Genomic DNA, 71,564 nt, shown 5'->3' with positions numbered 1-71,564 from the left:
TATAATATATATATTATGATGTACTACCATCCGAACGGTAGTACCTTACGTTCGAACAGAATAGAAACATTTAAATGTTTTTTTCTAGTGGTGAGTCACGTTCGAACTGTAGCTAGGGTTTTTGGCGGCTGCTAAAATGGTTGCGGGAAATTCTCCCGCCAATCCTTGAGCATCGGATTAACGTTTGAACGATTATTTGCTACTGTTTGAACAGTGTCATGAAAATTTTTTCAGTGAGAAAAATTACACGCTGAAACAATTTTCACGTTCAAACATAAATGTGAAGTGTTGAACAGTATTGATTTTAAAAGGTTGCTTTGATGACGTCTTCTTTCGCCATAATAAGCATTGTTTAAATTAGAATGGATGCGTTTCAATTCAAGAAACTTGTTACAACGACATTTTATTGTCGTAATAAGTTCAAAAATACTAGGTCTAGGTTAAATACCGCAAATCACTCCTAGCACTGCACACTCTTCATTTCGGTTTTCTTCTTTGAATTCATGAGAGTACTGAGGTATTGGAGTGGTTTGTTCCTTCAAAAACTCAGAGAGAGAGGTACTTACACTTGGGTTTAAAGAGAGATAAAGAATGAGAGAGATAGAGTGAGTAAGATTGAGGGAGAGTTTTGAGAAATGGTTGCACACGATTTTTTTCAAGAGTCTAGTTTTGGTAAATATCTATGCACATTAACTCCTGTTTTTCATTGTAAATTTGAGATATTTACTAATTTTATTGTATCTCCCAAATGTGGTGCAGGTCTTTTGTGTTTATTGGATTGTTTGGAATTGTTTTGAAGGTAAAATCTCTGATTTCTAGTCATTATAATTTATATTTATGTTTGTCCATAATACATGATTTGTGTTTGTGAATAATCACTGGGTTGTTTGCGTTTGTTCATCTATGTGCTATTTGTCGATGTTGTTTTGCGTGCGAATTTGGAAACTGGGTTGAAACCGTTCGAATAGTATCTGTTATCATTTGAACAATATATGTTACATTCAAACGGTATATATATTACATTCGAATGGTCATTATGTGTTCGAACATACACTATATACATTCGAATGTGAATTTTCATTATAGATTGTACAGAACTCTAATAAAATTACTAATTAAATTCTAAAAATATATTTTAAAGTATCACACAACAGAACATCATAATAATAAACATAATGAGAGTATAATTAATACTTAAAAACATGCACCCAAGTGAATAAATAGTACAATTAATAATATATCACAATTAATTAGATTTAAAAAAATCATATAGCACAATTGATTAGATTTATAAAAATCATATAGGACAATTAAATCATATAGCAAAAAAACAATAGCTTAATTATATAATTATCTGTTTGATATATTCTTGTATCCTGAATTGTTGTGTATTACATGAGAGTAATTGCATGTTGCATCAAAATAAACCTTAGATCTGTTCAAAAGTTATCAATCCCATTGAATAGTTGATTGATAACTCTTGAATTGTCTAGAGTGGACAGTTTGAAATTGTAAAATCATTCTCGCAAACTATCAAACTGTATTGGTTCGCGTCCAACATTATGATTTTGGTAGAGCCATTCATTATTGTTCTCTGGAGAGTAGACTCATCCTGATGCCCATGAAAATTATGTAAATATTATAATCTGTTTTAATTAAACATATTTGAATATTTGTGATGATATTAATTCTTTCTTTTGTGTGTAAGATAAAATGGTTGGCCTACGTGCTGAATTTGCGTCGGATCAAAATTTCTCAACAAGTAATGTTGAAAATTTTAAACAAGTTTTCGGTCAATGATCAGGATATTTGAGAGGTTTGGGTCATTGTGTAAAGCCTTCTAGCTCTTCCTCATTGTCCGGATTTGCCTCTAACACCTCTATAGTGTTAGAGAAAGCAAATTACAGGATCGAAAAATTAACTACAAGACAGCATGAGTTACATGCTCAATTGGCGAAATAAGCAAACATGGAGATGTACATGAAACAACAAGAACAACAACAAGAGTTCAGGAGAGAGGTACAACTCCAAATGTAGATGCTTATGCAATAGGTCAGGCCTCTAAGCTGCAACTAATTTACATTATACGTAAAGATTTTGGGATCTATTTTTGTATGAAGAACACTAATACTACTGTTTTATTTATTTAGTTCATACTTATCAGACTACTTTTATGGGTATTGAACAAATTGTAATATATTTTTTTAAAATATTATGTATATCTATTTGGTTTTTCATTATTAGATAAAATAAAATAGTTACCGTTTGAACGACCAAAAACCGTTCGAACAAAATAAGTAAAACTATGTCTTACTCAATACGTTCAAACATATTTTACCGTTCGACCTTCAAATCGTTTATTCGAACGTTTTTTCATGCTTATTTGGTCGAATAGATGGTATCAATCAACCACTCACGAATGACACATTCGAACATATTTGGAGTTCGAACATCAAGTTTGTACTGTTCGAACGTGATTCTGGGACGAAAATCAATCGTCCCAAAAAAGATATTCCATTGGAACGTGATCGAACAGTTTTGCTCAAGTTCGTCTTAAAAGATATTTTTTAAGACGGAATTAATATTTTAGTCTTAAAATAATTTTCGGGACACTGTGACTAGAATGACCTTGAAATGATTTTTTTTCATTCAAAGAAATGTTTTAGGACGAAATCACAATTTTTTGGTACCATCGTGATTACGTGAAGGACTTGCATTCAATTTTTCCACATTCGAAGTTCTTGAGAAGTGAAAAAAATAAAATAAAATAAATAGATAACGTGGTTGTGGTCAATCTCTAATATATATATATATATATATATATATATATATATATATATGTAGATTCATGTATCGAACTCATGTATTTAATTATTAATTGCAATGTCTCCGTATTGGCAACATATAACTGGTTAACGTCAATGCTTAGAAAAAAAATAAAGGTGGTTAACGTCATGATGTTTATGTTCTTTTATATAATATAGTACTACGTACGCGCGCATTATGGTCGTTTTGGTACTAGTAATCTTACATGCTATTTCTCTTAATTTTTTAAAACTTTTTAGTAAGTGACGTGTCACCATATTATAATGCCACGTAAAGAATAAATTGAGTGGTATAAATTAAGAATATATAATTAGCATTACTTTTTTGGTATTGATTTGTAATTGCAACTCTCATATATATATATATATATATATATATATATACACACACATATACACACACAATATGGGTCATGACCACCTAGCTATTGCAAATTTTATTTATTTATTTATTTATTTTTACTATCTATCTAGTTGACATTAATATTACATGAGCTAATATCTACGTACGGCTTGACATTAACAAAATATCTTATTTAATCCCACTATTAATCCTGCCTTCACGAAGATCAATTAGCTATAAATATATATATATATATATATATATATATATATATATATAGCTGGCGACTAAGCTATTGATCATCAAGCTCTAATTTTCTAATATGGCTGACTAAATTAAGGAACTTTGTTTTTCAAAAAGAAAGAAAATTGGCTGAAAAATACACAATATATCAGCTACGGTATCAGAAAGAAGAGGTTTCATGTGTTTGTTCTTGTTATTAATTAATTCATGCTTTTCTTCTTTATTGGCCGCGCGCGGCCGTGCATATATATATATATATATATATATATATGTATATATATATATATATATATATATATATATATATATATATATATATATACATATATATGCATGCATATATGATCACTCGAACTTTGAATAATATGAAGGGTACTCATGTGGTTTTTTCCATGGGTTGATCGAGCTGCATGGGAGATTTACTTAATATCTCTAGTTCGGCCTCATGATCATGATTATAATCTGATCACATGGATTGCGCATGCTAGCTAGCACTTGAATCCAGTATTTTCCAAGACCCCAAACACACCCAACCAAAAAAAAAAAAAAAATACTCAATATTGATCTACAATATCGTTTAAGACTGTACGTACACCAGTCGATCCAATCAGAATTGGCCCTCAACTTCACATGGACCACTCGTACAGATCGATTTCTACTCTCTTCACGTGAATATATATATATATATATATATAGCTAGAATTAGCATAATTAATAATGGGCATTGGAGTGAAGAAATTCCAAGTATATATACATGAACCTTACACATAAAAATCTAATAAATTTATAATGTTCGATCTCAATCCATGAGGCCATATATATATAATTAATATTAATATGCATGGAATTTAAAGTAATTAATTATTATGAAACTGGATCTTTTAGATGTAATAAGTGAATCATGCATGATGGGGCTGAAAAACTTTAAAAATATATATAAGTTGATCTCCTTATTAGGTCTCCTTTGGATACAGAAACACTCTCAACTTATCTCATCTCATCATTACAGCTTTTCCAAATTCTCATACAAAATATAATAAAAAATTCGACATTTTCAAATCTCAAAATAATAATAATATTTTAATAATATTTTATTTAACTCACATAAAATCAACTCATCTCACTATCTAAACAAGCCCAATTTAACTATTATATATTGATACTAAGATAAGTGGTACTTATGCATGCAGCAAACCCACATGATTTATGGTACGTAATTAATTAACAGCATACTCAAATTAAAGATATTATAATCTCTATGATCTCACATAATGACAGAAACTAAACTAATTAATTAATTCCTAAAAGATGAAGAATAAATTATTAAGTAATTAAATTAGCTGTGAACAAGGCCACAAGATAATTCCATTAGCAAGATTGCTGCTTCTGTCTCGTCCTTTGGGAACACTCGTTCAAAAGCTGGATTGTTTCTCAAACTCAGAGCGAAATCCTTGAAAGAAAGCTGCTTCGACGTCGGCCTCTCGATGATGATATTGTGATCATCATGATCATGAAAAATATTAGAGTCGTCGGTAGTCCTGAGTTTGCAGTACTTATTCTTGTATTGTGCAAAATGGCAGCTTGTACGCAATTTCTTTTCCTTGTTTTGCACCTTTGTAGTACTGTTTGTACTACTACTACTACTCTTCACTGAAGATGAGATATTATTGTCGGTGGCAACTACTAAGCCATGATTTGCAGCAGCCGCTGAAGCTTCTGCAATGGCTCTTCTTGCCTTCCTCTGCCGAATTCCACATGCATTGCAAAGTGACTGCACCAACAGCAGTTTGGATTTTAAGAAACTTCCAAGAGTACTAATGCTAAGATATATCCATTTCTGTACTTACTTTTGCAATGAATTATACATACATGATCACAAGAGCTGAGACAGTTCATTTGTGGGAAGATTAATAGATTTATGGGAATTAGGAAAATAACCTTAGGACCTCGAGGGCCACTCCTCCAAAGAGGGGTGGTGGTCGTGCTGCAGTCGGCGCAAACCCTAGCAGCAGCGTTGACGTTGTTGCTGTTGTGAAGTACTGATGAACTCATTTCGAAAATGCCATGCTGCTGCTGCTGATTATTTTGCAACTTCTTCGTGCTTCTCACAGGCCTATTTGTAGCTGGAAAATTTGGGTCCACCATTTTTTGCATAAACCTCATCTTTGAGGACATCCACTGTACAGGTCCATTAATGACGGCATTTTTACTTCCATGATCTCGGCCAGCTTCCTGATCTCTTTGACATGATAAGGATAATTTATCTGGATTTTTACTATCTTCTTGATCCACAGTCGACTGAAAGGAAGGAAACGGAAATGCCTGAGGATGATCACGTGATGATGAGCCTATGAACTGATGAGCCTGTGATCGAGAAATTATTAAGAGATCAAAGAATTAGATCAAGAGAGAATGCAAGAAAACAAGTACCGGATCATCAACAAAAACGTAATCACCAAGTACTTAATTATTATCTAGAAATATTAACAAGAAATCAAGTCAGAGAGTACTAAACTAGCTAATTCATCTGCTGTACTAAGATTAAGGGTATAGTGATTAGAGATCCAAGAAAACTATGAAAAACATATCCATGGAAGCCACTATTATCTTCTTCCTTTCCATCAGTAGGTACTAGTTCTACACGAATAATTAATGTTCGGAGCCCTAGAAATATACATATGTGTATATATAAACGTAGATATATATTCCTTTTCCGTTTGTATTTGAGAAGAAGTACTAGGATATTCTCTTGACTTCTTAATAAAATATGAGCAAATAAATGATGATCAAGGAATAAGATCGAAAGAAAATAGCTAGTGACTAAATTCAAATTAAAGTGGTGAAATTTTATAATCAAACGAAGCTAACACGCTTGCCTTTTCATGATGATCATGTTGTTGTGACCCTTCAAATACACTGATCCCCCTTTCATCTCTGTTCCCGTCAAAAAAGGTATGACATGAAAGAGAAGATGAAGCTTGATAATTAGAAGGTATAAAGAGTTTCAGGTGTTGATCCTCTTCTCTTTGCTCTGCAAGAGGGCAAAGAGAGGATGGTAGGTTCAGATAGGCTGGAGTCATGGAGACCGAGATCGAGATCAGAGAGAGAGAGAGAGAGAGAGATTTATTATGGCCGCTGTTGTTGTTGTCCAGTAAAGATGGACAACATAGGATAGGCTAAAGAATAACAGAACTAAAAGGGACGGATCAAATGGCATATATGGTGACGATCGATCTTATAACTTGATAATATTTAAGGAGAAAAAGATCAGGAAGAAGAGATCATCAGAGGTCTGAAAGTTATTCACGTGATAACTTCATGTCACCCAAACAAAACAATTTTCCAGAAAAGACAACAAAAGGAGGTGTAGAATGCTACAACTCATAATTAATACTTACGACAATACCACCTTATATCTGCAGTACCATTGCAGTAATATTATTTCACTGGCCTCTCAAAACAGTTTCAATACATATCATATATAAGCAGCGATAATTAAATTCAAAATTAATATAGAGACGTGTTATACAGAAATTCTATATTCTACACGCTACTTAAAAATATATGAAATATGAAATATAAGGGTAAAAAATTAAAATCACATATTTTTAAGTGATCGTGTGTATGGTTGTGGAGCTTATCATGTCTAGAATTTTTCATTAATATATATTTTCTTGGAGATCGATGATCAAATGCATAGCTTGATGCCCTATAACATATATATGCCTTTATAATCTCCTCACAATGATATCATTTATCAGAAGCTAGCCCATTAAATCTACGCGTGCTCACTTTTTGACTGATATATAAATATATATATATATATATATATATATATATATAAGTGAAAAACATCAGATTTTAAAGATATAACGAAGAGAAATACTTTAATCATAAACATAATACTTGATATAGTCCGTTAGATTTCTCAAAAATTTCTATCTATGATCAAAGAAATTATACGTACGTACATCAGCCGCCGTATGCATACATGAGCTATGATCATCAGCTTGACTTCAAGATGAGTTTCTTGAAGTTACTGGATGTATCAGTACTGTCTGCTGCATGCAGCATCAAGAAGCTGGGACCACTAGAGAGAGATCTGCATAGAGAGACGATTTGGGTCGAGATTTTTTGGTGTCATGTACGTAAGAATAATTGTATTCACATGTTTGATCTAGCTCCATGGTGTGCAAGTTGAATGGCAATCAAGCTGGCCCCATGCATGATCTAATATTTGTGGATGAATAAATGTAAATTCATTTCGGGTAATAATTAATTTATAATATTATATTAATCCATATATAAGAAGTAAGTACTCATATATATGATTAATATATATGTGACCAACATCATTAATTTTTAGCCTTATCATGACTAGCTAGTACATATATATACTAGCTAGTCATGTTAGTAATCACCCAAATGGTGGCCAGCATGCAGTTAAGGGAGCAGCCTCCTCCTCTGTGGTGGCCAGCCCATGCATGAGTCTCACCTTCTTCTCGATCGATCTTCTTCTCTCTCTCCTTTTTTTTTCTTTTTAAGTCTTTAATATTTATAATGATGATGAGATACGATGAGATGATTTATATGCTAGGATGATGATGAATGGGCAGTAATTTGAAGGGTTGCCTAGATAGGAAGGTATATGCAAGGATGATCGACTTCCGATCCAGCTCCTTGTAAGGCTTGCCAAAAACCATCAATGCTTACAGGCTAGCTAGCTAGAGACAGAGATGATCGACAGCGCATGCAGTACTACCTCTTGTCCCCACGTACAACTCTTGCCTTCGATCCTAATTCTATCCAGCTTTCATGATTTTCGTCTCTTTTCGTTTTGTAACAGATCGGTACCTCATGAGCTAGCTAAAGACGAAATGCATGGCCCAAACTTTTTTTCTCTCCCTCCCTGCTAATTTTCTGTCATATTGATTTCCTCCCATGCAGTTCCGATCTCGGGAAGAAAAAGCACAGATATCAAGAATCATGAAATATTATTGTCTCTCTGTATGTTTTACGCTATAATTAATTAACATGTTCCATAATCATGTGCTTAATTTGATCAGATATAAAGAACAACTTATAACTAATATTGATTAATTCCTCGTTTAATTACGCAGTTCAAATAAAATAAGATGAAATATTTTGAATAGTAATTAAATTTTTGAATTAAGATGAAATAAGATAATTTGTAAAAAATAATATGTTTAAACAGAGAGATAAGATAAGATATAATGAATATATTTTTAAAATATATTAAAAATCAGTAAAACAGTGGCATGGGAAAGGGAGGCGTAGGATAAAATTGGGGATTTGACAAAATTGACCGTAGGATTATTTTGACTTTCTAAAAAATTTGTAATTGGAGAAGGGAGACGTGAAAATAATTACTATCATTATTTTTATCTTTGGACATTTAGCTGCATTCAAAGTATATAGCTCACATGAGCAAGCTAGCAATGATTACTTGATCTGCGAGGAACGAATATGCATGCAGGAATTAAGATAGATGTTCGTTATACTCTTTCAGTCTCACAGTCGCAGGGACGCATTGTGATCTTGACCTAGCTACAGCTTCTCTGTCTTATTGTATAAAATAAAATATAATAAAAAATGAGATAAAGAAGAGAGAATGAGAGAGATGGATTTTGATGGCTATATTTTTTTTCTTATTTTTAATTGTTATTTAATATATAATATTTGTTCATATTTATAGGTGAATGGGGAAAGAGAAAGAAATGGAAATACAATAAATCAACTATACTAATTAATTTATACAATAAATTAAATATGATAGATAATAAGTCATATATTACTATACATATGCTAAAATATTATGAATATATTGATCTATCATAAGTATGATAATATTTTAACATCCTCCCTCAAATTGAGGATGATGATGAACACCTCATCTTGAATTTGAAAATAAGATCACATTGCAAGCCGAGTAGATGAGACTTGTGGGATCCGATTGACGACCTAACATGAATAGTCTCTGTGGCACGTGGCGCAAGTGGACAACGGGCAAAAAAACTTCAAGCGGGACGTTGAGGTCATGTGAAGGCAAACCAATATATGTGATTGATAATGGAAAGGAGGCAGCGATCCGTTAAGTGCAAATATAGGAAGTCTCTGGAGGACATGTGATGAAAATAATAGAACACCAAATAACACGTTTAATATGAAACTTATCACCAAAAAACACCACACATGCTAAATATTGTCAATATATTATATCTTTAAGTATGATAATTATATTCTAACACACACACACACACACATATATATATATTACATCACAATTTTAAGGAACTAAAAACTAAGCATTTTCCCTCCTAAACCCTTGATCTTATGTATTAAGTATATATATTTCGATAAACTTAATAAGTTATTTTTTTTTTCTCATTATAATGATTTGAAATTTCTGGTGCACTATGAAAAATATTATAAATGTAAAGGCTAAAATATAATAATTAAATCTATATCTTTTTATGACGTCAATTTTTTTTAACAAATAGTAGTTTAATAAGGAAAATAGACCATGATCTTATAAAAGACTGTAGATTATTTTTATTTGCATCTATATATAAACTAGTGGATTAATGTAGTAATTTTTATATAAAAAAGTAGATCAATATAGCATAGAAAAATGTCACTCTGCCGCTTCAACGTAATGGTAATTTTTTTTTTTTTTTTTTTTTTTTTTTTACCGAATGATGATAGAAGTAATTTTAAGTGTATTAATATATTTTTTATTTTTTAAAAATATTTAAATACATTAAAAAATACAAATTAAAAAATAGTTTTGTAGCTAGCGGTAAGTTCGAGCGGTCGGCGGAATAGCAACTCTCATATAGCACACGTTCCAAACAAGATATGAAAGAGAAGAGTGAAGAGATCGAGGCAGTCAAGATGAGAGATGCATTAAAACATCAGAAAATATCTAATTCCAAGAAATAATCGCCTGCCGCAGAAAGACCACCATTTTTGGTGCGCGTAGTAGTACTGAATCACTGATGTCATACCTGCTAATGTACGTTATATCTATTTATATATATATATATATGAGGCCATACAATATATTTTATAATATCTTTTATAATACATTTTTTAAAGTGGAAATATTTTAATAAAATAATGTTATTTTTATAAAATATTTTACTAAATTATCATTTATTTTAAAACATAATTATAAAAGTGATATGTACTTATTATCTATATACATATATATGTTCTCGTGAAAGTATAGCAGGAAGTGATAGATGCATGCCAGCACACATGCTGTAGTGCATATAAAAAAGAGTAACGATATATCTATAATATTTTGTATAATAATGTGTTAAATAAAAAATATTTTTATGAAATTATGTTATTTTTATAAAATATTTTATAAAAATACTTTTCATTTAATATATTGTTATACAATGTGTTGTATAAAATATTATAGATAAATCATTTTCTTATAAAAAAAACTCCGTTACTGCCATCAAAAAAGTAGTCCAAAAAATTGTTTTGAAAAGTGTATTTTATTTTTTTATTTTATTTTATATATTTTTAATCATCATAAATAATTTTAAAATAAATAAAAAATTTATAATATTATTAAAAAATATTTTCTTAATAATTAAGTAAAAAAATAAAAAAGCATTCGGAACACAAATTCAAAACCTAAATTTGAGGCCCAAAGTATTTTTGTGTGAAAAATAAAATTATTATAAAAAACTCTTTTTTTAATTTAGAAAAGAAATAGAAATATTAAAAAAATTTAATCATTAATTAGTAGATGCAGGTGTTCTCCTTAATTCGAAAGAACATTCTTGTTCGATCCAAACTTGTCTCGTTTATTTTTATAAATGAGATAAAGCGAGTTAGAATTAAAGTTAAAATTTAAATAAAATATTATTATAAAATATTTTTTTAATATTATTTTTATTTTAAAATTTAAAAAGATTGAATTATTTATTTTAGTTTATGTGTGAATTAAGAAAAATTATAATGATTAAATAATGAGTTGAGAGGAATTATGAAAACAAACAAAGCCTAGAGTACTTTAATCTAGTTTCTTTTTATATATATTAGAGGATAATTAGAGAGTGAGATGATATGATAATTTTGTAAATAATAGTAAGATAGTTTGAGTTGAGTATTTTTAAAATTTTGAGAAATGAGAGAGAAAAAGTTGAATAAAAAGTGTTATAAAGTTAAAATATTATTAGAATATAGTTTTATAATATTATTTTTGTTTAGAAATTTGAAAAAGTTGAATTATTTTTTATTTTTTGTTTGAAATTGTGATAAAATTATAATGATTAGTTTAAAAAAGTTATAATGATTAATTTAAAAGTATTTATATTTGAATATATTTAAGAATGTGATGAGATGAGATAAAAAAAAAAATAAAACCTAGAGTATTAATTTGAATGATATTTAAGAATGCGATGAAAATTTTTTCCAAACAGATCCGATATAATTTTGCATAGACAAATTTGTGCATACGTACGTACAGACGCAATATATTAATGGAAGTATTTCCCACCCAAAAGTTAAGTGATTGATTATATGTATAAAATAATTTAAAAGGTCAAGTCAAATCTTTTTTGAAAACACATCTGTTTTATTGGTAATTTCCTTTATAACAAGGAATCAAATTATGAATACAAGAGGGATTATCTTTTATATATATATATATATATCAACAATCTCACTAGAGATCAGGCCACAAGGAATCCAAAACTCCACAAACAAGTTTTCTCTCGTTTCCATAAACCAATTGCTGCTTCAAGACTTCAATTTGTTCGTTGGGGGAGGGTTCGAAGCTTTGGCTTCACCCACCTCCCTCCCTCACCAGCCTCAGTTTCTATTTATGTCTGTTTTTTATTTATTTTTTTTTTAGCTTTTACTCGTTTGCATCAAAACTAATTGATCTGTTACTTTTTGGTGAGCAAAGTCCGACACGCGCTCCTCTATCAGCCTCCCCAAGCTACGATCTTCAAGATGGCAGAAGAAATGTCCATTTGAGTGGTGTGTAAACCTCACACACGGTCTATGCCATGCGTGAGTTTCACGCGCCGCAGTGCCTGAGGGAAGGTTCATGCTACCACGTGCAGCAGTGGTGGCCCCTCGCCGACAATTCGTCTTAGTTCCTGGTCGCTTTCCTATGTTTTCACTTTCCTTAACTAAGAATCGAGTGAAAGTGGATGGAGTTTCTTCTAGTCAGTCCAGACCAACACTTTATAGCACACAACCTTTTCCTGCGGCTACTAGCTGCAGCTTTATAGTCTGTTCAAAAGATTATTTAAAAATCGTCACCAAACAGTCTCCCCTTGTAGGAAATGGGTGGGAGCCATTTATTTGGCTCCAAAACTCGCTTTTTCTTTTTTCTTTTTTTGTGTTGTAGTATGTTGGTTTTAGAAAAACTATAGGAGACTCTCACCCCAAACTTGTATCTTGTAATCGTTAGTTTATCTATAAATATCTTATTAAAAAAAAATCTCACTAGAGATATTTAAAGAATTTTTTGCTAAAACATGAGCCACATTATTAGCCTCTCTTTTAACCTGATGAACTAACCAGTGATCAAAACCCAAAAGTTTTTGTTTCACATCATTGCTAAGCATTCTTTTGCCATTCTAAAAAACTTCAAATTTTCTAATGGCTTAGATCACTTGAAGAGCATCTCGCTCGAGCATGATGTTCCTTAGTCCAAGCTCATTACCAAATATTGTTACGTGAAGAGTACCAAAAGTTTATGCTAGCAGGGCTTGGTCAAAAAAGAGATTTCGACTCGTTTTCATTGTGGTCAGTACTCTTCCCTTTTGAGTATTTTATCAACTGTCGCATCCCAATTTATCTTTATGACATTCTTTTGGATGAGTTTTCCAACTCTAGTTCTGATTTGTGGTTGTCTATGTATTACTAGAATTATCGAGATGCATTGCCTTTAAGTTGATCAGTACAATTTGTTTTGATTGCTGCATCACAATATTTGGATGGATATATAAGTTCTGTTTTGAAAACAAAATCATTCATATATTCTCTGCCATAATCTTCTTGCAACTACTTCTATCTCTTTCAGTTGTTCATTCTCAAACAAGTCACCCTTGGTTTCTAAATTTTCTATGAAAGTCTTCTATATGATTATGCTATTCCCGTATTTTCTTTAATCATTGACCCCAAGCATCTTTTGCTACAATACATCCTCAAAGAACATGTTCAACAGATTTTTCCTACTCTAAACAAATGGGACAATTTGGATTTTCTACTACATTCTTCTTAAAGAGGTTCAAATATGTAGGAAATGCTTCAAGACATGCTCTCCATAAGAAAACTATAATTAATTAATTTAAAAGTTTGGAACACTTATATTTAATTTATTATAATTAATATATTTAAATAATTCCATTTCCATGTTATTAATAGAATTAAAAATAAGGTAGAATTAAAATTAACAACTTTTCTGTACGATAGTGATTAGCGATGATAAATTATCAATTTTATTATGAATTTTGCTACTTATCATCTAACCCACCGCACACCACACTTTTTTTATTGGTTTTATTTATACTAATGAGTTCTTCTACTCATCATTCCTACATTACATATTTATTAAGAGAAAAAAAAATCATATGTGATGTTTGGTGTAGGAATGATGAGTATTTTTTTATTATTATTATATACTATGTGTATTATCATTATTTTGTCCCTCACTTAATCAATGGTTAGAGGAAAAAATTTCGCAAAAAGATTTTGTTTAACAAAAATTAAATAAATATCAGCAATCCAATAAGAATCTAGATCATGTCGTCTTTGTAAGTTTGTATGGCGAAGATTATTCATTAATGCTTAAAAAGTAGGTTTGGCATGATTTGCCAAAAACTAATATTCAAATTAATTACCAATTCCAAATATTGGTGCAATTAGTTTCGTTTGGACGCAAATAGTATCTTAAATCGTTTATAAATAGTAGTAAAATAATTTATAATAGTAATGAATTATTTATTCACAAATTATTTGTGAATAATAGTGAAGAACAGTCGTGTTTGTGTGTAGGTCATGATCGTGTCATGTCAAGTCAGGAGCATTTAACTATATACGTCAACCTGAACTCAACTCATTAAGCTAAATGGGTTAGATATTTAAATACTAACTCAAATCATTTCATGTAAATGTACGCATAACCTATTTGATCTTATTAACATAATTTTACATAAAAGTGAAAATCTATATTTATTAGTAACCAAAATATCTAAAATAATAATAAGACTACTTATAAACAAAAATTATCATTATCTTTTAAATTTTAAACTATAATAAAATTAATATTACAAATCCCGCAATAAAAAATGAGTATGAGTCCTAAATTACAATTCCAAAATAAAAACATAAGTATATTAAAAAATTCTAATATTACAACCCAGCAATAATAAAATTGTGATTTGAAATAAAGTTTCAACGGGTTATTATGGGTATATTTCGTGTTAAGCGGGTTAACTATTTATTAATCGTTTATTAATCATGTCTAAATGGATCAACCATGATATAATGACTCAATCATTTATATCAAATGCAAATTTGTTAATTTTGTATCGTGTTCGTGTTAGGTTCACAAATTGTGTTACATATACGGGTCGTGTTACATATTTTCACTCCTATCATAATATAAGTCCGGGTCATGTTATATATTGTCACTCTTACCATGATATAAGTCCATAATATATAAGAGAAGTGCTAGATTCACAAAAAGGTACTTATAAAAAAAAGATTTCGCATGAAAAAAGTCTCAAAGAGTAAATTTACAAATTGACATTACTTCATGTGATATGTTAGATATAACTTACAATAAAAGTAACTTTATAATCTAAAGTACTACATCAAATCACATCAGTTTATAAATTTACTTTGTAACTAAATATTTCTCAATATATAATAATGTTTATGAAAAATATGAAACTCGGAAATATAAATATATATATATATATATATATATATATATATATATATGAAGCTTTCATGCTGTGTTTCTCTCTCATTTAATTGCAAAAAAATATTTAAGAACCGAATAATTATTAGAGATCTAGATTTTTTTTTTTTTTTTGGGGGGGGTTTTCTTTAACATACCCTTATTCTTTAAAAGATGCAAATCATATTAGTCACCGTAGAATGAGATTTCCCTTGATTCTCTTGAAAATGACATTTAAAATTTTTCGAAATCATTAGAATAAGACGAAAGACAAAATATACAGTCGATCCCCCATTACACACCTGATTGAATAAATAAGTAGATCACATATATATGGCTCCTTGCTTTGGAACCACACACGAGAAGATTTCCATAGTCACCAGGCTAAGAAAAATTATTTCTAGATAACATATATGAAGAAGAATAGTGCTACGTATGAGACCTGTGAGTCACTCCTTAATGCATGCAAGTTAGAAGTTGCTATTGCTAGATCAGATTTGTGGTGATAAAATAGATACTGTCAAATACATATATAGCTGAATGCAATAAAACGTGTGTCAACCACAATGCCAGTGATTTTCAAGATCATCACGATTTTGGTTTTTCAAGCTGGAGAACCATGTCATTTGAGCTAAATGACAATGTCTTTAATGGAAATGGGGCCCCGTTTCTTAGTGATGTTGAGACTCCTATTTGTCCCCTTTTAACACTCTTAATTCTACTCTTCTATGGCTATGTACAGACAAAAATAGTTTATACTTATCCAACAGAACTAACATACAGAACAAAAAGCCAATCTTTCCCAGATCACGATTGCTCCACAGAAATTACAGTATTTAGCAAAGGTTTTAACTTCTTACTCCCCGATGAAACCAGCCGACAGGTAACGACAGTTTCGATAATCACTTATACCATAAAACCTTTCACACTAGTTTAAACTATCACTCTATATTCACCATATAGTAGCGTTCATGTCTTTTTAATCCTCCCAGGAAAGAAGAAATCCCAGTTATACGAGCTGATCTTCCTCTGTTTTCAGCATGTATGTTGAGTGTAATTCAGGGCAAGACCCGCGGGGGGGGGTGGTGTGTGTGTGTGTGGTTGGGGAGGGGAGGGGTACTACCTGTCATCAGGAGGCAAGGTTGGACTTTTGGAGCACATACTCATCTTGTGAAGCTCCTTCAGCCGTCTAGCTGGGTTGCATAAACCTGACAAGTTTCAATAGTTTTCATATTATAGAGCATGCTACAGAAAAGCACCTCTTGATTTCAGTACGGTATTCACTGAGTTCACGACAATACATAGGCAATCGCTCATCGTGGTAAAACAAGAAAAAGTAAATATCATCTATGCAAAAGTGTTAACAACCACATTATGTTAAACAATTGCATTTTCTGCACTAGCTGAGGTCAAAACCCTCAAGGATTATTACACGGTTCGACAACTAAATTCAGAATGAGAGAAATTCTGAGGAAGGAAGTATTTAAGAGGAAATGAAACTCAGATTAACAACTCCTCTTTCAAGGCAGATAAAAATATTAACGAACTTCCTTATCTGTATAATTACAGTACACTATCAGTTCTTTCCACGGTCAAGGCCAGAGTGTCACTACATAGCATGGACGTTAAAAAAGAACAGCTCAGAACAATTACATCTCGCTTGACAAGAAAATGCCTTCACTTAAAATCTAAGAAATAACATTCTTTCATATCATGTCATAAATTTATCTCATGGTACTTATAGAAAAGAACCAATGGCACAAGGCTTTAAAAAAATAGAATTATGAAGGCCTGGGTTGGGAGAAATTTGTTGTCAAGTTGCGCAGATTCACTGATCTTTTTTCTCGCAATCACGGAGATGGGTCATTGGGGAAAAGCCAAAAGAATTTATCTGCTCATGAGAACAACAATATGGGCCTGAAACAAAAAGACCCGAGCACAACCACAGTGGTGAGGCGATCATATGCAGACGCTCTAAATACGAGCCCTGCTTTGGTGACTCAGTTTGCTAATAGGGGCAAAAAAGAAAGCAGTGAAAAGGGTCTGCAGACTCTACATATTGCACATGGACATATTCCAAGTCAGAAGGGGTCCAACTTGGATGGTTTGGGTCTTCCCAATGGCATGCACTGTACATTAAAAGAGATGCAAAACCAGCTTGCTTAGTTGAAGGCAGCGGTTGCTATGTTATCAGCAAAACTTGGAAGGGCTAGGTATGCTAATAGGTGGTAATGGTACTGTAAGGCCCAATAAGGGCGGGCTTGGCGTGTTAAGTGATGGGCCAAATGCTATAAAATTGGATAAAGGAAACAAGAAAGTTGGGTTTAGCCCAATTTCAATATTTGGACCCAGGCGAGTGTGGTGAGTCAAAAGGAGAAGCGGGTCATCTTCATTCAAAGTGGGTTCTACACTGGGTATTGGCGTGGAGACGGCCGAAACGGACTGCCCCTCACCAAGGGTGACTTGGAAAAGTTTGCCGACAAGTGGCACAGTCAATGCTATCTTCGTCGAATCGACACCACCCACGACGGACCTAAGGTATTGCCGAGTTTTTGGGGAGTTTCCGCTAACCCCAAACTTCAAATGGTGACCATGGTTCCACCATCCATGTTGGAGGGAACCAGTTCCTTGGTCCCTCTTCAAGCATCTTGTGGGTCGACACATAGCTTTGGCCAAGGTGGTGACATCATCAATGGTGCTGTGGAGGAGATGAGAGTTTTAGGAACTGGCGTGGAGGAAGGGATGGGGCTGTCATTGGTGGCTTGCGAGGAGGGATTTATAGGGCCTGGCCTACTGTTTGGAGTGGAGTCTGCAGAAGATGTTGTCCCCCTGATATCTCTCCCACCGATTAACAATATAGCTGATTCATCATCGGAATGGGTCTTGAACAAGGTAAATGAGATACAACAGTGTGTAGGGATTACCCACGAAGGATTTGAGGACCAATTCACAGCACTACTCACTGCAATAGAGGCGGGTCAAGTAATTGGCGCAAAATCAAGATCTAAGAAGACCAGAGAATTAAAGTGTCTTGCTTGGGCAATCAACTATGATGCTAGGGGAGGTAGTTCAAGACGAGGGAGGACCAGAGGGAAGACAGAACCAATTGTATATTTTTAGTAGGCCCGTTCAGAATTTACAAGTACTGAGGAGTGTGTTGGGGAATTTACAGCGGCTTGGTGTATGGGCAAAACCTGGTTTGGTGGGATAGGCATTGGTGCACTGGTGGTGGTTTGGGGCAGGCGCGTCTTTGGGCTTGGGCTAGGGCTTTGTTAGGTTCATTTTCCTAGATGGGCTTAATGTTCCTTGTATCTATTTCTGCCCCCAACTAGGTGTTTTCTCTTGTATACAATCCAGTGTACTTGGAAAAAAAAAGGGGATTACCTGAACATTTTGGGATGTCCCACACGGCAATAGATGTAGGTGTGCATCGAGGGTCACATATTGCCCGGTTATCTTCATGATGCACGTTCATAGCAAGCATCCATGACCCAATTGTGACATCTTCATTGCTAAACATCCTCAAACTGAAGGCTAGAAATTAAATCCAGTGAGCAGAAATATAGCCATAGGAAACATTACAGTTTAAAAGGATTTTCTATATGACATTTCTGTGGCATTAATAACGCAAACAAATAAATTTTCCCAAGAAATAGAGAAAAAAATATTTGATCGTGATAGGATGAATGATGCCATTGGTATATGGCTTCTATTAATTTATTTAGTATACATGTTGGTAATTTACAGGTTCAAACCCTTTTTTATAAGTAATTTCATGAAGAGGGAAGTAGGCGAAAGAAACCATCCCCTAAAGGCAATAGCAAGCTTAGACACTTGCAATAAAAAAGTCTGTAAAACCAATAAAGGAAACAGAGAAAGGAAAGGCTGCTCAGCATGAGAGGAATAATGCTTCTGAGGTAAGAGAACTCAATGAGATGCATATGAGGCTTGCTTAAGGTGACAGCATGTGATAACACAAACCAGCAAAATTCTTGAATTAGATGAAAGAACGAGTCTCTCCCCTTTTTTTTCCTTTAGAAGGTTTACTTTCTCATCTTGCCAAGTCAAAAATGTAAGAACCCATGTAGCTCACAGAAGATTGTAAAATATAGTAAATCTAGAGAATCAGAAATCACAAAAGAATTCAAACCAAATACATAGAAGAGTTAATTACATTTCAAATATTTATAACCACTTAGACCAAAGCGTATAAATATCAGTCAACACAATGTTGGGCATCAACGCAAACTTTTCTCAAATGTGGCATAATGATCCAGCTTTTGGATTTGAAAGGTTTACTTAGGTTTGAACTAAAATTGATTTGTATATCAAGATCGTCAATTTGAGCCATCTTTTATCCCTGTATTTCTTTCAAAGAAGCAAAAAATCTGTTTTGAGGGACCAAGAAGTTTGTACAGATGCATGACAAGCAAGGCCAGCAATTACTAGATGCAATAGGATTTGTGGGTGAAAAAAAAAACTGCAAAGGCAAGCAGTTAATTGATTTTCAAGACAATGTATTTAAAGGAAAATATAAATGTAAAACCATAATCTAATGACTGGCCAAAAGAAATAACATAAAGAGAAATACAGAGACAAAGTTTATGAACCTATTATTTCTGGCAGTTGTTAGTGAAGCTACCACCTCTGCAGAAAGGACATATATAGGACCATAAGCATGCAAAAAGTATTCAGATCCAATCAGATGTCCCGATTTCTCATACCTGAAAGTTTTGGGTTCATCAATCCTCCAAAAAAGGGGGAAACTTTGAAAGGCACATATTTGACAAAAAGTAAATAACCACTCACAAAGCAAAAGAACGGTTGATAATACTTTGGTAAACCACATACCATTTCATTTTAGGGTCAGTGATCACTGGTCCTTTCTTCATACATCCAATGTAAGTCAGTGAATGGGTTCGGTCCTTTGCTAGAAGAGTTGCTAGTCGATCTGACAAATTATGGGAACACCATTATACAGCAATCCACAGGACTATTATTAAAGCATCTATATGCACTTCAATGTACCAGGACGTAAATAAATGTCATCATCAGCTTTGACGTAATAATCAGCGTCAAAAAGTTCAAAGGCTGCTTTGAAAAATGCCAACCTACAAAGCAGGGGCAAAGGAAATAAAACATAAGGTGCCAAGAACATCCAGTTATCAACATAAAAAATTAGTACAAATAGAGAGCTCTTACGATTTGTATGGAAGCTTTAAATATTCTTCCTCAAGATCAATAAACATGAAATCCTTGTACTTCTCCACCTCTTCATGAAGCTCTACCATCTTTTTAAAATTTTTGGATCGGCCAATTACAAACCTAAAAGCTAAACCAGTGGCTTGTTCCAACCTACAAGAGATGGAAAGAAAAGTGACTAAAATTTGTGATGAGTAAAACAAGGAAAGAAAATAGAAGAGTTATAGTGAGGTACAATAGAAAAAGGCAAACATCCTGTGCCCAATAAGCAAGTGTCGAGGAAGCATTTCCATTGACACCATATCATAAATTTAATGTCCCTCCATAGACACAAATTATTTTTTCTGAACATGCCTCCATAATAAGTTGTTAATTAATGCCTGAAATGCACTGCCAGAACTCTGACAGCATATATCTTGCAAACGAGAAACTAGCATCACTCAACGTGGAAAAAGGTTTACCTATTAGAAACATGCTTTGTTGAAAACCAAAGTCTACCAATTACAAACACCAAGTACGATATAAAATTTAAAATGATGAGGCTACTCGAGTCTTAAAATTTTTTCAGACTTGCTTGGGTACATTCTTGTAATGGAAAGTAAATTAGGCAAAGAGAGAGTAGAGTGTCCAACTGGAGATGGATAATAGCTCTGCCCATATCATAAATGATGAGCTTGGCGCTTATTTCAAAAAGGCGCAGTGAAGCTGCCAACTCAAAAACTAGAAAGAAGGCTCTCATACGATGTTGGATTTCCCTATATCTCACTAAAAGAGCACCACGTTTAAGATTTGCCATGATCTTGGTCCGACACAAATGAATTTCCACAAAATACTCCCCATACCTTAGCCAAATAAGTAAATGTATCATGATGATCAAGACGTATAGGATTCTCAGTTGGGTTGCAGGTATTCAGCAGCTAAGTCTAAGATTGAAATTTTGAATCTTTAGTTAATAACATCTACTCCACTATGTTCTCAGAACAGAAATAGTGAGGTACAACTGAACATTCCCAAACGTCACCGCTACTCATGCAATTTACTTAACTGCAACCCAGTCGAAGATTCAAATTGACGAGCAATTATCATATGCAAATCCCATCATTGATTTAAAGACAGTTACCACCAAGACAAACCATCATAAACTACATTCCAAAACAGCAACAAAAAAACCATCGATTGAGCTGATGAAATTAACAAGGTCAGATACCTAAAAAGCCCATCGGGATCAGAGGGAAACCAAGTGCTCCGAAGAGCAGCCCGGCGATCAACGGAGCCGAAAACGGTCTGAATTCCAACGAACCCAAGATGCTTAGGCCGCTCCACCAAGGCACCATGATCTCCGAGCTTGCGAGAGCTGGAGTAGAATGCCCGAAAGGTGTCTTCGGATCGGCCGCATCGGAAGCTAGGCACGGGTATGGGACGGCGGAGAGAGTAGACGGCGAAGATGGTGGCGGAGAGGCCAAAGAGGAAGCAGAGGAGTGAAAAGACGAGAATGGGGAGTGGGAAGCGAGAGGTGGGAGGGGCAGAACTGGGTTTTAGGGGCTTGAGAAGTTTGGAAGAGTAGGAGCCGGAGGTTGGGAGAGAAGAGGAAGAGCGGTTAGTGTGAGAGAAGAGTGGCATTTATCGTGAATTTTCGTGTTACGAATGGGATCAGACTTCGGAGTCTCTGAGCTTCGTTACACACATTTCTCGGGCTCCGATCGGAATGTCTGAGTTCTCTCTGTCTGTCGGAGCGTTGCTCCTCGTACCTTGTTTGGTCTCTTTCAATTCTCTTCTTCCCCGTGTCCCGTGCAAGAAAGACTTGTATTTTACCTTAAGAAAATTTATTTTTGGAAATTAAAATACTTTCGTACTAATTTGTAAGTTGAATAATTTAGGTTTCAATGTTGAATTGAATTGAGTTAAATTTTTTTATGAATAATAGTGAATTGAAATGGTGAAACAAATTTTATAGAACATACCTAAAATAAGTTTAGATGTATTTGGTGTTAAGATTAATTTAGATATATTTATAAAAAATTAAAAAAAATTATAGATCTCGCATATAAAGAGGTATTGAGTTGAAAAAGATTGTAGGTCTCACGTGTAAAAAGATTTTGAGTTGAGATGAGTTTAGTGATTTAAGAATTGAGTGTTTGAATGTTAGATTCACCTTAAAATTAGATTATTCAACTCCCAAACAGAGCCTTAGTCCTCATTATGTAAATTAACACGTTAAGATGATTAATTTTATAATAAATAATTAATTTTAAAATATAAACATGCAAAATTCATATCCTTCTATATTTATAGAAATAACTTTAGTAATGACACGAATTTTATGATAAAGATATGAATACCATATGGAGATGATTGCTGTTAACACTTCTCTTTCTTTCTTTCTTTCTTTTTTCCTTATAATTTGTCATTAAATTTCTCTTTGGTTGTTTCTTGACACATTAATATACATTTAATTCTTCCACTTTACAAGCAAAATAATTTGTCCTTGAACAACATCTGATCTTAAAGAGAAATACAACCCATTGAATTAGATCATGAGCTATGTCATAAGAGTTTTGCTTCCAGATGTGTAAAAAATAAGACTTACAAATAGATTTTCTCAATTAATAAAACAAAACACATACAGTAAATGAAGAACTCCTCTACTGTAGATGAATTTCAGTCTTGCCAAACATAGACTCCTCTACTGTAGATGAACTGCACTCCTTGCCAAACATGCACTTAACAACTCTGCATGTTGGACATTTGAGTAAGAAATGCTGCATCCTTTATTTCCCAGACATAAATTTCATTCTTTTGTTTTCCACCTTCCCTCTCCCTCTAAAGGGACCAACAAGAAAGACTTCTTTTATGCCATAGCCCCAAAGACATTCTAATGCAACAAGGCAAAAAAAGAACGAAAAAAAAAAGCTGGAAGCTTGAACGGTTGCATTCACAATTTAGGCCCAGATTGCCAGAAAAGACATCAATCCAGCCCCAAGGAAGAGCATAAAATAAGACACTACTTGCAATCTAAAGTTGCAGCTCATCCTCTTACTCAGAAAATCAGCAGCAATCAGATCCACTAAAGCCATATATACCAAAATTCCAGCAGACATGGAATCCAAAATGCCTTCAGTAACCAGGGCACCTGCACTGTTCGCGTTGTAGACTGAAGCGATGGCGATCCCGATGCCGATACCGGCCGGAGTTGTTATGGCAAAGAAGCCAGCCATCAGTGTTACTGATAGATTGTTGAACTGGGCTTGGGAGATGCAGCCTCCAAGCGCAAATCCTTCGAAGAACTGATGGAAGGATAATGCTGCAATCAAGGGTCTGATTGTGCAGGGGCTCTGGGATACTCCCAGCGAGAGTCCGATAATAACCGAATGTGAAACGATCCCAAGTTCTAAAATCTGCAGAGAAAAGGTCAGAAGATGTTAAACAAAGGCATCATTAAGAACATTAATTATCACCCAAACAAAAATCAAGCCAGGACAGAGAGGAAAATCACCTGGGAAACGACAACGTGGCGAACGCCACCATCTTCTTCCCCATCAGCATCTTCAAACCCGTGAGAATGGCCGTGTCCGTGAGAGCTATCCCTCCGGTGCCCGTCGCAAGCATCCTGGCCATGGGGGTGACTATGTCTGTGGTGTGCCGCGTGCGCATGCATCCCAACAATGTGCATCCCACCGCCTTCCTCTTCCCCAAATACTTTCCCATTATACTCCTTGACCTCCCCCGCCGGCGAAATACCCGACTCCAGCCCCGCGTCGGCGGAACCGACCCGGACTATCTCCTCAGTCCCCGGGCCAGTCCCTGTTTCCGCTCGTAATACTGGGTTCCCACGAAGTCAACAAGGAGGGTGAGGAGCGAGGCTGTCATGGCAAAGAAGCCAGCGAACGGGAACTTGGACCACGGATACTCGGGCAGGCACGGGTCGGAAAGGGCCTTTGATCCGCCCGAAAGCATGTGGACGAACCCTGTGGCAAGAATGACGCCGGCGGCGAAGGACTTGGCGGTGACGAAAAGGTTGCTGTCGGTGCGGAGAAAGCGGCTGTTCTTTCCGACGAGTGGGATCGCAATTCCTACGACTCCGGCCATGAGGATCGACGCGATGGCGATGAATTTCAGGACAAGCGCCTCTGTTTCGTCTCGGCAGGTCTCTAACTCGGTTCCTCCACAACTCGTATTGGCCATGGGTTCCAATATTGTCTGGAAGATTGAATCTTTTATCGGTCCAAGAAAACAAAAGATTGCCCAGATTTTAGAAAGAGAACCAATTCCAGCTAATTATGGATAAGAACTGTTTGGTTGACGGGAAAACGTAAAAAAAAAAAAAATAGAACTTGGCCGCCGGGACAAATGGGAAATCTTCAGGGATGTACATGAATAACAAGTAACAAGAGCTGAATTCTAAACAGTTTAACGACAAAGTTTACAGGCCGCTTAAGCTAAATTCGATCAATTTGGCCCAATCGAGCTCAATCATGAAAGTACCTGAGAAAGTCCGCGCTTTTGTTCCGAGACCTTCAAGGCAAAGCAACGCCCAGAGATCCTGAAAAACAACAATCGTCATTGATCAAAAAGGAAAAAAAAACACACACACAACAAAAAAAATAAAAAGGATTCTCGAAGAACGAACCTCAATGAATAACATGGGAAGAGGCTAGAAATTTGGGACAGGGTATTGGAGAAAAACACTCTTATATAGGATGAATTCTGGGAATTTAAAAACGGAACAAAAGAAGATTTGGGAGACGAATTCTGTCCTAGGATTGGTGGAGAATAATCGTTGCTGAAACCACCGTACCATATGCGATCCGGCATAGAGTTCCGTGTGGAATATCGATGGGGTTATAAGGGAGAGAGAGAGAGGTAGGCTTTTGGGGCAATTGACTCTGAGTGTCGACATATTTTGAAGAAAGAGAGGGGCGGCAAGGGAAGTTCAGGGTTTGGGCTTGCGACTTTTTGGACGAGAATGAGCATGAGAGTGTCGACACTCTTTCCTCTATTATACCATGATTCTCTCCCCTTGTAGAGTCATCTTGTATTAACTATTCAGGGTTTACTTTTCCTTTGTTTGTTCCCCTTTTTGTTTCAGTAATTGCGTTTTTAAGTTTTTGGACGCCAAGTAATTAATGCCCCCTTTTGAATGATATGTTTCTTTCCTCTTAAAAGTTGTTAATATTTTTTTTTCCTTTTAAGGGAAAGTAATTTTATTGATCATTTCTATTTCTTGTAAAGCAAGGAATAAACGAAGGACATTTCTCCATATTAATAATTACATCCTTAACACTTAATCTACTTTCCACTTGTGATGTCATAATACTCAAACCTCCAAAATGGAAGTTCTTGAGTTCAACCCACCTCTCCGACTCAAAAAAAACATGGTCTACTTTCCACCTGTGATAGTTCCTCAATTTCTCCTTGGCTTCATTTGGTGTACTTTCCACCTGTGATAGCTCCTCAGTTTCTCATTAGTTTCATTCATAATCATCACAGCACTAGTTCAAGATTCCTCTATATTTGTAATAGCCCTTACTACTTGAAGAGAATTACCCTCTAGTATCACATCTCTCAGACCCAACTCCAGTCCAAAAACTATAACTTGTAGAGCCCCAAAGGATTCAGCTACTAGAGGGTCTCGGAAAAACTTCTTGTTCATCCTCAGTGTAGCTATTACCTTGCATTCCCAATCTCAAGCAATAATGCCTATACCAATCTTGCATTGAGCCTGTCAACTGCAACATCTCAATTAAGTTTATAAGCATTCATAGGAGGATCTCATCTATGTACTGTGCTACTTGCTGAAACAATGTTGCTGGATTGCTTGTTTTGTAAAACTTTTAAACTCTGTAAAGTGTCCTGTGATAACTTCACCACAATGTTGGGATGAGTAAATTCAGCTTTCCAAATATCTCTTGCTGCAACACAATCCCAGAGTGCATGAGCTATTGTTTCTGCTTCCTCAGTACATATATGACATTTTGAATGCTCCACCTGTGAGATCCCTATTTTTATAGGTTTCTAATTATTTATTTAATTATGTTATTGTGTTATTTTATTTATGTTATTTTTAAGTGTATTATTTTATTGTTAATTATTTTGGTATGTTGGGTTTTTAATTTCCTTATTATTATTTATTTTATATATGTGTTAGTATTTTTTTTGTGTAATTTTATTGTAGTGATTATTTATTGTGGGCTGTGTGTGAGTGTTTGTTTTTGGGCTTAGTGTTGTGTGAAGCCCGAAGCCCAACTCAGCCTTATGTGTGTGTGTGTGATTGAGCCGAAGCCCAGCCCAGCAGGGCCCAGCCCTTGCGGCCCGTGAGAACCCAGCTCCCATTTATCAATACGGCTTCGTTTTGGAGGATAACCACTAGGGCTTCATCTCTTTCTCCCTTGCGCCGTGCTCCTTCTTCTTCCTTTCTTCTAGTTTCTTCTACAGTCTTCTTCTTCTTCCTTCCTCCACGCAGCTGCTGCCGACGCCATCCGAGCCTTTGTTCTGCAATTCAGCCGCAAGCCGCCACCTCCACCTTGCCTCTTCCTCTCCATGTCGTTCGATGGAGGCTCCGAAGCCTTGCTGTCAAGCCATGGCTTCACACGGCCACCACCACCTTCCATCTCGAGCTTCCATGGTTTCTCCGTGTCCATTCTTCCGTCTGCTGTCAACCCGCACTGCCACGCACGGTTTGCTGCCGTTTTTGTTCTTCTTCCGCCCGTGTAACACGCGGCTCCTCCCACCGCTATACTTGGCCTATAAATAGGCCACGGGTTGTTCGATTAAAATCTTTCGAGTTCATCATCTTCCTCTCTTGTCTTAGCCATCTTCTATTCTTGTTGATTTGTGTATTGTTCTGTGAATTTTTTTGGTGAAACCGTGAGCTTGTGTAGCTTTGTCGAGCTCTGTTTTCTTCTATAATTGTGTAATTTCAAACGGGTTTTTGGTGAAATTTTTGGTAATTGCCGTGTGCCGCCGTTGAGCCGCCACCTTGAGCAACGCCCTTTCGAGTGATCTTTCAGAAATACCCATCTTTGTGTGTATGTAATTTCTCAATTTTTAATAATAAAGTTGTTGTAATTATATTTTGTAAACTGTCATTTTGTTGTAACTGTTGATTGTAATGATCTGTTGGAATTGGGCCATAGGCCGTTAAAGCGTTTGGTTGTAACTGTTGAAATTTTTGGAATTGGGCCTTGGGCCGGTGTGGAGGATGGGGTATGACATGTATTGTGGAAATAGTGAAATTGTAAATAAATGATTAATTTTATAAATGAATTATATATTCCTATTAAATGATTGAACTGTATATTTATGGTTTGATTAAAATGTGATGTGATGTTACGTGGTCTGTTGCATTGATTATTGAATATGTGGGTGCGTGTGTAACACGACCCCAAGTCGAGATGGGGTATTATCTCGGTGGAGCTCCTCTGGTCACTCGGGAGTGTAACAGACTGACGTGATATCCCCTGAGTTGTCGCAGGGCGACGACGGGAACGGACGAGACGGTAACGCTCTCGTACCGATTCCGTGACCTTTTGGCTGGCGAGGTTAGGGGATGCTTAGCCATGTACGCGCTGGGCAAGGAACTGGGAATCACTCGTTACGAAGTCTCATACACGGACGTTACCCGTGATGTGACGAAAAGAGCTAGGGTGTGCGGACGGTCCGTAGGGGAGACCGTGGTGCATGCGTAATTTCATAATAAATATGATTAGGACCAAAAATGGGATTTTTGGTGTAAGTATAAAAATGGTATTTTTGGAAAAAAATGAATGTGGGTTGTTATTCTGTCCGTATGGGAACGCGTGTTTATATAAATGTGTTTTAAATCTATTGGATGTTATTTTGGTTAATTACTTGCTGAGATGTCATAATCTCATTGTGGTGTTTTACCCTACGGTTCCATTTTATGGTGCCGTAGAGTTTAACGCAGAGCCCGAGTATGAACCTGAAGGACTGACTCTGCTAGAAGCTTAAGTCGCTGATATGTTGTTCAGCGTTTTGGGACTTGTTTCCATTATATTATTTATTTTCTTTAAATTATCTGTCGGAAGACTGTAAAATTCTTGTAAAGTTATTTTATTATTTTTTGTACAATTCTGGTACTTATAAAGAAAAACCCTTTTATTCTCTCCGTTGCGAATCTTATGTTGTACATTTATTATATGTTGTACAGACTTTGAGCACTGGTCGTTGGGGTGCGTGATCCGTGTGGTCATCATCCCGGTATCACGAACTCCACAAAAATAACACGTGGGGGTCGAGGGCGCCACACCACCACTTTCTTCTTTAATGGATTAGCTTGAGTAGGAAGAGCTTCAAGACAAGCTCTCCACATGAAAACTTTATCTGCCAGTGGGACTTTCAAATTCCATATCAGTTGCCATACTCTCTGGTTACCATAACTGCAATAAGTCTGGACCTTTGAAGCCAATTGTATTTCCTTGTGCAAGTGATAAGCTCTCTTGACAGTGAATTGACCATTAGAGGAGCCTTTCCATATAAGCTTATCAAAACTGTGACCAAGGCTAATAGGAATTTGCACAATCAAATCAACTTCCTCCTTTGAAAAAATGTTGTCAATCAAATCTCTTCTCCATGTGCTAGCATCATGATCAATAAGTTCTTCAACCTTGGCACTACTCTCGAGGATCTGAATAGAGCTTTGGAATTTTTAGGGTGTTAGCTTGGGGATCCATTTATCTTTCCATATGCATGCTTGATTTCCTGTACCTATTCTCCATATAGTACTTGCTTCAATTAAATGCCTTGCTGCAACAATGCTTCTCCAAATAAATGAAGGTCTACTGCCCAACCTTGCATGAAAGAAAGATTCCTCCTGTAAATACTTGGCCTTTAAGACTTGTGATGATAAAGAATGAGGGTTCCGAATTAAGCTCCAATCTTGTTTAGCAAGCATTGCAAGGTTAAAGCTCTCCAAATCTCTAAACCTCATTCCTCTTATTGATTTGGCTTTACCCATAGTGTTTCATGCAACCCAGTGTATCTTCTTTTCATTTTCTTGTTGTCCCCACCAATAATTCTGCATAACTCTATTGATGCTCCTGAAAAAGCTACTCGGAAGTATGAAAACACTCATGTTGTAAGTGAGGAGAGCTTGCTCAACTCCTTTAAGAAATATTTTCTTGCCTGCTTGGGAGAGAGTTTTTACGTTCACTGCTTAGCCTCAGCCTTACTCTTCCCACCATAGCAGGCAATTCAAGGCATTTTTCATAAGGCATTATTGATCCAATACCAGCCATGCTCAATATAATGTCTTGAACCTCTCAAGTAGTGTTCTTGTTGAACTAAATTGAAGTCTTCTCCATATTCGACCTCTGCCCATAGGCCTTTTCATAAACACTAAGAATACTTATCAACCTGCTTCATTCAATAGAGTTGGCTTTACAAAATAGTAAGCTATCATCTGCAAAGAGTAAATGATTAATGTGAATTTTACCTCTAGCAATAAGAACACCAGTGATGAGCCCTTCTTGTTCAACCTTCCTAAGTAAAGAGCTCAAAGGTTCTGCACATATGAGAAAAAGATAAAGTGGCAGAGGATCACCTTGCCTAATCCCCCTTGTTGACTTAAAAGGACATTATGGAACACCATTTATCAGGATATCATAGGAAGCAGATTCTACACACATCATAACAACCTCAATCCATCTTTCCTCACAACCCAGCTTTCTCATCATAGCTCTAAGAAAACTCCATTCAATTCGATTATATGCCTTGCTCATATCAAGTTTCAAGGCCATATACCCAAAATTCCCTAAAAGCTTACAGTTCATGGTATGCATAGCTGGAATAAATGATATTATCTGATATTAGTCTGCATGTTATAAATGTTGACTAAGTGGGGGATATGATACTAGGCAACACTTTCTTCATTCTATTAGCTAACATCTTGGAAATCAATTTATAAATGACATTAAAAAGAGAAATTGGTCTAAAATCAGAAACTTTGACAAGAGATTTCTTCTTAGGAATAAGAGCAGTATGAGTATCATTTACATCATTCGCCAAGCCATTTGAGTTAAGCACATACAAACAGCATCATTAACCTCCTTTCCTATTGTGCTCCAGTGCCGTTGATAAAATACTGTTTTCAACTTAAATTTGAGTGTTTATTTAACGCAGAATGGAATATCTAAATCACATAATTATATTCTAAAATAATTAGTCAATGATATAATTGAATCATTATTAAAACATAATTTTGTTATGGACACCGAGTGTCCAAGAATAGCATCTCAACTAATTTTGGGAGTACACATGCTCTCGAAATGAGTTTTCTGCAAATGCAACTTTGGTAATTCAAGGGAAAATTCCCTAGTCTGATGGCCCTTAGAAATTGTTTAGACCCAAGAGGATTCAAACTTTAAACCTTGGAGGGAGCATACCACAAACACCAAGGCATTTACCACTTGAGCTAACTCATAGGAGCTAGCCCCATTAAAATATTATAAAAAATAAGAGTTTCTCATTTCTAAGTAATGTATGATCTCATACATCACCCACCCTTATCACTTATCAAAATAGGGTATCGCAGTCTCTAAGTGACATAAAGACTGACATATACAATAAATACTATAATATTTATTAATTGAGTAATGTTGCAAATCATATTGTCATCTCACTTTTATAACTGATATAATTGAGAATCATGAAAATGTAGTATTTATGCACTTATCTTTTAAATAGATAATTATTTAAGATGCACAAGTGTGATTGACGATAAAAAGAATTTAGGATGAAAAATGATTTTTCTCAAAGTCTTAAACAACGATAGGCTTTAAGACTTTATTGATAAAGATTGACACGGACACGTTTATTTTTAAAACTCTTCTCAACTCATTTTATTTCAATATTATAACTTTCATTTGTCTTTCGTGTCTCGAGGTAGCCAATTTAGCATGAGAGTGTCGACACTCTTTCCTACCATACCATGATTCTGTCATTTTGTAGGGTCATCATTTATTACTTTTCCTTTGTTTGTTCCGTTTCTGTTTCAGTAACTGCGTTCTTAAGTTTTTGGACGCCAAGTAATTAATTAATGCGCCCTTTGAATGGTATATATGTTTCTTTCCTCTTACGTGCGTTTTGGATAATAAATTGAGGTGAGAAGGATTGATATTAAAATTAAAAGTTAAATAAAATATTATTAAAATATTATTTTTTATATTATTATTATTTTAATTTTTGAAAAAATTAAATTATTTATTATATTTTGTGTAGAAAATTGAGTAAATTGTAATGATGAAATGAAATGAAACACTTTCACAATTCAAATTGGACTTAAAGTTGTTAATGTTTTAGGCGAGATTTGGATATAAAAATATTTTATCTCATCTTATCTAAACAAAATTTTTAAATTTTCACACAAAATATAATAATCATTTCAATTTTTTCTAATATAAAAAAATAATAATATTAAAAATAATATTCTAGCGATACTTTATTTAATTTTCAACTTTTATTTCAACTCATCTTATCAAAACTCATTATCCAAACCTCAAGCTTAAGTTTTTAATCTTTCTAGCTTAAATTTTGAGTGTCTATTTAATGCAAAATAGAATATCGTCCAAATCATATGACTTATATTCTAAAATAATTAGTCAATGAAACAATTGAATATTTATTAAAATATTATTTTTTATGGGTACCGGGTGTTCAAGAATATTGTCTCGACTAATCTTCGGGATACACAGACTCTCGGAATGAGTTTTTCGTAAATGCAACTTGGGTAATTTAAGGAAAAAATTTTCTAGTCCAATGGCTCCTAGAGATTGTTTGAGGATTCAAACTTTGGACCTTGGAGGGAACATACGACATACACCAAGGCATTTACCACTTGGGCCAACCCATAGGAGTTAGCCCCCTATTAAAATATTATAAAAAGTAAGAATTTTCCATTTCCAAGTAATGTAAGATCTCACACACCATCTGTCCTTAGAATGAGATATCATAGTCTCTAGGTGATAAAAAGATTGACATATACAATAAGTACTACAATATTTATTAATTGAGTAACATTATAAATCACACTGTCATCTCACTTTCATAATCTCATTACGTAGAATTGGCACTTTTTTAGATCATCTTTTATTCTTTTAAAAATAAATTTAAAGATTGATCGGCAATTCATCTCATCAAAGTGGGATGAAAGTATTGTTTATAAAAATTTTCATATTGATATCCATATAAATAACTTGCATAATATTAAATTAATAATAAATATTATACGGCTGATTTTATATGTATATTCATTTCTATTTCATACGGCTGTATTTGGTTGTAAAATTTAACTGAGTTCAGTCTAATTTTAAACTGAATTTAACATTCAAACACCTAACTTTCAAATTACTAAACTCAAAATCTCTTTACTCGTGGGATCCACAATCTTTTTCAACTTAACACATCTTTATACGTGAGACTCATAATATTTTTTAACTTCCCATAAAAAGTATTAAACTCATCTTAACATCCAAACGCACTTTAAACTCAGTTTAAATAGGCCTCACATAACTCTTTTCACTACTTAACTCACTATTATTTATAAAGAATTGAGGTAAGCTCAACTAGGGCTGGCTCAATAGATTTTGAGGCCTAAGGCAATAAGTTAAAACGGGCATTTTTCTTATATTAAATTAATTAGGTTATATCTAAATATATTTTTATTTAAAAATTATTTTTCTTACTTTTTGAGATGCAAAATTGCTAATTAAATTTTTATATTCAAGTTCTTCTAATATCTCATTCTCAATTGATAGTATTACTAGTCTATTTAATCTTTTCTGCAATATTGTTGATCTTAGATAAGATTTTATTAATTTTAATTTTGAAAAACTTCTTTCTACAGAAGCAACACTAATAAGTATTGTCAATAAAATTATGTAAGCGATATATGCATTTGGAAAAGAATAAAATCTTTTTATATAATTTAATATATCAATAGGAGTGCTTTCTACTTCTAGTAGAATTTCTTTTAAAACTTTTAGTTCAGAAAATTAGCAGATATCATTAGAGTTTTCTATTAGACATATTTTTTGGTAAAATCAAATTTTCTATTCTTTTTTTTTTCTATTAGACATATTTTCTAGTAGAAAAGAATAATATCTACTATATAAAATCTTACTATGCTTATAAATATTCTAGAATAAAATAAATATTAACATAAAATAATAGAACCTGATTTAGCAAATGAGATTCACTTTTATATAATAAATGACCTTTCTTTTTATGTAAAATTGTTAATATGTACAATAAAATAAAATATTTTAATGTTAATATCCAAAATCAAAAAATAAATTACAGACTAGAAGAAGTGGAAGAGAAAGAAATAAAGTTTGAAAAATAGTCATAAATTATTCCAAAATCAAGGAATAGGTGGCCATGGGCCATGGGCCATGTGAATTGCGAAAGCTATGGTCGATCAAGTCCTGAAGAAAGAAGACAAAAAACAAGCAAGGGACAAGGATATTCTAGAATCTAAACAAGTCATTCACGGAATCACGTTTTATTGCCACAAACCTTCAGTGCTTCATTGTATATATAAAAAACGAAAACTTCACTTATAGAGAAATTGCAGTTCAGAGCCTCAGATTAATCACTTTACTTACCTTCGTCACCAAAACACAGAGAGCTGCAGCAGCTACTCAACATCTGTCATCTGTCGGTGCGATCGGAGATAAGGGAGAGGTTGCTAGTGCCAAATATCAAAATACGAGCAAGATGGATGCAAGAGAGATTAGAGAATATAGAGTAGAGTACAAAAGTGATGAAATAAGATTTGTCGATTTCATATATAAAATGAGAGTTTTTGACATGTTCTGTTGAATTTTTTTAGACTTTGTAGAGATAGATTGGAAACATTGAATTTACATTTATTATTGTGACTTTTGGCTTTCTAAGGAAAGTTGCACAGTCTGTAATTAAATAAAAATTTATATATTTGTTTTTTATAATTGTTAGTGATTGTTTTTAACCGTAGAGTTGAGAATTGATTTTTTTAATTTTTAATGTTAACGTCTCTTTGTTTAGTTTAGATAATTTATTTTTTTTAAAATTTTTTTATTTAATTATTTTTTTAATATTTTCTAAGACCTTCTTCCACTGTAGGGCTTTACGCAACTATTAGACCTGAACTCAACGTCCAAACACAGCCTTAAATTTGGATAACAACTCGAACGGATGTTTTTGATGTTTTAAAACTATGTACTTTTTTCCAACTACTCTTCACCACCAAACTCTTCTATTTGTTCCCCTTTTAAGAGGACTTCTCAACAAGTTGGCATCCACTGCAATTTTATCTGAAGCGTAAAACTTCCAACCTGAGAGTATGAGTGCAAGTCCAAGAGAGAGACCCCACCACGAGCTTCAGGCAAGCTATTGGGACAGCTACTCACCTGCTCGAAGATTTCTGGAGCCCACACTCTCCCTTTCTTGCAAATTGGAGCTGGGAATTGTTGCAGGCATATGAGGTTCACGTGCTGCAATAAAAATACTTGAGCCTCCAAACACCACATGCAAGTATATGGCTAGATCCCTCAACTCTAGATCTGCCTTACTCAGCCTTAGCTCTATTTCATCCTGTATGTATGATTCTATTTCATTCATTCTAGGTGCTGAACCATCTACTCTTCCTGCACTCCTAGCTGCATGAGGCATTCTGCTTACCCTGCCCTGCCCTACATTCCTCACTAGGGATGATATAAGGTCCATCCTTGGCTAGTTCCTTTGTGTGTGGCAATAACTCCTACCTTCTAGTCCTTGCTAGCTTGCTAATTTAGGTAGTTCCTGGTCTCGGGGCACGAATGCTCTCACAATAGTCTGCAAGTTCAGACTTTGGAGCACCCACTCCTTCACTGAAGTAGCTGAAAGTTTGTGCAGTAGTTAGTGTTATCTAATCCTCCCGAGTGGGACTTAGGGGGGTAACGATCCTAGAAAGCACGGACTAAGTGTCTCTATTGGTCATAGTTCCTCAAACTACATTCGGATAGTTCACTAGTTGGATTATATCTATATGAAAACTACTATTTTAAAAGTAATGTTAGATATAGTTCTAGAATGTACAAATCTCGACACTTTCTTTAAAAAAAATAAGGTTCGCTAATAAAAAATAATTTTTTTTCATATAAATCTCATGTCTACCAAATTTTTTTATTCTAAATAAAATGTGCAGAACTTGCACACCGTTCTATATAAATCATTTTTCCTATTTTAATAGTCCTCTTGACATGGGCCTAGAATCAAATTTTTGGAGACGTTATCTCTTTTATTTTATCACTATGCATTGCGTTTAACATAAGGAGGTTTTTGCTGAAGTTTCTCACTCCTTCCTCCTATATTTAATTTATAGGTCAATGCAATTCTTGATTAAAAATCCATAGATATCTTGAAAATATGTCCTCTCTCCTCATTTCATAACATGGTTTTGAACCGACTCTTATGGGGAATAATGAAGTTTCATAACGTGTTTCTGCATATGTTTGACTTTGGAATGGGTTCCCATGTCTTCCCATATTTGTTTATGAAGATGTCGTGTGTTTCATCCTCTTGTGGGGGCGGCCTTCTCGCCTTCCAAATTTTGCTGATGTATTGGGAGATTTTCTTATGAAAAGATTCTGTTTAAGTCTCGTTCACTTTCGTAAATATTTTTATTTCATCTCATCTAATCATTACAATATTATCAAATTTTTACACAAAATATAATAAACAATTCAATTTTTTCAAATCTTAAAATAAAAATAATATTAAATTAATATATTTTAATAATATTTTATTCAACTTTTATCTCAACTTATTTTATCTTATCACAAAACTTTTCCAATCCGATTAATGATTTATTTTTAGGTTTTACTGACAGCTAATAGTTACTTCCAAGTTCCAAGTACTTAAATCAATAGTTTAAATAGCACTACAAAAGTGGGGGCATTCCCCACCATACATCATTTTGTAATAGAATCCATTCTCATTTAGTACATTAATTAGCAATAACGAATGAATAATGTTAAATACAGTCTTAAAATATGTAAGTTATGCGCATTCACTTTAAAAAAATGTGAGACCACCATTAAAAAAAATAATCTTTCATGTGGATTCTATATTTATCAAGTTTTTTCAGAAAAAAGTATGATCGGCTTACATACTATAGGATTGCAATATCATTGACCATCCAATTGAGATTCTCTCTAATTATCTGGTCGAATTAGATGATTCAATATACACACAATATTAATTCTCTAGTGTACAAAAGAAAAGAGTTTTCAGAACCAAGAGCATCTAGTCCTCACATGATGTGTTTGTTTCTTTTCAAAATTGGACCCTTTTCAGATAGGTGACTAGAAAAGATACCTGTGAGGGACTAGTGCGAGGGACTGACTACTTGGGCACACCAAAACCACTTTTGAATATGATATGACATGTTATACTGTGCACTGGAATTAGGTTGGAGTTGGAGAGGGGATTGAATTCAGTCAGATGCCTCAAAAGGGTCCTAAAATAGACAATAAATAGTAGTGGGGAAATAATATATCAATTGAGAATATAACCCATTTTCCTCTTTAACCCAAAGTGGATCCCAAGGGACATTTATTCACATATGATTTGGTTTGTGCTTACATATACTTGGATGAAATGTGAGGTTGTACTTCAAAAAAAAAAAAAATGCCCTTGAAAGATGGAGAAAACCCACTTTTATAAGTTCTATAAAAGTTGTAGATTCTAGTTTTTATGATTGACTACATTACAGAGATGAGATTCACGCCTGATACTTTTGTTTGGGAACACAAGTATTTTAAAGTATTTTTTAGATATTTTCAAACATTACTAAAATATAAAACACTTTTTAATTTTAAATTTTTAACTTTTTTATCTAATCGTTTTAACTTTTTTAAACTTTCAAACAAAACACGAAAAAATAATTTAATTTTTTCAAATTTCAAAATAAAAATTATATTAAAAATTTATATTCAAATAATATTTTAACTTTATAATACTTTTTTTTTTCAACTTTTTCTCTCTTATATCCTAAAAATCAATAAACATCTTAATTTAAACAATGTCACTACCATTCTAAAAATGTTTTAAGGGCTCCCCTTATACTTGTATATATGAGTGGTAGAATTGGATAAAAAATTTGTAGAGATTAGTGTTGTAAAGGAGTTTTTCCTCCTATCGGCCCTTAAGGCAAGCTCACGAGAGACCACTGGGGAAGTAAGTTAGAGAGTCTGGCCAAACCCAACCAAGCCCAACGATCCTCCTCTAAAATGAGTTAGTGGGTCTCTACAGAGTACTCGGCCCACGAGCAAAACCTACCCACGAAGCAACCCAGGCGTAGGGAAAGTGGACAGTAGGGGCAGATGGGATTCGTCACCCTTACACCACCCCGATGACACCCTACCCTAAGGAACCAGCCCAAACAGTTAGGCTGGAAATATGGAGAATCCTTAATCTTCTGAAAGTAAACATGAAGAGGCTTAACAAATCGCTGAGTAAAGTGAGTTAGAGAGCTATACCACATTAATGATGCCATTCCCTGAGCTCCACGCCGCATTAATGACGTCGCCTCAAAAGTCATGCCGTGTTAAAGAATTTTGACTAAACAAACAGTGGAGAGGACATAAGCTTTTCAAAATCAAAGATGAGTTGTCCCCACCAGAAACTTGGTATAAAAGTTGATTCCCAAGTAAGAAGAACTCTCTTTGATTCCTCTAAATTTACGCACGAATTATTAAGGAGGTATACTGATTTTAGCATTAGAAACTCCTCGACCACCCCAAGGCCTTCTACTCTTTGTGTTTTTTTAAGTGTGCAGATGAAAAATTCAAGACCTGAGTTGATAGAACTCGGCCCAAAAACATATGAAATACGACGTTAACAATAATGATTATGCTGTAATAACCCTAGATCCCACCTTCAATCTTTTTAAATCTTTTGATATTTTATAGGTTACATTACTATTTACAATTCAGAAAAAGAAAAAAAAAAAAAAAAAAAACTATCTTTTAGATGAAACGCTGCGTTTTATCTTCTGCTGCCATTCCAACTTCCAAGCCTTGTCCACTTTTTTCAAATCCAACTACGACGGCCTTGGATTTATTTACTCACACCGACCCTTCTCTTTTGTTCCCTTCCCATAGACCCATCACTCACCAACACGTTTTCCTCGTGATCCTGAAAAATCTTAAGAATATTCCACAAACACCCGCGAATAACCAGATGGGAAAAAATCCATTCTGCACCCAAAAAATAAAAATGCTTTTTTTTTAAAAAAAAAACACCATAAAAATGCTTAATATATAAATTATATGATGGACAATCTATAAAATAAAAATTTCATGAATAAAAAACAGCAAATATTTGAATAAAATAAACTTCTTAAATTTCTAATTTAGCGTTCTAATCTCAATTCAACTATCACTAGATTTATTAATAGATAAATACTTTATATATAAATAAATTTCACAAAAATAAACATACAGACGGAATGATATGCTAAATTGTAAAACTACTTTTATTGTAATACAAATCTAACATATTATATAAAAATATTTTAATTTGTGACAATAGCATTTCTCATGTTAATAATGTGATTGTCACTTAATACTAATGTCATGTATCCATCAATTATAGATTAATGTCTCGTTTCGATGGTGAGATCAAATGAGATAATATGTAAATAATATTAAAATTATTTATTAATAGTAATGAAATAGTTTAAATTAATATTTTTAAGAGATTTTAAGAAATGAGAAAAAAAAATTGAGTAAAAATATTATAAAATTAAAATATTATAAGAATATAATTTTTTAATATAATTTTTATTTTAAGATTTGAAAATGTTTATTTGTTTTTATATTTTATTTAAAAATTTAAAAAAGTTAAAGACTTGAAATTGAAAAGTATTTATATATATAGTGTTTGAATATTAAAATAAAATAAAATGAGATGAATTGAAAAAAATTTACTATCCAAACTAGGCCAACTGACTTAGAAATATTATGTCAGCTACATTATCAAAAATAATTAAAAATATAAAGATACTTTTAAGATTCTAAAAACTATTTAAGAAAATATCGATAATTTAACATATAAAAATAATTTTAAAAATCTAAAAAGTATTCAAGAAAATCATGATAATTTAATATACAAAAATATACTTTCCCCTCGTCAAGATATCCCATTTTCCTCTCACTAGTCACTCCAGCCAGATTAACCCAACACCAGAGTCTGGAGTCTGGACGCCATCCCCCATCTCTCTCTCTCTGCAATTTTCTTACTCCGCAATAACCATGTTTGAGGAATCAGTATCGTCTTCCTCTACACCTTCAATCTGGGCTTCCATTAACAGCTGGTTCACATTCCATGTTCTCTTCTGCCTCCTCAATCTCATGATTATCACCATTGGCGTAACTTCAAGACTTGGCAACCAAAAGCACCGCGACCAACAACAACAAAATCAAGAAGCGGCAGAAGCCCAAGAACAGCCGCAACGTCCACAGATTGCTAGATCTTCATCTGTGTTGCAGAGGGTCAAATCCATCAACTTCTACTCCTACAGATCCCAGGAACATTCTACCACCTTCGAGCAATTCCCAGAATCAGAGACCCATTACGCTTTTAAGCAGTCCCATGAACAAGAGGAACTCCCACTCACCAGATCTCCATCTGTGCTTCAGAGGCTCAAATCCATCAACTTCTACAGTTATCTATACCAAGGGCCCGGCACAGTACAGTCTCACACCCCCACCGGTTTGCAGAAAACCCAGGAATTCGATACCCATTACAGTTCTCAAGAGCTAAAAGGAAACGAAGATCAAGAAGATGAGCAAACACAAGACCAAGAACAAGATCAATACCAGGAGCAGTCCATGGATGAGATTTACGGCCGGCTACAGAGTGCACACGTTACCAGAAGCAAGTCCGATACCAAGCCGGCCTCGGGCGAGGTGCCGAAAAAGCTGTCGAGGAAGATGAAGAAGTCTGCAAGCTCTAAGTCGGCATTTGCGCATTTCGAAGAGGACGAAATCGTTGAGACTCGCCGGCCGGCTACTGTTAGGGAAGGGAAGGTTGGAGGGGCTGAGTCTGACGATAACGAGGTGGACGCCAAGGCCGACGATTTCATCAACAGGTTCAAGCAGCAGTTGAAGTTGCAGAGGCTGGACTCCATTATGAGGTACAAGGAGCTGATCCACAGGGGGACTGGTAAGTAAGGATAATTACTTTCTAGGGGTGTGTTTTTGTATTTTTTGCTAATTTGGGGGTTGGCTAAACCTTAAAGTATCTTTTCTTTATTCCAGAAAAAGCAAAATTGGTGGGTTAAAAAAAAAAAAAAAATGTAGGGGTTTATTGTAAGTGATGGAGTCTACTGTTTATGTTTATAAAACTATTTGTTTAAATTATGCCCTTATGATTATTACTGGATTCACGCTATTAATTGCTGAATTAATGTTTATAATTTTATGTAGTTTGAGGATTAGAGCTACCTTTCAAACTTTAGAGATTAGACCCATAAAGATATACAAAAACTTGATCTTATTTTATTAAATTCACAATAAATATTATAACATTTCTTTTTATGATTCCATCATTAGCATTAATATAAGAACCTGATAATTCTTGATTGGGAGGAAAGAAAAGAAAAAGAAAGAAGAGAGAAAAGAAAAGAACCTGACAATTCTGAGCACCCAATAATGAGCACAAGGAAGGCCACTTGCCACTGACAGTACTTACTGTATTATTTCTGGATACCAAATTAATGAGTAGGTCAAATGAGAGAAAAGGGTTGGCATTGTGGTGATGGGTATTCATGCCATGCTCACAAAGTCTGTCTTCAATTACAGCCTCATGATTTCCATTTTATCATACTGAAGTCTGCAGAAAAGCTTAACATTTAGGTTTCTGACTTCTTATTAAAACAGCCACACAAGAATAAAAATAAGAACTCTGCTAGTTATAAGTATTTGTAAAAGTATTTGTATTATGAGATCGAAATAGACGCATAAAGTAGGTCTCAGAGTATTTATAGTTGTCCGAATGAATTTTTCGGATAATGTCAAATACTCAATAAATACTATAGAATCTACTATGTGTCTCTATCTCATCCTAATCCTAAATTTTGAGGATTCAAATTTAAGTCACATAACTACATTATTAGCCTATGTTTTGGGGACCATTTTGGGCCAGACATCATTCTACGTTATATGTTAATATTTAAATGATTTGTTTGGGTTCAGAGCATCTTGCTTATCCTTGATGGGTAGGTGTTTGATGGTTGTGTTTGCACGTGGGAGATTTTCTTTGGGTACTGCTCCATTACTCCAATTTTAATGTGCTAGGAGGATTTCAGTGTAGGAATGAGGGGCCACTTTGATGGGTGTGTTTTAGCCTCTATGTCACATATTTATTTTTGAAGCAATGTGAGTCCAAATTATAAAAGATTTATTGAAGCATCAATAATGTAACTTAGTGTTTGAAAAATTATATTTAATTCTCGTACAGATCAAATCTTATCATATCAGCAATAAAAGAACTCGAGAAAATACGGGAACGGAGCGAAGGAGTGAGGAGTTAAATGGCTAATGAAAGATTAGAAATCCAATCTAAAAGTGGTGAAGAATAATGGATGGATTTAGAGAGAACAAAAGGGGGATTCTGTAATTCTGAAAGAAGCAAACTTTGATTGGGATCTAAAGCCACCTTGGCATAGGTATCAAGTGATTTAAAAAAAAAAAAAAAAACCTCAAAATGGTTGGTTGGATATGCCTAACGTGTTTGCTTAAACTACTTTTTTTTTTTTTTTAATCATAAAGTTGTCTAAACTATATGCTAAAGCTTTCATCATAGTGGCATTTAGATTTGGATTAAAACCTTTTATAATTTTTTGATCGAGAAACCTTTTAAAATTGGTAGAGAGATAAACACAGTATGTGAATCCTATAGCATTAAATGCGGCTCGTAAATAATACGAGTCTCGAAATTAAATACAATGAGATTTACATGCACTACATACATGATGATTTGAGGATCAATTTTGATCAGTAGCCCAACTTCTGCTACCTTCCACTTGTTTGATATTCCCTTCTAAGTTTTCCATGGAAATTTCAGTGGTGCTGATTTAAAATCTCGTTTTCATTTTCTTGGAGTTAAGTGAACATTCAAGTGAGGTTATCCCTTTAAACTTTGCCCAATCTTTTTCAACTTTTTTGTGTTGCTTGTAGCTCTCACCTGCACTCCCAAACAAACGAGGAGGCTCTCCTCCTTCCCTTCCCATCGGCCATCACACCTTTCATGGCGCTATACTATTTTCTTGAACCTCCCTATAGAAACTCCAACTTTTGCCTTCGACTGGTGGCCCGACTAGGAGGAGCTATCGTCCTCTAGATTATCGTCTTCTATTATTGCCTTGTAGATCTACTTCAATCTAATTGCCAATAAACTGACATCACTCCACTAGTTGCGTGGGGATAGATAGCCTCCCTAGTGCTCTGCTCCATCTCTTCCTCGTAGCCATCCTGCCAAACATGTGAGGTGTCTACGCACGATAAATGGAACAAAGTTTTTTCTCAAAAAAAAAAAATTGTAAGTGTTATTTCATTAAAAAAAAATACATGTTTCTCCCATAATCAAATGATGTACGAATAATTTTTAAACAAAAGTGATACAGCTATAAAAAGATTTTATAAAAAATAAATCTATAAAATGATGTGACTTCAAGTGATCCATATGATCTATTTTAAGACATAACTAACGTTACAATGTGACATACTACGTTAAACTACGTCAGTTTATAAGTATTTTATTAATTTTTTTTAAATGTTTCGAAAAACTGTCACTACTTAGGTGCAGTTTGGATAGTGAGATGAGATAAGATAATTTTAGATAAAAATTAAAAGTTGAATAAAATATTGATATAATATTATTTTTTAATATTATTCTTGTTTTGAAATTTGAAAAAGTTAAATTAATTATTATATTTTATGAGAGAATTTAATAAAGTTATAATAATGAGATGAGATGAGATTAAATATTTTCGCTATCCAAATGGACTTTCAAAAAGGTGCTGGTTGCTTATGTATGCCACCACACATGACGTGCATCTCGCACATATTTGTTCTCCCATTTTTTTTGTTCATCATGTAACGATTTTAAGTGACAACCAACATCTGCAATACTCAATTGAATTAGTTTGTAGGTTGGGCAAATTACTATATTTTATGGCTGTTTTGTATTAGGATTCTTTTATTTTTATTTTTTTTCAAAGGATCTTCATTCAATCAAACAGTTTTACAAACTGAAATGCAGGTTAAAAAAAAACAAAAGGATTAAAAATTATAATAGTTACAACATTAAAGATAGGTCTTTTCCACTATGGAAATTTAGCAGCCAATGAGGAATTGAAATAAGGGATATGCTTCCATATAAACTATTGGAAGCTGTCCATTGCACAATAGAATGTGCGCATCGATTTAAATCTCGATATATTTTTCTAGTTTCTCAGCTGCTGAAGGACTGCAATGTGTTTCTAATAATAGATAATGCCTGCTCTCATGAAGTCTGTGTCTTCTGTATTGTTCCTTGTGTCAGAGCCTTTAAATGCGGCGTGGCTCTACGATGACATCATTAATGCTGGGTGTTGCTCGGGTGGTGGAGCCATTAATGCGGCGTAGTTCTCTGACCTCCTTCCCTCAATCTATCTCCGCTCTGATTCGTTCATGTCTTATCTATTAGTAGATCAATGACTTCTTGTATATCGCATTTGCTGTTCAGATGGATACTTGATGACTGGACACTACTCGAGAGACCCTCAGATTGACGAGTTTCATCCCCTGCAATACCATCCCTCCTGCAAATCGTGTTCAGATAAGCTTTCTCGTGGGCTGGTTTAGGGACTCTCTTCCTCAAGCTAGGCTTTTGATCTTGCTTCTCTTTTATTCACAAGTCTTTTGGGCTTCATGGAAGAAAATCCGCTTACAAGATTTATAACTTTTAAATTATTTTCTCCCCTTTAGAGGAAAATTGTGATATAATTTCTATCATAATTTCCTTTTTTAATTTGCATCATAGTTTACAAATGGAAAATGATAAAGCTATCGAGGATGCGTATGGAGAATTTCTATTGAATTGTATTTGTTTTACTTAATTGTTAAGAAAGTATTTTTTTAAGAAAAATTCTATATATCATACTACTATCACACTTTCATCTTACTAAATATGATGTGATATATTTATTATCATTAAATGATCATTTATTATATATTTTTTTATCATCTAATAGTGATAAATATGCCATATATTATTTAGTATGATCAAAATAAAATAAGAGTGTGGTATATAGCATTACTTTTTTTTTAATGAGTTTGTAAATTTTTTTTAAATATTAAAAGAATTTAAAAAATACTTGAAAAAAGAAAAGAAAAGCAAAATACAAACTATACAATCCATACAAATGCTCGATAGCCGTTTTCGATGGTGTCATTTACAAAGACTATCCATTTATATTATTTAAACCTATCAATACGCCTTCTAACAGACGTAAGTAATCAGTATAATTTGATATTTAAAATGGTGTAAACTGATCATTTTGATAGTTTAGAATAAAAAAAAATAGTAAATGCAAAATGTTTTTTCTTACTTCTTAATTTTATGGGATTTTTGAAATTTATATCCCAATCAAATTACATCCATTTAAATATAAAAATAATTTGATCTTATTTCATCTTATTATTATAATTTTTTTAAATTATTACACACAATATAATAAATAATTAAACTTTTTCAAATTTTAAAATAATAATAATATTAAAAATTAATATTTTAATAATATTTTATATAACTTTTAATTTTCATCTAAATTTATTTAAATCTAATCTTACTGTTCAAACGGGCGGATTGTTGTTTTGAACGACCGGTGGTCCAACCTCAACCTAACGCGGCTGTGACAGGAGCGATAGTGCCACAACTTTCAAAAAGCACTCCTTTCTTTTTCATCAGGAAAAAGTAAATGAATAAATGGGAATTACGTAAACATTACCAAAATCTGAAAATGAGATTTGCTGTGACGATTTTCGAATCTCTTCAAAAAATATCGCAAAAAAACAGTGCGCACGGGGACGGAGGAAGGAAGTGAGGGTTTCACTCAGAGGGGAGAGAGAGAGATGGTTTGGGCAGTGAATCAACAGATTGCAAGAGGGAAGAGAACTCGGATATGGGGAGGAGCATTGCTGTGTTTGCTTTGTCTCATGTTGGCCACCCCCAAGATCCCCCGCTCTCCCAAGAACCATATCTTCGCTGACATGCGCAACTTTCTCGGTAATCAAACGCTTCACCTGACTATACGTATCTATGTGTATGTTATCTGCGTATTGTTTGATGTTCTGGCTAATTTGTTTGATTCTTTTTTTCTGGGTTTTGACAGGAGTGCCTAACACGTTGAATGTGATTACAAATTTCCCATTTTTGGTTGTGGGTGTTCTGGGTTTTGTTCTCTCACTCCAGGGAAATTTTTTTAACATCAGGTTGTGATCTTTTATTCGATCATTTTTATTGGTATATAACAATAATATGTTCTTGGTGTTGAATCTTTATGGGTTTTGTTTGAAAATGGATTTGGTGTAGTTTTCCAGGCGAGGTTTGGGGTTGGGCACTATTCTATGCTGGAATAGCAGGGGTGGCTTTTGGGTCTGCTTATTATCATATGAAGCCCGATGACAGTAGAGTGATGTGGGATACATTGCCGGTGAGCGTTACAACACTATTCTAGAACTCTCAATTTCATCGTTTATTATTTTCAGTATCTTCATTTTTATTCTGAGAAATTGTTGGAAAGGAAAAGAGACTGATGTTGATTATTCATTACTTTTTATGCGAAAAAAAAGTCTTAGCTGAAGTCGTCCTAACCGAATGGTGGGGAAGGCTGAAAATTGTTGTTCAATGCAGTTATATACAGCACATAGTCACAAAAATTTAACATGGATACTGTTCTTCGTTTTCCTTGATTGATTAACTTGGGGAGTCAATGGCACAAAATGGAAAAAGTAACTAAAAATAATAATAAGAGGACATGTGCTTCTCAGGAATTCCTAGTTTTGCTGCACTTATTATTATTTTAATTTTAGTCATGTTAAAGTACATCATAATATGAAGATGATGATCCCCTGATCAAGCTTTATGCTTACTTTTTAAAAATTATATGCAGATGATGATCGCGTATTCCTCACTTTACTCTAGTTTTATTGTGGAAAGAGTGGGTCCGAGGATTGGATTAAGTTCTCTATGTACCCTCCTTTTAGTTGCTTTTCTTAGCGCCGCTTATGGGAGGTGAGGTTTTAGTTTTAAATCTTCATATGTACCCTCCAGTTTGATTACTTCCACCAACTTTGTTTTGAATTATGCCAAAGTTCAATTCTGAATATGGTTTGCTAGTTGGTTGCAGAGCATATAATGATCTTCGGTTGTGCATGGCGTTCCAGTTGATTCCATCAATAGCCATCCCGGGCATGACGTATGTGTTCCGATCCCAGTATACTCACGCTAGATATTGGCTTTTTGCAGCAGGTATGCCATTTCCTGGTAATTTTTCATTTTGGTCTAATCTGTTAAAGATGGTTAGACATTAATTTCTTTTCGTGATTTTGCCTTGGGAAACTACTGCAACCGTCTGGGTTTTGGGCAACATAACTGAAGAGAAAAAGTTATATTAAAGCAAATATGCTTTAAAATGAAAATAAATAAATAAATAAATGGGGACTGTGAAATGATACTTGTGTAGAAATGGTACCCGCACACCTAGAAACGTTTTGAAAGCTACTTTTTTTTTTTTGATAATTAAAAATTTTATTCATGAAAGCTTTTTGAGCATGATGTTTTTATTATGAAAATATCTATATGTGTGGAACAAGGATATGGCGAATCTATTGCTAACTTTTTTTACAAGTAATGATCAATTTATTATACAATACGCTGAAGGTGCATTTCTAGTACAACGAGGATTGCAATCTTTTTGCAAACTAATTTTCATTACTCGTGAAGTTACACTCTTATTGGTAATACTTTTTTTTTTTTTATAATTAATGAGACTTTATTCCCAAGAATAGGCAAAGCCCAAGTACACAGGACGTATACAAAGGAAATACTTACATCTCTCTAAAAACAAAAGAAAAGCTAATACAAATTCAGGAAGTTAACATAGTTGTAATACTAGTCACACTCTTATTGGTAATACTAGTCAGACTCTCTTACATAGTTGTCATAACCTCTAAATATAAGATAATTCAACCCTAAAATCCTGGTAACTTTAGATCACATCCCTTATTTAAAGATAATCCTTACCATACACATTAGCTTGAATAAAAAAAAAACACTTGAGTAACCTAGTTATATAAGCACAGAATATTGCTACCTTAAGCTGCTACAGTGCATTAGACAGTACTCACTATTTATCCATTTTTCTTATTCCAAGAAATTTGCATTCTATGGATTTTATGTTTCCTGTTAGTGATTTTTCTAGCTTTGAGGTTCAAGCAACACTTCGAGATCGGAGAACTGAATCAAGGTTTATGAAACTCCAAAGAGATCAGTTTGAGTTAAAACTATTCCAAAGAGACCGCTTTTATTTAGTCCCAATGAGGGCTGCTAACTAGGCATCAGGTTGTGGGAGACATGTGCATCTGTGCATATGAGGCTTGATCTAGGACAGACCCTTCATCACTCGTGCTGGGTTAAAACTTTCTATTTCCTTTTTTTTTTTTCAGTCTAGAATTTATTAGTTTGCATAGAACTGTACAAATATTATCCTGTATTGGAGGCTTCAAATTCTTGCAAATTGAAATTCAGTGCTGAAAATTGAAGTGGTTCATGGAATTTTGAAAGTGAAAACCTAAATACTTGAAATTTACCTCCCGAAGTCTCTGGGAGCTAATTAAAAAAAAAAAAGTAATTAGTTGGGACGCCCGGGATTAGTCGGGATGCTGTTCCCGGACATCCGGTGCCAATAAAAAAAAAAAAGAGTCTCTGGGAGAGCCAAAGCTTCAGTTTTCAATATCAATAACTGAAAAGGTAATTTTTTGTTCAGCATTTTTTGGGTTCTAGAGGATATTTCACCAGTTTCATTCATATCTGTAAAGAAAAAGAGAAGTGAAAATCTTTCCTAGGAGTAATGGCCAGGTATATGCAGCTAGGAGTAATGGGCAGTTATATCAGCTATGATTAGGCTGGCTATATCTGTTTCTTGATTGTGGCGATTTAATATGGTGAGAAGAATAATCCTTGGTAGTAATCTGACAGCTGTGCAGCAATATTGTGCTGGAACTATTTGTTTCTTTGTTGAAGTAATTTAAATCTCCATCTAGCTCATGTGTTGTGCTCTGGAAAAATTACACATGCTTACTGCAAAAGATTAGGAAATGATGTCACCTACAAGTTTGCATTTATTGATTTCTTTTGCTAGTTCGTGGAAGGGACTGGTACTGAAGATAGTTGCTTTTCAGAATTTTGAAAACATAGGTTCACTCCCCACTTCTTTCTTTGGCAGGCATCTCTAGATATAAAACTGCTTTCGTCTGATTTGAATCTGAAAAATTACCTTACTTTATGTTATTTCGTTTTCTTCTCTCTCTTCTTTTCTTTTCCATTTAATAAAATTGTTTGTTTCCTGCAATTAGTTTGCCATTATATTGTTCGGGAGGAATTGCCGTAGTTTTGAAAACTGTGATGTTACTATCTTATAATACATTTGCAATGCCTTGCCTGTGGATGTCGGATAATTAAAATTCTGGAAACACTTTGGTACAGGAGCACATGTTCTAGCCAAATTTGAAGGTGTTGCTGACAAGAAAATATACTATGTAAATCGATACCTTATCAGTGGGCACTCCTTGGAGCATTTATGTTTAGTAATGGTTCCTGTTCTGCTCAGTGTGATGCTAATGTATAGAAGCATGAAAGTTCAAAGGTAATTAGTTTAGCTGTGTCTATATATATATTTTAAAAAAGGAACAAATTTGGGATATTTGCGGCACGATCGACTCTTATCATAACCTCTTATTCTAATTCCCTTTTGCTATGTTTTTTTTTTTTTTTTTTTTTTACTTATGACCATCAGCGCTATTCTGGGCAAGATATACAGATAAAAAAAAGTGCTACTTTGATATCTTGTTCTGATCTTCTCACCATTTTGATTCTAGATTGTTATTTTGTAGGTAGATTCTAGATTGTTACTTGCAGCTTAGACGAAGTCTGGGGATCTTTCTTGTTCTGACGTATTTGTGGGATATCTAACAGATTAGGTGATCATAAAGAGCGTCCAGGAAGAGAGTAGGAACAACCAATGAAGGCACGCATGGTGAATTAGCTGGTGGATGACTGATATTTTACAGAGGATTTTAGTTTATTCGAGGTAATAAGTGATTTCTATTATCTTCAACTTTTGCCCAGAAAATCAGTGCCGAGGGAGAGTCACATTGATCTTTCTCCCCTATGATTGTCCAGAACTACGATTTTTTTTTTTCAATCAAAACATAATCAGTGCTGGTTCCATTATTTTCCTTTCAACCCAGATCAATGCCTACGCACTTGGTACCAGATGGCATAAGATCTACCATTTTTTTGGAGTATATATTGAAAGAATGACTTTTTTCCCCTTTTCTAATCTGCATGAAATGCACTCCCCTCGTGGTTCACAACACGATTTTGATCACTAGCATGTATAATTTTGAAAATATTATCGAGGTGTGCTTCATTTTGAAGCTGGACCTTGGTGATCGATAACCAGATTATTAACGTCATTTTCACCATTGCCTTGTGACAGTGTAGGATTTAGGAAGTAATGATTGACAGCTTTTCTGCTTGGTGCCACTGTAAGTGGAACTCTCTGCTTTCCATTTTACAGTCGCAGCACATGGAGGGGGATCTACTGGTGTCATGAGAGGTAAAATTATTTCCTTTTTATATTAACGCTTTTCTTATGAGAATGACTATGGTTTTCAGACTGTAATGTGGTGTGTTATGATTGGTTTCAGGTTAAGGAGACATGAAGGTGGTCAGAGAAGATCCAACTTTCAACGTTTTGCAAGCTTTTTGAGTTTGTTTGCCATGATATGTTGTACTTATTCTACTTTTGTCTGCCAATAATTTTGAATTCAATTTTCCAAGCATCCAATGCAATGATGGGAATTGCTGGCTAACATTTTAATACATGTTTGGCACACCGGGTGCTTACATAGTTACATGACAAACACATGCTTTCACATGCATTTTTGTAGTTCTCTTGTACAATCCCATTTTGCCCTTGTATCTACATAATTTTCTAATACCCAGATCATGATATGTTCTAGTACCCAGATCAAAAGTTTTAAAAAGAAAACAAAAGCTGCAATGTGTTTGCATGTGGCTACAGGAAGATGCCTTTTAAATTATCTTTTGATTTATGATTTGCACTATAATTCCTAATCAGATATAACTCTAAGCTGTTCTCTAGAGCATTCATTTACTTCATCATCTCTGTAATTAATTGCCCACATTTACTATGATGTTCTCCAACATGTGTGACTTGTATTCACTGTGGTTTTGTTGCGATCTTAGTTGCAATCTTAAATCCTAGAACTGAGGGTTTAGGTGAGTTCCCTTGTGGAAGTCGGGGTCGAAGAGGTAATTGTGGATGGAATGCAACCAACTAAATGGTCAGCAGCGACCTATTTGGCTAATATTGGGTGCAACAAAGTTATCACTTCTATGGACTTTTTGTGCACTCCACGAGATTGTCTCTCAGTATCTTCATGATGTCATTGACCATGGGTGAGAGATCTTCCAATCCGCCATAATCTGGTCATGCATGTTTGCCATGATTACATCTAAAGAGTCACCTTCAAGGATTATCTGCTTCATCTCTAGCTTCTTTGCTTCATTTAATGCTAATAATATCCTCAAGTAGAAGACTTTCATCGTCATTGCAGATAGCTGCTAACATGTAGAAGGTCAGCTTGATTGCAACATAAATATTCAGTTTGAAGTTGTCTCGAGGGGAGAACCCAGCTCTAGGCCTTTTTGCTTGTAGTTCGAGGACCATGCCTCCCTTTGATCCCTGTGTGGTTTTCATTGTGTTGATCCATGCCCTCATATTGGGTTTTTCTTGGTTGTGAACCACCTTGTTTGCAGAGTTGATCCCAAGCAAAGAGATGGGGTTTATAATGATCATAATCCACTCCACAATCTGTTTGTTTGCAGAGAAAATGTGGAAACTGACACTCCAATACCAAGAGGTTTTGTAGTTAACATGTATCAACAGAAATTGAAAACTCGAGTGGCTGCCAATACATGCAGTTGCCAAGGACTTCAACACACAGGCTGCCATTACAGTTACCTCAGCAAAATAGGACCCTCATGCCCAAAAAAGGAATAATACAGAGAAAGAAAAGGACCTGCATGGAAAGCATTTTGCCTTGTGCCTTTCTATTTTTGGAGGATCATGATCAAAAGGAACCATCTTACTTAATTACACTCCAGTCTTGCAATCTCAAAGTAAAGAGTACTTTAAAATCAAAATAGTCTACTGCTGCATCATTGAGGCTACTGCATTCAGTCATTTATTTCAAACAGTTATTACAAAGTTGGATCCATCAATAATATTTATATGATTCTTCACAATGTGCGTGCATATATATATATTTTCATTCTATTTAATTTTATTTATCTAAATACTCATTTATAATTGAATGTTGTTATCCACGGTACTGTTTATCTCTTTGAATTTTATGTAAAATTATTTGATAAAAAATTTATTTTTTTAAAACCCTATTTTTTTTTCTCATCATTTTTTAAAGTGTAATATTAGATACAGTCTTAGGATGTATAAATTCCGTATATTCTTTTTAAAAAAATGATAAAAAAATGATATTCTTATATAGATTTCAAATTTATCAACCTTTTAAAAAATTAATGCGTAAGATTTATACTTTTAAAACTTTAAATATCATTTCTACTGGACAATATTTTTAATGTGGAACTGTGTTACCTTGTGATCAGGTAATCTTTGAAGGTCTGTCCTTGTGAGTGTCGGTAGTTCTCAAGTACAAAACCCCATCTTTCCACTTCAGCTTTGTCTTTTGTTCTTTCTTTTCTTTTTTCAAAGCTGTCTTTTGGTTAGTTCGAATAATCATATCTTTAAGTTTGCCTTTTTATCTATATTTTCTTAATCAATTGTTTTAGATTATTTGTCCCAATCCTAAAGTTTAAATTCTAAAATTAAACAATTTTTTAAAAAAAATCAATTATTTTTTCTAAGAAAAAATGATAGAAAGGAGACAAATACAATGAGATGTTAATTTTTTTTTTTTCGATTTGAATATAACCATAATCAATATTTTAAGATGGATAATTATTAGATAATCTTTAAAATATGAATAAATGGTATTTTTAACCTATAACAAAATATATATAATTAACAACGAGTGATTATTTAAAACTTTTGATAATATTTTTACATGAGAAGTGCTATAATTACAAAAAAATCTTATAAAAATAAATTTATAAACTGACATGACATTATATGATACGTTAAATTTATTTTTATTATAAAATAATTTTACAATCTAACGCATTATATAAAAGTACACCAGTTCATAAAATCACTTTAAATTATTAAAAAAACACTTATGATTGTAGAAGCACTTTCTAGTTAAGATGTATCTTTTACAAAAAAAAAAAAAAAAAAAACCTCGAAAGCAACATAATTAAAATAAAAAGGTAGTTAATTGACTTTGGAGTCAAGTTAATGCAAACTCTAATCACAACTAGATGAGATTAACTCTCAAGTCTTGTCGGTGGGATTTCTCTCTCTTGCCTTCCCTCTATATGACCTTTGACCATACCAAAATCCGGACTCTATTTATTAATAATTTATTTTATAATTGTAATAAAATAATAAATTATTTCCATTTACTATGTTTTTGGTTCAAATCAATTTATAATATTTAGACAAATATCCAAATCCCATTTCATCCCTTTCATATTTGGGATCTAATAATTTGTTCAATATTTTATGTTGATATTAATATTATTTTTTTAAAACTTAGATTTGAGAGACGTCCTCCAATATTTTAGTTTAATATAATAAAGTATTTAAAAATTTTAATAGTCTCTATTACCTACATTATTTAATCCAAAAATATCATAATTAATTTAGGCTATATAATCTTTCTCCAAGAATTATACCTTGAATTACCTTTATTTTAATTGAACAATTTGGTTACCAAAGTTGAAACTTATCTCATCGTTAAAATCTAAGTGTTAGATTAACAACGATATCAATGATATGATCTTTAAAGAGGAGGCGATTTACAAAAAAAAATATGGATTAGAGTCAAATAATGACTCTATTAGTGTGATAATCATATTGCAAAAGAGAGTTGTATCTTCGTAGCATTATCGTCCAACCAATATATGGTAGGATAGACGAAGACAGCTTAACTTTAAAAGTTTACGACGAGAATATAGATATATAAAATGAGTTTGAACATCTATCAAGTATTCTAAGCCCTATAATTTGAAAATAAATTTTAGATAATTTAAATATTTACATGAAAAGAATGGTAATTCAAGAAAATAAGTACAAATTATCCTTAAAGATAAAGTTATATGCTAAAATGGTGTAAACTCTATAATATGTAGTGCTAAAATACATATTAAATATATATCCTTTTATAAATTAATAAAAATAGGGAATCTTATACAAATGAACGGCAAACTTTATAAAAATGGGAAAAAAAAAAAGAAGAGAAAAAGACAGGCCCCACAAATTTCTGAAGAATTTCACTCAATCACATGTTAAGCACCGCAGACAAAAAAAGCTCAAAAACCACGTGTAAGATGTACAGTTCACATCGCATAATTAATAAATAAATAATTATATAAATAAAATGTTAAAATCTTTGCATTTAAGTCACAGAGAGAGAGAGAGAGAGAGAGACTGTAAAAAGAAAAAGAAAAACACAGTCAGTTTCGTAAGAAGAAAAATCTCAGAAACTACGAGTGAGAGAGAGAGATTATTCCTTTCCTGATCTTTCTAGTTTGCACGATTCGGTGAGATTTCTACCAAAGCAAGCAAGCATTAATCTTTCTAAATTCTCTCTTTCGATCCATCTCTCTCTTTGTTTATTTGTTTTGAATAAATTCTTAAAGATCATCTGTATCTGCAGAAATCGCAAGATGACAGACAGAGTCTACCCTTCTTCCAAGCCCACCGGCATTAACGGCACTGCCACCGCCGGTGTCAATAACACGACAACCCCAGCCGCCCCTGTCAAGCCCCAACTCCGGCAACCTTACCGACATCCACCCCAGTACCACAACCACCGACGCCGACGCAGCCGACGTGGCCTTTGCTGCTGCTGTTGCTTCTGGTCGCTCCTTGTCCTCCTCGTGGTGACTCTTCTCGTTTCCATCGCCGGTGTCGCACTCTACGTCATCTACCACCCCCAGCGGCCCCAGTTCTCGGTCTCATCCCTCCGCATTGCCAAGCTCAACCTCACCACCACCGCAGACTCTTCCTCGCACGTTTCTTCCCTCCTCAACCTCACTCTCTTCTCCAAGAACCCGAACTCCCAAATCACCTTCTTCTATGACCCCTTCGTCCTTTCTTGCTTATCTTCACACTCAGTCCAAATCGCCAACGGCTCTATCCCGGCGTTCGTCAGCGACAAGAAGAACGAGACGACTTTTCGAACAATCCTGGCGGCGTCGAGAGATCTGGACACGGATTCCGTGACGGCTCTGAGGTCGGATCTGAAGAGGAAGAATGGCGTCCCCATGAAGATTCAGATGGACACCGAAGTGAAGGTGAAGCTGGGAGGGATGAAGACCAACAAGGTGGGTATAAGGGTTACTTGTCAGGGTATCAATGGGGTTGCACCGAAATCCAAGTCCCCGTCGGTGGCTTCTGTTTCTTCATCCAAATGCAAGGTCGATCTACGGATCAAGATCTGGAAGTGGACTTTTTAAGTAATTGTCACTAAATTTTCTTTCTTTCTTTCTTTTTTTTGGGTTTGCTTTGCTCTTTATATTTCTTTTTTCTTTTTCTTTTTCTTTTTTTTTTTTATGGGGTTTTTGAGAAGTTTCAAAGATGAAGATTGGTCTGAGAATTTGAGGTTGATAGAAGATTATAAAAGGGATTAAGATTAGAGTTATTTTGGTAAAGTTTTCTTTTTTAATTTTTTGGGAAGTTTGATGCTGTAAGCCAATTCTGGAATTCAATGGTTATCAACTCCATGATGATTTCAAGTCTTCTTGGAGCACTCTGATTCTGCTTATTTCCTTGCATGGCTAGTTTTCATTTTGTTTGTAATCTGTTTTGAAAATGGATAATTTGAGAAATGTTTTCTTCACAAATAAAGATTTACTATCTACAAAAGTTAAATTCATAAATTAAGATGACATAGTTCATACAGCAACGGTTTCATATTATCATTATAATTTTATCAAATTTTTATATAAAATATAATAAATAATTTAATTTTTTTAAATATTAAAATAATAATAATAATAATAAATAATATTTTAATAATATTTATTTAACTTTTAATTTTCATATAAGATTATCTCGTCTCATCTTGCAAGCTAAATCGATAGATTGTAAATCTAATGTAGCATTTATCTTCTCATTTTCATTTTGTGTATGTTTTTGCATGAATTGGATTGATTTTGTGATGTGCAAGGGAACAGAGCAACCGACAGGGAAAACAGGACAATAAATTTTGAAGGAACATTATGTGCAAAGATCTGAAAAAAATAAAAAAATAAAGAGTACCACAAGATGCGTGAGGCTGTGTCTTTAGGAGGCCTTTTTTTCTTTAATTTGTTGTTTTTTGTTTTAGCTTTTAATAGGAACCACAAGAAAAACAAAAGGAAGAGGAAAAGCAAACAAACAATAACAAAAGTGACCACCAGGGTGCTACTTCGGTTGGTTTGAATTGATATTTTATAGCTTAAGAGGTTAGGAGTTTGTGAGGAAATAAATTGAAATCATTGTGATAGTAAAGTTTGATATTTGGGTTTGGTTGGATACTTTGAGAATGTTATGATGACGAGCTCACTCTTAAGACAGTAGTTATGATTTAAATCGGACATTTTACAGTGCGAAGGAATTCTTATAATCACACTTAAAAGAAGATTATTACGCTGATCACCTCGACCTCTCGAAAGAAAAAAAATAATAATAATAACAAAAGTGAATAAAATTGGTTGTTGGAGAAACCATGTAAGCACATGATGATCCAGTTATAAGTTGAAAACCACTGCAAAAGTATGACTCCTGATGGGGAATGTGAAAGTTTTCGAGTGTCAAAAGTCAACTCTTGATTGCATCGCAATTTCCCACATGTAGTAAGTTCCAAATCCTTTCGTCTTTTGGGTTCATCTCTACATGGTTTGATGTTTTCCTCTAATTTAGAGAATAAGGTTTTTTAATTATTTTTTTCTTTTAATAATCTTAACATTAAATGCTAATTTTAGGAATAAAGTATTCTTAAAATTAAACCTATCTCTCTTGTTAAAAATATAATATAAATAATTATTATTTTTAATTTTTAAACAAATAGTGATTGTACCGTGAAAAAAAAAACAAATAGATGATTATTGATGAATAATAATAATAAATAACAAACCGAAATCCTATTTTCTTTTCCTTCAAAAAATATTATGATACTGATGATGATGATGATGAGATGATTTTAAGCTCAACTTGCAAGTGTAATCCCTCGGCAGTTTTGAAGTCATGTTTTGAGTAAGATATGATTGAAAACCTCATGCATGCAAGAATCTAATAGTAGTGAAAATAGTTCTAGAGTAAAACATGATAGATTCTCTCTCTTTTTTTTTTTTTTTAAGAGTAGTGCTAGTGACACAAAAATTTCTGTACCTTTTTTCTACCGAATAGTATAAACTTTTTTTTTTTGTTTTTTTTTTTTTTTAAAACATTTTAAAATCCATTTAAACATTTTTAAAAATAAAAAAAATACAAAATCATTAAAAAAACAATTCTTTAATCATTAAGTACAAAAAAAAAAAAAAATCGATACAAAATAGGTGTACACTTTTTTCTATCATTTCTCTCTCTTTTTTTTAAATGAGTGCACGAGATTTGTATACTTTAAGATTGTATGTAACATTATTATTTTGCCATTTCGTACTCATGTTTAACTAGCAAGTTATTTCCTATTTTGTATGTAAAATGGTACAAAATAGGTGTACACTTTTTCGGTAGCTCTATCATTTCTTTCTCTTTTTTTTTTTTAAGTGAGTGATCAAGATTTGTATATTTTAGGATTATATGTAACATTACTCTTTTATGTATTCTTTTACCATTACGTACTCATGCATTTCTTAGACCAAATTTATATTCTCTACTATAAAAATGAGAAAAATTGAGTTTCTATCGAATTCTAAGATTTATATTAAAAGAGAGATAGATATATGAAATAGATCTTATAATATTTATAAGAATGATGAATTAAATGAGTATGAAGATTTTTTATTTTTTGTGATATTAATAAATCTTAAGTGGAGTGAATGATGCTGAAAAGAGGGGCCGGGTTTGCTAAATTCGGTACACGTGGTTTCTGGTCTGGTTGAGAGGGACAAGAGGAATTTGTTCAGAAGTTGTAAATTACGTGCTACAGCTAGCTAGGGTTTATCTTCTTCTTCTTCATCATCTGAAAACGCCTCCGCCCTATATATACCACGAAGCTTGATCACACCATGCACGTGCTTTTAACTTTAAGTGGCTGTCCAGTAAGATAAGCAAAAGGGCCAAAAGGGATAGGAATTACGATACTCCTTTTCTGTTTTGGTTTCCATCAATCCAAACAAACAAACAAAAATATGCCTTTTTTTTTTTTTTTTTTTAATTTTCTGACTTTCAGAATTGTCCATTGCTCTACAGCTCCTCTGAATTTGGCATCTCTTGATAATATAATATAAATAATTAAATTTATTTATTTATTTATGATGATTTTACATGATATAAAAATAGAAGTCTTGAGTTCAGACTATAATTTTATACTATACTCTTATTTAATTAAATATTTCACGTCTTAAACTCACTCTTTAAAAAAAAATCAGATTATTAAGTTTTTGAGATAAATTTTTGAGATAAATAATGACTTCGCATTTGATCTATTTTCTATTTTATTCAATGGGATGTGTGGTAATTATTAGAAGCTAAAAATGGCTTTAGTGGCTTATTATTGAAAGGATAAAAGATGATCACGACAGTAATGGGTTCTGACATTGTTGAATTTTATAACATATGGTGGAGTGTTATTTTATTAGTGGAAATAATATAGTAAGGATGGATGGATTGTGACTTTATCTACTCCTAGATTTTATTATTTTCTTTTCCCTATTGTCTTAAAATATATGTATTTTCTTTGTCTCTTTCTAATTTATTGTTTTCTTTTCTCTGATCCACAACTTCCGTTGGTCCACATTTTTAGGAATTTTTTTTTAAAGATTTTACCTATTTTTCTCATTGATTTTTTGTTTTTGTATTTATTAAGTGTTTTTAATTAGCATATTACAGAGAAAAAAAAAGACTTTTGGATGGACTTGGTTGAACTCTTTAAGGATAGATCAGCTGTGGCTAGATCCGCCTAGAAAATGAATTTGTTTATAATCTTTAGGAAAATGAAGGTTTCTAGTATGAATGATTACAATCTTTTTTATTTATTTATTATAGTCAGTCGAGTAATATTATATACAATCTTAAAATGTACAAATTATAATCGTTTTTTTTTTTAAAAAAGACCTTACGCACTATAATATTATATGACTATAACGATCATTTTTCTAGTCAGTAAACGTATATTGAGTGCAGCATGGATCTTATTTTTAATAATCTCCTGTTTTATTTTTATTTTTATTTTCTATAACTTAATTAATTTTCTTATATATTTTTTTAAAAAATAATTTTTATTAATCAAGTGTGACTAAAAGAATCATGTTTTGCAATTAGCAATATTTCTAGCCTTAAAAAAGTAAGTGCGTTGTAAATAAATAAGTCCTAGAAAAGAAAAATGATACTTAAAAAAAAATCACACATCTTCTAAACACCAAAACATTTTTCCCCACAAAAAATAAATCTAAACATTCTATTGGTTGACAAAACAAAAAATTATAACAAATTTCAAAAAAATGTAAAATCTAAAGCTTACAAATTTTCTCTCCTAACCTAATTTATATATATATATATATATATATTTAAAAACATTCTCAACCCAAACATATTTTCAAAGAGCTCCACCTTATCAAAAAAATCTCAAAAAATATTATCTCAAGAATTTTAATACAAAATGTGTTATTATTGAATAAAATATAGAGTATATAAGTGAATAGTATCTGATGCATAATATAAGAATATCCTTACCTTTTTCTTAGAGCATATTGATGGGCTAAACCTTTCGACTATACATATGACTTGAGATATTAGAAGGAGGGCGAATCTGGGCCCAACAATACCTGCACGTAGTGCACCTTTGTACTTTGCAGGCCTTGGCGTTTAGATCCAAAAACTAAAAAACAAAAAAATTACCAATGAATATGGACCCTTGTTATTAGCTGTTTATAAAGCTATTTTAATTCGTTACTTGTATCAGAAGTTTAAATAGTTAATGGTCTCTGTTGGATGTAATGGCCGCCTCGACACAAGATTCCAAAGAACTCGTCAAGGTTAGGAACAAAACGATTCCTGCTGGAGAAGGGTTACATATACAAATCGATTTTATAAAAATGAATTCATAGATTAATGTGACTCTATATGATATGTTAAATCTATTTTAAAATAAAAATAGATTATATCATATATATATATATATATATATATATATAGAAATTATATATACCACGATTAGCATTGCTCTTTACTTTGAAAAAAAGTTAGATTTTTTTTTTCTTAAGCAAGCAAATTTCATCAGAAATAGAAAAGATGATACATGACGAGAGGTAAGGTTCTTCAAGAAACATCCCATTACAATAACCACAGTATAAAAGTGATGAAAAGAAGGAAAATAAAGTAGATTTTGAGATTAATTTCTTGGTCCCCACCCATGCCCTATAAAGAGGGCACAATCTTAAAAGATAGTTTTTAAGTGAATCACCGCTAGAGATGGTGTAAACTGTGGGTGCACTGTACTGTGTTGTCTTGAGATATTTTTTGAAGAGATCCGTAATCTATTTTTCAATATCATCGGTTAGAAAAAAAGATAACATAGTACAAAGATCGGCATCGGTTGGACAGATCTGCGGTGGATCATCTGTCGCGCCTCTGTGGTGGCACGTGATGTAGAGAAGCAAGCCAACAAAATACAGTGCACCCACAATTTACACCATGATGTAGAGAATTTGCTGGTACGACGTGTGTAGTTGACGGAGTCATCAGGGCGTGGCGGCACGTGAGGACCACACGCAAAAGCAAGCCACGCGTGAAGGTCACACAAAGATTTTTTGCACGGTTCTACATCGTCCCAGTAGATCTGCGATAGCAAGGTTGTACAGTGGGATGCGTGTTGACTGATGGTGGTCAAAATACAATAAATCTAAAGAAAATTGAACTAGTGGAGGAGAGGAGAGACAAAATACTACGTGAAAGCATATTTACACATTAGCCGTGGAAAGGAAACCGAGATAAAAAAATGGACATATCACAGCTAGAAGTTGCAAAGCCTGAGTATTGATTGCATTAAAGTACCAACTGAAGTACTAAGGTGACATCATAGTTCATACAAAGCACGCCAAAAGTAGTACGTACCGATATGGGCACAAGAGGAAGCTCAGAAGAAAGTTTACCAAAAAGTGAAAGGAAACAGAGGAAGCTGGGAAGGGAGGAACCTCTCTTTTTTGGACCTGCACAAGCTTTCAAATGTAGTGATCCTCAAGCAGAGATGGGTCCCAGCTAAGTATCCTTCCTAGCCACTCATCATCCAACTCCCCAATATCACACCCGTCCACTTGGCTCTCCCCAAAACCTCTCTTTGTTCCCACCGGCCTGTAATTACACCCTCCACCTTCCTCTACTGCGCCCCCACGAAACCCATTCGCCGGCGAACCCATCTTGGCCGCTGGCCCAAAATACTCAATGCCTGCCATCAGTGTGGACACCGGATCCGACACCGACGTCCCACAACTCTCACTCTTGCCGTTACAGTCGGCGAACGGAACTGTCAATGTAGACGACGACGAGGTCGACAAAAATGAAGAAGACAGTGTTGGTGGCGGAAAATCGTTCGCCCGTTTGTTGGGGTTGGTGGAAGTAGAGGGACACGTGATTTCCTTGTACAGCTCTTGCATGAACTTTGCTACCATTTCTTCTTTGATGAAGAACTCTGACGACAGGTCGTCATTGCCTTCAACCTCCGTCAGCAGTTCGTTGATCAACTTTCCGGCAAGGATGCCAGCTGTTGTTTCTGATTCGGGTGAGTCTGAATTTCCTTCCATGGAAGAGAGAGATAAAGATACGGATCGAGAGAATGGGCGACCGACTGAAGATATAAGCACAGGCTGCGCACTAGCGAGCTGTGCGAAGACTGAAGAGGACGTGCCACGTTCGCATGCGTGGAGGTTTGCCACGTAGGAGCGTAGCTAATAGGATGATGACATGTCAGATTAACGTTGGACCATATGATCGTGAAGTAGACATAAAGCCAAAACTTAGACAGGAAGTGTTGCAGAAGATAAAAAGGTACGTTTTTTTAATCTGATTCCAAAAAGAAGAAGATTTCTTTGCAAGAAATGAGTGAGAAGTTACAGCCAAGAAAGCAATAGCTTGCCTTTTTGTAAACCTTTCTTTTAACTGATAAAATAGTTTTGGCTTTATATTCTATATAATGACAATGTTTTCAAGGGATTGAATGAAAATAAATAAAAAATAAATAAAAATTATTTCTTTCAATAGTGGAAATATAAAATATTTTCAGAATATCTCACTATTATTTATTATTTTATTATTATTTTTTACATACTTTTCATTACTATTTAATATTCTATCATTATTTTTTTTATTACTATTCACATAATACTTGAAAATACCTCACTAACCAAACGCAACCTAGATCACCCAATCGACTGTTACAGTGACTAACCTGATCGTTAATCTTCAATAAGAAATCTTATAAAAAAAAGTTCACAAATCAAGTTTCTTTAATGTCATATAATACCTCAATAGATGCCTTACAAAGAGAACAATGCCACTTATTGTTGAAGGTAAAACGACCACTTGTGCAAGCCCCACCAAAGGTCCATGAAAAACTGAAACCCACTGTTAAAATATAAGGGAGGAAGAGGATCTAACAAAGACAAGAAGTTGATCTGACATAAAGTAAGAAGGGGACATAAAGCTGGAGGAGGGAGGACATAGGAGAGTTGTTGACTCCATTTGGATATTGAATGGAAGGGCACAACCAGAGAGAGTTCTAAACTTATTTTTCTTAGAGAGAACTCTATAGGAGTAATTGTAGAGAGCTAGTGAGGATAGAGAGCTTGTATCAAACTCAGCTTAGAGTGGATTTCACACCACAGACTCATGGACGTAAGCCTTAGTGCGAACCATGTAAATATTGATCATCTTTATTCTTACAATATATATATTCTTAAGCAAGTCATGGATGAACATCTCAAACACACTACCACCAAGAACAACTATATGAGAGGAGAGGGTCATTTGACCATATACTGTTGAGGCTGAAAAAAGCATCAACACTTAGCTAGTTATGATTTCTTCGCATGCTTTTACATTTTCTATTGCATTTTACACGTAACATGACTTGAAGAAATGCATGCATAAACATACCTCTACTGCATGCAATTGGTTCCTTAGAACTAAGTTCATGCCCTTCGTAAAATATAGTACCTCAATAGATGTTCTACCTGTGTTAGAAATCAGTACTTCGAGTAATTAGATCGCCATATCGACCAAGGCTTCAAAGCTTCCCATAGAGAGGAACACTGAGATGACAGAATCTTGTGCAGGTAATTACACTATGATCTCATGCTAAAGCAAGTGCATTTAAGTTCAAAGTAAGTGCATTTAATTACACTATGTCTTGCATATACTCAGTCCATTATCAGTACATTTTGAAGGCAAAACTGAAACAAGAATGTGTTTAATTTATTCTTAGTCACCATATTCCTAGCAGTAATGTGCATCTGGAGGGCAGCAAGGGATCTATGGGGACAGAGCACCACTAGGCAACAGATCATCACACTGATAGCCTTATTTTTAATTAACATGTTCGACGGACATTAAATTAAAATGCAATTCAAAATCTGGGTTGTCATTACTGCTGTTTGTTAAGCAGAAATGTTTATCGATCAAAAGAAAGGGCGGCCTTTGTCAACCAAAATCAAATGATGCTGCATTGTTCTTGTTCTTCCGTTTGAGGATGAGACGTTATACATACTTGGAGGCTGGAGCATCCATATTGATGTTCTTGTCATCGTCGTGAATTACAATAGGCGGCGCCAGTTTCACACAACAAACAGCAAGTTGATGAAGCAAGAGATTGTATTCTATCAGGCAAAGCAAGATGTAGCGCTCCAGATTGGAAACAATGCGGTAGCAGCCACCAACGGGGTCACGAGCTAGCAAGCTCATTGGCTTCGTAAATGAGGGTTTTCATGGCATTTTCTTTTGCTGCCGGATCAAGGTTCTTGGTCATCTTCAAGATGTTACGGATGCCAATTAATTCGTGGGCATTGAGAAAGTCATCTTGGCCATGACGCGAGGGGGAAAATGGGGCGAGAGGACAATGTGCTCCACATTTTCTGCGTTGGAATTTACATGATCGGGAGCATGCTTGGGTTATGGTGGGGCGATTGTGATTGCCAGCACTGCTGCTACTCATTTCCTTGTAGTTTTTCCAACACATCGCATGGAAAGATCGGGCTGTTTTACGCCTCAAAGTTTGCTGGTGCTTCTGCTAAATCAGTAGCAAATCGATATGAGAAATTTGAGGGAGTGAGTGGGGAAGAAAGCAACATATGCTGCTTACATGGATATCATGCACTGCAGAAAGATCAGGGACGACGTGTTGGAGACGTGTTTTTGGCAGTTCTGACTTCTGAATATATTGGAACCTACATGATTCAAAAATGGGTTTGTTTATTTTTAAAAAGTTTTCCTATCCCCTTTTCAAGATTTTCTGATATGGTTTTACTTATTGTAAACCAAGAAATCCATTCAACCAAAAGGTGTTAATTGATATGATATTCCAAGAGACTAATGAATGGATGACACCCTAAAAAATAAAAAGCTACAAACTTTGAATTGAACTGGTGGAAAATTGATATGATATCTCAAGAGATAGACTCATGATTGTTGCTCATTTCCTTTTTTTTTTTTTTTAAAAAAGTATGATTTGATCAATTTCAAAACATATCAAATCCTTTTACTAGCTATTCATCAAACATATGTCAATATGATATCTATAATTTCAGCACATCTTGTTCTATTGGGGTGGTTGAATTTTGTATGTTGTGTTACCTACATACATAAATACATAAATACATATATAAATACATACACGTGTGTGTGTGCGTGGCATGTAATCATGGCTTGCATTCAAGTTTTGAGTTAAAGTTAAAAGATGCGACAAGTGCATGTGATGTCAACAATTCAGAAGACAGGCGCGCATAGAGAGAACGTTAAAATGAGGAGGTGTTTTTCATCTTGGGCAGATTTCAATGAAGTTGAGAGTCTGAGACTATTCATAAAATCCTTTTGTCATTTATCGTGCACGGCAAGCATCATAGAATAAACACAAGTTGTGTAAAAATTGTAAAATAGTTGCATCTATATCATTTTTGTTCACGTATAAGGGTCTTTTGGCTCTTGCTGCAGTTGTATCAGGAAGAACAAACTCAACTAAGGTCTCGTATGTTTTCACAATCATTCTCAACACATCTCATCTAATTATTTATAATTTTTTTTAAATTTCCACACAAAAATAAATAATTACGTCTATATCATTTTTGTTCACCTATAAAGGTCTTTTGGCTCTCCCGGCAGTTGTATGGAAAACAAATTCGACTAAAATCTAATATGTTTTCATAATTATTCTCATCTCATCTGATCTCATTTCATCACCCTCATGCTCTCAGTACCCTCATGTTAGGATCAGTACCCTCGTGTTAGGAAGTTACAGAGAAGGTTCGTTTTTTTGTAACAAGACAGGGAGCCACCACACCCTGAGCTGTAAACCTGAAGCACTTCCACTCGTTCAAGGACAGAATTAAGAACTCAACAAGGAAAAGGATAGTTTGGAAATTTCTAGTAGGTAGATATTTTTTGTAGAACCTAGGAAATGAAAAGCTTCAGAGTTGTTTCGAATCTCGATAAACAGGCTGTGTTTGGAGTGATCTCATCCATACACTATTATTTAATATTTTATTATTACTTTTTCACATTTTTTCACTGCGATTCACACGTCACCCCACTATCCGAACATAACAATCCCCCTACAACAGAGCAATCTCAAGTAAAGGAAGTCCAATGGTTTCTTTTTATATGACTGGAGAAGATTGGATCGATCTCAGACCAAATAACAGGAAGGGGCAAATCATCAGGAACGTGCAATAACAGGACGGACAGCCTAACATGAAAGTAAAACTGATCTTCGAATGAGGTTGGAGATGAGAAATACAATATCAAGATATGCAAATCAGGAAAACAACAAAGGCCAATCTAATGATCACACCATTGGTCTCAACGACAATGGAGTTCCAAACACAAACACAAACACAAAATAACATATTGGGAGAGACTCAAAGCCTCCTAAGAGTGATCAAATGCAAATACTTTATGAAAAACACGATTACTTTACATTCCACTAATCCCTACCTGTGGTGTTGAGAACAAACAAGGAGGGTGAGGAATAATATCGGTATTCATACAATTCCGAAAAGGGCATGAGCTGATCTCACAAACATGCAGACCGAATAATGATTGTTTGAAGCGTCTAAGAAATGATAAATATGACTATTATTCTTCCATTGAAACCAAGGATGACCAGCCCCAGATACCAATCGAAATGAAGTTATCGCACCTACTAAACACCGATGTCAAATAGGCATGAATACTGCAATGTCAAATTCTTAGAATGCTTCAAAAGATGCCCATCTCAGATTCTCATCCTGTCATCCATGAGTGTTGACAGCTTCCCAGACCAAATTCTTTGGGACTGGATTGGCAAGATCACGAGCCTGCAGGGCTGCAGTCCGGAGCGTCCCAATTGTCATTACATTGGCCTCCCAGAATGACACACAATTGTAAGGTAAATTATGCTTCTTGCATAGTTCCTTAACAAATGGCGAGGCTTTCCTGAGATTGCCTCGAGGTAAACGAGGAAACAGATGATGCTCAATCTGAAACTGCAGCCCACCATGAAACCAATCCATCCAAGACGCGCAAGATATATCCAACGTGCCCATGGTCTGCTTCTCACACCAATCACTTCCACTCGGCGGGCCAACATAAACACAGGACGAGAAATGGTTCAAACAGAACTGAACATGTTGAATCCCCGTGACCGAGAAACTTGCAAGAACAAACATTATTCTCTCACCCCAATTGGGTAAGCATGAAACAAGAAAAGGGTACCAAATCCAAAACACAAGTATACCGAAGATCTCCTGACCCCTCTTGGACACCCTTCTCTTAGAAAACAACAACGAGAACGATTGCGCGAACAAGTTAAGCCTAGCAAGACACATCACAGGATAAAACGTCCAATGCTGGTAACTAACCAAGAACCTAGTAAATGAATCAAAATTCATCTTCCTTTCATAGTAGCAAGAAGTAATCGAGTTGAAGAATTTTGAAGATACCACAAAGAAAGGCATGTGCTGCACATCCGGATCGAAATCAAGGCTGTTGCAAGCAATGTGATGTGCATTGTGGTTCCTCTTCCACCAGGCAATGCTAATCCCTGCAAGACAATTCCCAGTAAGAACCTGAGCGAAGCGATTGAACCGAGGGGTGGCCATTATCTGGTAGTGTCCAGAGTCATGCCCAAGCCAGCCACTCTGTATCCAGAGGAACCCCATCAAACCCCCGCAAACCAAATGCACCAACGTGCTATCAGAGCACAAAATACCGTAAACACTCGCAACAAACAATATTGTCATCAAGCAAAGCGTAAAGAACACTCCGTGTCCCTTCTTTTCAAACAGACCCATCTTGGAGAATTCCGAGACAAGTTTCCTGTAATCTTTAGAAGCCTCTGAAACAGAGTAGTCACGGAGGTAATACCCGGTAAAGAACTTGTCAAGATACTGCCATGCAGTACCCGGATGGTACGCAACGAACGCGTCCGTGGCATCTCGGCCGGCGAGACTGAGCAATGGAAGGTCACCGCCTGGGTGGTCTTTAAGCCAATCTGAAACATCGTAGATCTTGCCCTGGATTGAGATCCACAGATCTCCTGGATGGTCGTGCTTCCGAAGCTCTTCCTGAGAAATGTACCTCTTCGACTCTGCCATTAAAGCTGAAATTGATGGGAATTGAGATAGAGAGATCTGCGAACGAAGCCTACCCTATTTTCTCTTTCTCTTCCTTTCTGGGTTTTTGAAAGGAAGAGACTTTTTTGAAGAACGATTACAGCATGAGGGAAAAGAAGGGATCTTTCGATCTGGATATCTCTTCCAATATTTTTTCTCTTCTGTTTTGAATTGTTTGGTAATTGGGGACTTCGAGAGGGTGGCATATATAAGGTTGAGGTTGAAAGGGGTGTGGTATTTACAGCCTGCAACATTCAAGATACGCCACATATGCTAGTCCCACACATTTTTCATTCTTTCGTTTCTATCTGTATTTCCTTTTTTTGTGCCCTTTGCTTTTTCATATTTGGTAATAATATTCTATCTTTTTACCACAACACCACCACCCTTTTGGATAGAATTATTTTATACCACACGTCATCTACGTGACATAATTTATAAAAACATCAAACAACATTACTCGAAATGTGTCACTTACTTTTGGAATTATTACAAACTATGGTTATAAAAAATAAAAAACCAAAAACACATTTCATGCCAACTCATGTGGTGAGTTTTCACGTATAAAGATTGATGGATGTCTCAACTTGAATGTTGCACTTTATACTATCTATGTACACCTCGCACATGCTTAAGTTAGAGGACATGAGGAAGATGAAGAAAGTGTGAACCATATAGAGGATACCTTCAAACAGTTTTAACTTTCCCCAAGGTATATTTATACTAGGGTTGTGGACGTCATCGTGGTGGTGGGGGTGGTTCTTCTCACATTGCTCTTAACTAGGCAAATTTTATGCAAGTTGCATTGCTGCTCTTCATTAATACTTTTTTATAAATAAAATGAGATGAGATGAGTTGAGTTGAGATTAAAATTAAAAAGTTAAATAAAATATTGTTAGAATATATTTTTTAATATTATTTTTATTTTATGATTTGAAAAAATTAAATTATTTATTTTATTTTATATGAAAGTTTTAAAAAATTATAATAATTAAATAAAATAAAATAAAACGAATTAAGATGATGTAAAAACAAATAGTCCGTTAGCTCTGTATTTAGTTTGGCATTGCATTGCATTGCATTGCATTGCAAGCAGTCTTGTCATATTAATGTTCTGTCATATTTAATTTCTTCCAGCGAACCTTATGCAGTTTAGTCAATTATACACTCTCTTGTCCTTGTGAGGTTTTGGCCTATTGCTTGCTTCCTCCCTCCTCCCTCCGTGCACATAGAGAGATGACCAGAGTGTAGGGTAAGGGTTAGATACACAAAGTGTAGGATTATTCAATAGTAGAAAACTAAGCGCAAGAGAGTTGAAGGACATAAAGAAAACTCATGGCCAAGTGGGAAAGCTGTGGATGAGCAGTGTTGAGAACTTGTGTAGATGGATGAGTAGGAAGAGAAAACCTTAGCACCCGTCCGTCCAACCACTTCCAATTAATAGTCTACCAATAGTTAAGTGACACGTAGGCTTCACACCACAACTATCATGTGGACGCACAATATCATATTCCCATCACCATTTAAGAAGAACATATGAGAGAGAGAGAGAGAGGGATTCGGGCAACTGCTCACCAAGGAGGGGTTAAGCGCAGTAATAGATCTAGGTGGAGATCGACGGAGGCACAACTAGGGTCGATGGTGACAGAGCTCGAGAGAGCAACTTACGATGGAGTCAACGGCGACAACTGAGTTAGAGGAAAGAGAACAATGTGCGTCGGACTTGAGTTGAGAAAATGCAGATCTGAGTTTATCATTGTTTTGGCTTCATGGCTGTGAAATCTATGGTGTGTGGAGATCCTTTGGTGTGGTTTTCTTTTTTTCTTTTTCTTTTTTGTTATGAAAAACAAAAGAGATTTGTGTATTACGGTGGTGCTGGGTGCTATTGGTTGTGGTGTTAGGAGGTGCAGTGGTTCAACTATGGTAATTTAATCATGTGATAGGGTACTAAGGGGCCGTGGGGATGCTGGTTTCCTATGGGCTATAGGTAGCGCTGGCATTGTGGCAGAGGAAGCTTGCAAGATTGTCGTGCTGCTGTGCTGGGAAGAAATTGTGCTCTATTTTTAAGGAGCAAAAACAAAGGTTTGTTCGGTGGTTGGGACACGACGTCTAGCCTATTTTCATGGTGGTTCAAGGCTGACTACGGAGGTTATACGTGGGGCTTCGCGGTGCACTTGCCTTGTAGTGCCATGCAGTGCTCAGTTGTCTCATGGTGCAGCGATTTTTTTTTTTTTTTTTTTTTTTTGTGGCAAGGGATGGTGGCGCACGATGGGGCTTTGGACTGCTATGATGGTGGTTATTACTGGGTGGGTTAATGAAGGCTAAATGTAGTGTACTAGTCTTTCTCTCTATATGTGTGTGTGTGTGTGCAGTTGCTTCCAGATTCAAGGTTGATGTGGAGGGGCTATTGTGAGCAATGTTTTGAATATTGTACCGAACGTCGTACCGGTCAAGGCACTGAAACAAAATATTTCGATACGGGTACCGTTTCGGGATAGTCGATATATAAATAAATTATATATAAATACATATATATATATAAATTATAAATAGTCTAGTTTGAATTGGGAGTTAAAAAATAAGCTTGTAGTTTGAAGAAACGAAAAAAAAAAATACAGGCCGAAATATAGGTCGATACAAGCTGAAATTGAGATCGGTATGGCCGGTACGAAAAATATCAGCCGTACCGACCGGTACGGTACGAAATCCAAAACACTGATTGTGAGTTCTATCATAGAAGATGAAACTCACGGCATAGAGGATGGCAGCGAATGAGTAGATATTGAGGGCTGGAACTAGTGTGAGCAAAGTGGTGGTTGCCGACAACGTCGAACAACAAATCACCATAACGGAAAATAGAAGAGAAAGTGGCGAGAGAAGGGAACTAGAGAATCTGAGATGGTGGCAACACCAAAGTAGGCAACAGATGGTCGACGTCAAACTGGTGGCGATAGAACTAAACTTGCTATCGTGCGGCGATGCAAAGAGACAAAAGCAGAGAGGGGCAGATGGAAGTGCTATCGGCTTGAGCTATATTCCTTTTTTTGTTTTGAGAGTTATATCGTGTGAATGAGACTACTGTGGGTTTGATGAAATTTTTTATGTGGCAGCAGATGAAAGTGAAGTTGTTATATGCATAGTATCGGTCAGATCACTTAGAAGCAGAACTGACATGGGAACTAACCAAAATGCATTTTTTGTATGAATTTTTGTGTGAGAATAATTCTTTATTTTTTGAATAAATACAGAAAAAAAAAAGTATGGACCACATGTCCTTTTTTTTTAATACTCTTGAGCCGCTTCGATAAAGTGATTAATGTGATGAGAATTTATATCCTACTAATTTTATTTTATTTTATTTATTGAGGAATTGAGCATATTTAAATTTTTTGATAATATAGTAAATATAATGATCGTAGTAATGGGAAAAACGATAACGATGGTGACTGTTGAT

General features: G+C 34.5%; 7 protein-coding genes across 12 annotated transcripts; 3 read left to right on the top strand and 4 right to left on the bottom strand.

Moving 5' to 3' along the window:
• Nucleotides 1-4,539: 4,539 nt before the first annotated feature.
• Nucleotides 4,540-6,663, bottom strand: LOC121243346 (putative GATA transcription factor 22). The gene is made up of 3 exons (XM_041141458.1): nucleotides 6,288-6,663; nucleotides 5,350-5,775; nucleotides 4,540-5,182 (listed from the first exon to the last, which is right to left on the bottom strand). Exons 1-3 carry the CDS (start codon nucleotides 6,489-6,491, stop codon nucleotides 4,748-4,750), a joined length of 1,065 nt encoding a protein of 354 aa, XP_040997392.1. The 5' UTR covers nucleotides 6,492-6,663; the 3' UTR covers nucleotides 4,540-4,747.
• A 9,488-nt stretch (nucleotides 6,664-16,151) lies between these two features.
• LOC121243344 (probable beta-1,3-galactosyltransferase 12) lies at nucleotides 16,152-22,367 on the bottom strand. Of its 3 annotated transcripts, none has more exons than XM_041141455.1 (8): nucleotides 21,783-22,366; nucleotides 20,576-20,728; nucleotides 20,402-20,484; nucleotides 20,225-20,324; nucleotides 19,984-20,097; nucleotides 18,758-18,900; nucleotides 16,484-16,581; nucleotides 16,152-16,443 (listed from the first exon to the last, which is right to left on the bottom strand). In XM_041141455.1, exons 1-7 carry the CDS (start codon nucleotides 22,193-22,195, stop codon nucleotides 16,493-16,495), a joined length of 1,095 nt encoding a protein of 364 aa, XP_040997389.1. In that variant the 5' UTR covers nucleotides 22,196-22,366; the 3' UTR covers nucleotides 16,152-16,443; nucleotides 16,484-16,492. The 3 variants fall into 3 exon arrangements, with proteins under 3 accessions (XP_040997389.1, XP_040997390.1, XP_040997391.1); XM_041141456.1 differs by having other exon boundaries at nucleotides 16,152-16,446; nucleotides 16,487-16,581; XM_041141457.1 differs by lacking the exons at nucleotides 16,152-16,443; nucleotides 16,484-16,581 and having other exon boundaries at nucleotides 18,869-18,907; nucleotides 21,783-22,367.
• A 785-nt stretch (nucleotides 22,368-23,152) lies between these two features.
• LOC121243343 (zinc transporter 4, chloroplastic-like) lies at nucleotides 23,153-25,486 on the bottom strand. The gene is given in 5 exon segments (XM_041141454.1): nucleotides 23,153-23,970; nucleotides 24,069-24,374; nucleotides 24,377-24,786; nucleotides 25,058-25,115; nucleotides 25,203-25,486. Coding segments are annotated over 5 exon segments (1,245 nt in total). The 5' UTR covers nucleotides 25,218-25,486; the 3' UTR covers nucleotides 23,153-23,514.
• A 14,263-nt stretch (nucleotides 25,487-39,749) lies between these two features.
• Nucleotides 39,750-41,020, top strand: LOC121243342 (pathogen-associated molecular patterns-induced protein A70). The gene has a single exon (XM_041141453.1). It carries the CDS (start codon nucleotides 39,868-39,870, stop codon nucleotides 40,786-40,788), a length of 921 nt encoding a protein of 306 aa, XP_040997387.1. The 5' UTR covers nucleotides 39,750-39,867; the 3' UTR covers nucleotides 40,789-41,020.
• A 4,516-nt stretch (nucleotides 41,021-45,536) lies between these two features.
• Nucleotides 45,537-52,114, top strand: LOC121243340. Of its 4 annotated transcripts, XM_041141450.1 has the most exons (10): nucleotides 45,541-45,886; nucleotides 45,993-46,092; nucleotides 46,193-46,313; nucleotides 46,773-46,894; nucleotides 47,010-47,131; nucleotides 49,367-49,526; nucleotides 49,856-49,970; nucleotides 50,382-50,501; nucleotides 50,593-50,675; nucleotides 51,797-52,114. In XM_041141450.1, the coding sequence occupies exons 1-7, from the start codon at nucleotides 45,733-45,735 to the stop codon at nucleotides 49,890-49,892; spliced, it is 816 nt and encodes a 271-aa protein (XP_040997384.1). In that variant the 5' UTR covers nucleotides 45,541-45,732; the 3' UTR covers nucleotides 49,893-49,970; nucleotides 50,382-50,501; nucleotides 50,593-50,675; nucleotides 51,797-52,114. The 4 variants fall into 4 exon arrangements, with proteins under 4 accessions (XP_040997386.1, XP_040997385.1, XP_040997384.1 ...); XM_041141451.1 differs by lacking the exon at nucleotides 51,797-52,114 and having other exon boundaries at nucleotides 45,540-45,886; nucleotides 50,387-50,501; nucleotides 50,593-51,052; XM_041141449.1 differs by lacking the exon at nucleotides 51,797-52,114 and having other exon boundaries at nucleotides 50,593-51,052.
• Nucleotides 52,115-54,497: 2,383 nt separating this feature from the next.
• LOC121243339 (NDR1/HIN1-like protein 13) lies at nucleotides 54,498-55,846 on the top strand. The gene is made up of 2 exons (XM_041141448.1): nucleotides 54,498-54,649; nucleotides 54,766-55,846. Exon 2 carries the CDS (start codon nucleotides 54,776-54,778, stop codon nucleotides 55,565-55,567), a length of 792 nt encoding a protein of 263 aa, XP_040997382.1. The 5' UTR covers nucleotides 54,498-54,649; nucleotides 54,766-54,775; the 3' UTR covers nucleotides 55,568-55,846.
• A 10,427-nt stretch (nucleotides 55,847-66,273) lies between these two features.
• Nucleotides 66,274-68,366, bottom strand: LOC121243338 (acyl-lipid (9-3)-desaturase-like). Its single transcript, XM_041141447.1, has one exon. It carries the CDS (start codon nucleotides 68,090-68,092, stop codon nucleotides 66,749-66,751), a length of 1,344 nt encoding a protein of 447 aa, XP_040997381.1. The 5' UTR covers nucleotides 68,093-68,366; the 3' UTR covers nucleotides 66,274-66,748.
• Nucleotides 68,367-71,564: the final 3,198 nt, after the last annotated feature.

The sequence above is a fragment of the Juglans microcarpa x Juglans regia genome, chromosome 8D (genome assembly GCF_004785595.1).
Source record: "Juglans microcarpa x Juglans regia isolate MS1-56 chromosome 8D, Jm3101_v1.0, whole genome shotgun sequence".
Lineage (NCBI taxonomy): Eukaryota > Viridiplantae > Streptophyta > Magnoliopsida > Fagales > Juglandaceae > Juglans > Juglans microcarpa x Juglans regia.
This window is presented reverse-complemented; position numbering and strand designations above follow the sequence as displayed.

What these genes read in the sequence shown, in the direction of transcription:
- LOC121243344 (XM_041141455.1), bottom strand. Translation starts at nt 22,195, where the DNA reads ATGCCACTCTTCTCTCACACTAACCGCTCTTCCTCTTCTCTCCCAACC. An exon ending in GATCCCGATGGGCTTTTTAG is followed by an intron (nt 20,729 to 21,782) that starts GTATCTGACCTT and finishes CATCTCTTGTAG; the next exon opens with GTTGGAACAAGCCACTGGTT. An exon ending in GGACATCCCAAAATGTTCAG is followed by an intron (nt 16,582 to 18,757) that starts GTAATCCCCTTT and finishes GAAACTTGTCAG; the next exon opens with GTTTATGCAACCCAGCTAGA.
- LOC121243339 (XM_041141448.1), top strand. Translation starts at nt 54,776, where the DNA reads ATGACAGACAGAGTCTACCCTTCTTCCAAGCCCACCGGCATTAACGGC.
- LOC121243346 (XM_041141458.1), bottom strand. Translation starts at nt 6,491, where the DNA reads ATGACTCCAGCCTATCTGAACCTACCATCCTCTCTTTGCCCTCTTGCA. An exon ending in AACATGATCATCATGAAAAG is followed by an intron (nt 5,776 to 6,287) that starts GCAAGCGTGTTA and finishes TCTCGATCACAG; the next exon opens with GCTCATCAGTTCATAGGCTC. An exon ending in GTGGCCCTCGAGGTCCTAAG is followed by an intron (nt 5,183 to 5,349) that starts GTTATTTTCCTA and finishes CTGTTGGTGCAG; the next exon opens with TCACTTTGCAATGCATGTGG.
- LOC121243338 (XM_041141447.1), bottom strand. Translation starts at nt 68,092, where the DNA reads ATGGCAGAGTCGAAGAGGTACATTTCTCAGGAAGAGCTTCGGAAGCAC.
- LOC121243342 (XM_041141453.1), top strand. Translation starts at nt 39,868, where the DNA reads ATGTTTGAGGAATCAGTATCGTCTTCCTCTACACCTTCAATCTGGGCT.
- LOC121243340 (XM_041141450.1), top strand. Translation starts at nt 45,733, where the DNA reads ATGGTTTGGGCAGTGAATCAACAGATTGCAAGAGGGAAGAGAACTCGG. An exon ending in TGACATGCGCAACTTTCTCG is followed by an intron (nt 45,887 to 45,992) that starts GTAATCAAACGC and finishes GGGTTTTGACAG; the next exon opens with GAGTGCCTAACACGTTGAAT. An exon ending in CTTAGCGCCGCTTATGGGAG is followed by an intron (nt 46,895 to 47,009) that starts GTGAGGTTTTAG and finishes AGTTGGTTGCAG; the next exon opens with AGCATATAATGATCTTCGGT.